Source organism: Paramormyrops kingsleyae, chromosome 16 (genome assembly GCF_048594095.1).
Source record: "Paramormyrops kingsleyae isolate MSU_618 chromosome 16, PKINGS_0.4, whole genome shotgun sequence".
Classification (NCBI taxonomy): Eukaryota; Metazoa; Chordata; class Actinopteri; order Osteoglossiformes; family Mormyridae; genus Paramormyrops; species Paramormyrops kingsleyae.
This window is the reverse complement of record NC_132812.1, coordinates 2,653,230-2,725,318: the sequence shown is the minus strand read 5'-3', so window position 1 is coordinate 2,725,318 and position 72,089 is coordinate 2,653,230. Positions and strand designations below refer to the sequence as shown.

At 42.4% G+C, this 72,089-nt stretch overlaps 1 protein-coding gene and 2 long non-coding RNA genes across 4 annotated transcripts in view; 1 reads left to right on the top strand and 2 right to left on the bottom strand.

Annotated features, from left to right (window-relative positions):
* LOC111856876 (uncharacterized) overlaps positions 1 to 3,649 on the bottom strand; it is a 5,347-nt gene extending 1,698 nt beyond the window's left edge. Inside the window, exon 1 of the long non-coding RNA XR_002841251.2 lies at positions 2,188 to 3,649. This is a non-coding gene — a long non-coding RNA (uncharacterized lncRNA). The remainder of the gene's footprint in view (positions 1 to 2,187) is intronic.
* A 20,685-nt stretch (positions 3,650 to 24,334) lies between these two features.
* Positions 24,335 to 66,901, top strand: wars2 (tryptophanyl tRNA synthetase 2, mitochondrial). 2 transcript variants are annotated; one of them, XM_023837170.2, is made up of 7 exons: positions 24,335 to 24,487; positions 37,586 to 37,844; positions 54,028 to 54,098; positions 60,979 to 61,059; positions 65,286 to 65,368; positions 65,612 to 65,730; positions 66,267 to 66,901. In XM_023837170.2, the coding sequence occupies exons 1-7, from the start codon at positions 24,383 to 24,385 to the stop codon at positions 66,713 to 66,715; spliced, it is 1,167 nt and encodes a 388-aa protein (XP_023692938.1). In that variant the 5' UTR covers positions 24,335 to 24,382; the 3' UTR covers positions 66,716 to 66,901. The 2 variants fall into 2 exon arrangements, with proteins under 2 accessions (XP_023692938.1, XP_023692939.2); XM_023837171.2 differs by lacking the exon at positions 54,028 to 54,098 and having other exon boundaries at positions 37,581 to 37,844.
* LOC111856879 (uncharacterized) lies at positions 30,517 to 31,744 on the bottom strand. The gene is made up of 2 exons (XR_002841252.2): positions 31,672 to 31,744; positions 30,517 to 30,796 (listed from the first exon to the last, which is right to left on the bottom strand). It is a non-coding gene; the product is annotated as an uncharacterized lncRNA (long non-coding RNA).
* Positions 66,902 to 72,089: the final 5,188 nt, after the last annotated feature.

Genomic DNA, 72,089 nt, shown 5'->3' with positions numbered 1-72,089 from the left:
AGCACAAATATTTTCTCAAAAAATACAAAGCATAACAAAATAAATATCCATTATGGTGAAGCATTTAAAAAAATACCTATGCTGTAGTTGATTTCACATTAACAACTTCCAGCTTCACATTAGGATGTACATGCGCATGCATAGTAGTGTGGCTTCGTCCACCTCTTTCCGAATGTTGCTCGGGGGAAATGCACAAACGCACAAAGGTTCCATAGTTGCTACATTCATCCGGTATATATACATACCAAACCAAAAGACTCATCAGTTTTTTTGTATGAATACATGTACTGTTACACTTCTAATTTTGGTATGGTTTGTGGTGGACAAGTGCAGCATCATTATTGTGTATTTATATCAAGGGTGGCCAGTCTTATCCAGAAAGGTCTGCTGTGTAAGCAGGTTTTTGTTGCAACTCCCTAATTAGATTACTAATTAGAGGACTGATTGGCTGAAGAGTCCTCACACTTGGGTTTGAACAGCTGACCCAAATACCTACATACACTCTGGCCACCCCTGATTTATATACAGTGCTAGCTCTAGCTATAGTCAGAACAGGCAGTTGCCCCGAATTACCTGCATTGTGGAGGAAGTGAAATGTCATACATTTTCTTGATAGAGCTCCTCTCAAATAAAGCTTTAGTTGGACCCCCTGAAAACGTACAGCCAGCTCGGCTTATTCAAGTGACTAACTAGCATATAACTCCTGCTACTTTCAGTGTTAAGTCACAGTGTTAAGTTGCAATGTTAAACCAGTGAGTCCCTAGCAGGAGATTTCTTCTGTGTTTTATATCACTGTGCATCTGCATTTGGAGTTTTTGAGGTGAAAGAAAGAGGCTTTAATACTGCAGCGCTTGTCTCTATCAGGTGTATGCATGCCAGGGCCTTGCTGATTTCTCCCTTTCTGTATCTGTATAGCCTTGACTGTTGGCATATTTCCTATCATTGTTCCTGACTATGCTAGCACACTGAGTTGCGTGTGGAGTGTGCTTGTGTTCCTAGTGCTTGTTACTGCCCACACTGGTCTTATTGATGCTCATCATTTATGTGTTTAAGTGCCGGCCCTTGCTTTAGTCTTCACTCAGTCCTAGTGGTTGTTCCTGTGTTTGCTCCAGTTTAGTTGTTGTGCTGCTGTGTTTGTTCCTGGGTTGCTCCCTGATTTAGTTCTTGTTTTCTACTTGCCCATGGTCTCTTTTTTTATTTTCTTGTTTTGTCCAGTCTTACTAAAAAAACTCTGTTCTGGCAAGCTGCACCGTGGATCATTTGTCTTTCCAGCGTGCCCCTCCATAAGACTATGTACATTTCCTTAATAATAATAACAGCAACAATTGTCATTTAGTATCATGCCATCATTAATACAGTATATTATATAAATGCTGTAATTCTTTATACCAGGGGTCTCCAACTCTGGTCCTGGAGAGCTACTATCCAGTAGGTTTTCTATCCTACCTGGCTTCTGATGAGCCAAACTAGTTCTCAGGTAAATACCAGGAGCAGGTGTGGCTCATCAGAAGCCAGGTAGGATAGAAAGCTTACTGGATAGTAGCTCTCCAGGACCGGAGTTGGTGACCCCTGCTTTATACATATATCACTGTGATGGGGGCAGTGTGTGGCTCAGTGGGCTAAACCTCTGTGCCTGTGATCAGAAGGGTGCCGGTTGGAGCCCAGCCTCACCACGGAAGGTGTAAAGAGAATTTCCCTACAGGGGTCAATAAAGTATCAATTATTATTAATTATTTGATATTTCCAGCAATATTACTTTAGAAGTAACCTATTATTTGGACCAAGTGATTTGGCTTAGTAATTCAGTATCTGGCTAGAGTTGTTTATAATGCAATCTGCTCCTCATTAACTATGTGTCATAATGGCACAGAGGGTGTGTGTGGACATGTGAGGCCCTTTATGAATTCCACTATGTTCTCTCTCATGATTAGTAGAGCCCAGTGTGCTCTCCCTTCCCCTATGCTGCCTTATTAGCATCTGCATTGTCTCCCCTTGGGACTCCTCTCTAATGTGAGAGGGAGATGGCCCTCCTGGTTTCTATTAGAAGTAACAAGTGCTTTAATGGTATGACCTGTGACCCTGCCAGTGAGGCCTTGATAACCATAACCTCACCTCCCCCCATCCTGTGGAACCCAGGGGATGCACAGTAATGACGCTTTTTCACTGCCACCAAGAACTGAGCCATACCTGCACTAAACAAAGTTGGTTGCTTCACCACCATCTGATTGGTTGAAATTCACAGAGGTACCGTGATCTGCGTTGATATGTGTGGATTATCTGAAAGAAGAAAGTGCACATTCTCTGTATTATCCATTATCAGTAGCATCACATACCACAATATATTGATGCATACTCAATAACTCGGAACTTCAACTAATGCTAATTCCGTTAGTGTTTGAAGCTTATATAACACAATGATTCTCATAGACATGCTAGTGGAAATTAGCACATAATAAATCATGATGTATACTGTATGAATGGTAAATAAGCGTCTCTTTGGTTTTATGTCACTGTTGCTCTCCAACACCTTCACTGAGCCGACCCTTCTGCAGTGGAAAACCAAACATGGGCTGGAATTGCACTGTAACTAATCTCTCTTTGCAGTACAGGTCGAGTATAGCCTGGCTCCTATATGCCAGTGAAAAAGCACCATAAGTAAGCAAGACTGACATTTCCAATTATATGGAATCAGATTTGTGCCAATATTATCAAGCAAAACTTTTTTGACATCAAGCAAAAACAAGGCTTCAAGAAGAAAAAATGTTTATTGGGGCTACATTTAAATGTTGATGTTGTTTGTGCTGCACTATACATTTTATTGTGCTAAATTAGAAGTGAAGTTAAGCTTTGCTATGTAAGTTAGCTTTTACCTATTTAACGTTAGCTAACTTGCTAATGTTAACCTCATTTTCCACTTTTATGTCCTGTTAAGGAGAGTACAGTGCTTTTACATGGGGACGCGTCCCTGAAAAAACCTGCCCACACGAGAAAGTCAGGCAGCGCAAGTGAGAAAGCTGGCAGCAACATTATCAAAACACCAATCGTGTTTGCAAGTTATAAATTTTACTTTTGAGATGACATTTCTTTTGCTTCAGTTAGTTTTTTTTTCTTCTCGAAGCCTGGTTTTTGCTTGATAATATTGCCACAAATCTGATTCCATACAATTAACATTGGGAAAAAAATACTAAAAACAAAAAAGGAGCTAAAGTTTATCCTGTTGCTTGCAGATGTTGCCATTCCTAATATTTGTGTGAAAATGTAAACATAACAGGACCCTTAACACGAGTAGCCCTCTCCTAGGTCTTTAAGCACCATATTATGTAGTACCTGAATTTCTGTATTATTTCTTTGCTGTAATTGCTATCTATCAAAGCACCTTTTGTGTTGTGGACTTTGTCTTTGTGGATTAACAGGTATAGCAGCACACCATGCTGTTTGGAAGATAGAGTCTGCATCCTGGTTTGTGTCATTAAGGGCAAATAATGGTGTAATCAGGTCTCATTATAAGACTGGCCTTTAATGATGAGGAGTAGTTAGTAAAAACCCAGGGAAGGTGTATGGCTGTGTATTTCCATAATGGTCCAAGTGATCTACTTGGTGAATACTTCCCATTTTCCTGAAAATTTTGACATTCTCCACTGTCCTGGGTTGTTCCCTGCCTTGTGACTGTAGCCTCCAGGATAGGCTTCAGACCTCCTGCGACCCTGAAAAGGACAAGCAATTACAGGAAATGGATGGGTGGATGGATTTTGACATTCTTCACAATTTCTCTGAAATAAAAAATTATAATAAATGTGAAGTATTACTTATCTTTATAAGTTTAAGGGAATATGATAAGGCCAGATGATCATTCAGACAAAAATATTGCCATACCGAACGTCTGGCAATCTACCTTGCCAAAATCAAACCAGCAATGCCATCGCAGGCAAGAAAAATATCCAACAATTAAAAAAGGAGAATAAAAATGTCACGATGACACATATCCTCTGATGTCCTTCTCAGAGAGCCCGGAGGTGAGGAGCAGTCGGAGGTGTTGGGGATCTGCGGGTATAGCGCCACCTGCAGGCAGTGGTCAGTAAGCTGAATCAGTACGTAAGCATTAATACAGGGTCACAGTAGGCAGATCTGATCACATCTGCTGTGGACTTTGGAGTGGTGGTTAGATCACTGGACTCCAGACCAAAGAGTTTTGCAGATGTAGAATGGAGTTGAAACTTCCAATATGTGCGGCAGTATAAAATGACAAAATGGTAAAATCTGGAATTTTATAGATATTATAAATATGTCAGACTGAGGTGACGATGTCCACACGGACTGACTCACATATATAACACATTAAATCTGGAGCCAAGCCTTCTTCCTCTCTGTCTATCTCTTTTTCTCTCTTTCTCTCTCACTTAGGATCTGGTTTCCATTTCTGCAAAATGAAGAGGTTGTGAAAATGGAAATACTTTTCCTTGCAAACCAAATTTGTGCAGGATGTAGTGAAAATCTAGCCTTTGTAAGTTTATGTTGAATTTAGGCCTACTCTCAGTCCTATACTACATAATCATGTACCTGAAACCAGACTGAGGTATGTAAAAAACAATGTTACAGAACCCAACCAACCATTCTCCCCCTGTTATACTGATACATCACATTATTTACATTTATGGTATTATGTTCCCTAGGAATCTCAATTTCATTTTTCAACAACTGCGACGTAAATCATCCGTCAGGAATAGAACTACTTTAAATGAGGATTCTTTTCATGGCAATGAACTTTGTCATAAAGCACCCTGTCTTCAGTAAGTCACGCCTGTCTTTGTATATCCCCAGACCACATTCTCAGACCGATAGTTTATGTCATCCCCATTAGCACGGTGCTTAGTATGTATACCCAACCCTGGGGTGCAGCTTACATTCTGTGTTTTGTTTTCTATCCACACTTATTCACAATATAGTCATGAATATTCCAGTGTTTCTTTTTCCCAAATGTGTTTGTGCATGCTGTAATACAGGGGTGTCAGACTCCAGTCCTGGAAGGCCAGAGCCCTAAACATTTTTAGGTTTCCCCTCATTTAACACACCTGATTTAAGTCCTTGTGCTAATTACCACATAGCTCTTGAGCTGAATCATTTGTGGTGGAACAGTGCAAGCTACACAGGGTTCCTGCTGCTGTAATACATTGACTGAGGCAGTTTTATACATGTCCCCTAGAGGGCAATGTCAACATAGGAATGTTGTTTTCCGATTGCATTGTTAGAAAATGAAAACACTTGGTGTCATCATACAAAACACTTTTCCATTGTATACTGCTGATTGGAAATTTGTAAAAGGAACATTTTCAAGTAATAGTTATGTATTCGTATCAGTCTCCTCAGAAAAGTTTCCTTATTCTTTTCTGGCCTCAGTTCAAGCCTCCAAATTTCCACAGCTCAATTTTTTGTGCAGAGGAAAGTCACACACATTGAAATGCTGAGCTGGAATACAAACATCTCACCAGATAATAATAAGTTGCTTCTATTCCAGCAGGTCAATTCAAAATCCAGAATTTACACTGTAATTTGATGCTCCCGTGCTGACTGGCAGACCATGAAACACACGACAGTTGGAGGAAGTGTCCATAGGATGCGATTCCCAGTGTTTTTAGCTGCATACTACAAAATTCTTATCCAAAATATTTTTATTTAGGAACACAAAATCCCCATGCAAAACGTTTAGAACTACAAATCATTTAGGTATAAACATATAGGTATTTAAGTTATTGATATTTATGTACAGCTGACCCTGTATATCAAAGGGCTGAATATATATATACACTCACCTAAAGGATTATTAGGAACACCTGTTCAATTTCTCATTAATGCAATTATCTAATCAACCAATCACATGGCAGTTGCTTCAATGCATTTAGGGGTGTGGTCCTGGTCAAGACAATCTCCTGAACTCCAAACTGAATGTCAGAATGGGAAAGAAAGGTGATTTAAGCAATTTTGAGTGTGGCATGGTTGTTGGTGCCAGACGGGCCGGTCTGAGTATTTCACAATCTGCTCAGTTACTGGGATTTTCACGCACAACCATTTCTAGGGTTTACAAAGAATGGTGTGCAAAGGGAAAAACATCCAGTATGCGGCAATCCTGTGGGCGAAAATGCCTTGTTGATGCTAGAGGTCAGAGGAGAATGGGCCGACTGATTCAAGCTGATAGAAGAGCAACTTTGACTGAAATAACCACTCGTTACAACCGAGGTATGCAGCAAAGCATTTGTGAAGCCACAACACGCACAACCTTGAGGCGGATGGGCTACAACAGCAGAAGACCCCACCGGGTACCACTCATCTCCACTACAAATAGGAAAAAGAGGCTACAATTTGCACGAGCTCACCAAAATTGGACAGTTGAAGACTGGAAAAATGTTGCCTGGTCTGATGAGTCTCGATTTCTGTTGAGACATTCAAATGGTAGAGTCAGAATTTGGCGTAAACAGAATGAGAACATGGATCCATCATTCCTTGTTACCACTGTGCAGGCTGGTGGTGGTGGTGTAATGGTGTGGGGGATGTTTTCTTGGCACACTTTAGGCCCCTTAGTGCCAATTGGGCATCGTTTAAATGCCACGGCCTACCTGAGCATTGTTTCTGACCATGTCCATCCCTTTATGACCACCATGTACCCATCCTCTGATGGCTACTTCCAGCAGGATAATGCACCATGTCAAAAAGCTCGAATCATTTCAAATTGGTTTCTTGAACATGACAATGAGTTCACTGTACTACAATGGCCCCCACAGTCACCAGATCTCAACCCAATAGAGCATCTTTGGGATGTGGTGGAACGGGAGCTTCGTGCCCTGGATGTGCATCCCACAAATCTCCATCAACTGCAAGATGCTATCCTATCAATATGGGCCAACATTTCTAAAGAATGCTTTCAGCACCTTGTTGAATCAATGCCACGTAGATTTAAGGCAGTTCTGAAGGCGAAAGGGGGTAGAAACACCGTATTAGTATGGTGTTCCTAATAATCTTTTAGGTGAGTGTATATATATATATATATATATATATATATATATATATATATATATATATATATAGAGTAAACTTCTTGTTATATCAGTATCCATCTGAAGGAAATGCAAATGATATTTATTGAGTTTATGGTGAGGCCTCTGCAGCTGGAAGAATATAACCTTAGTTTCCATATTGACTGCAGATTCCTGTAATATAGCTTTGAAGATCTCCCAGGATATCCCCACAAGGATCTGGTGGGTGGGGTTTCAGCACATAGCTGTTACACAGGTGACACCCGACAAAGATCTGGTGGGTGGGGTTTCAGCACATAGCTGTTACACAGGTGACACCCCACAAAGATCTGGTGGGTGGGGTTTCAGCACATAGCTGTTACACAGGTGACTGTTAATTCATTCATTTTATCAGTTTATTTATTAAGCCGACACTTTTGTTTAAAGTGACATACAAGTATGGAGAGATTGGGGATTGAGAGCAGGGTCAGCTGCCATTCAACTATACTGGAGCAAGTGGGGAACTTTGCTCAAGGGTCTAGCAGAGATATCATTACCCTGTCAACCATGGGATTCCATCCTGCAATCTTCCAGACACTAATCCACCGAGTTCCACAACATCCCACCAGTGCAACCTTGCAGACAGATAACACCCTCATGGAGAACTCATTACATGGATATGAGCAAGAAGTATTGTTATGTCAGGGCACATAGTCGGACCATATGCATTTAGCAAACTGAGGATCAAGACAAGCAGGGGAGACCATAGTTAGTGATGCTGCAGTTCCATATAACACCAGCAGACCCTCAGAAACCTGAAGCAGATTGTCTAAAAAAACAAGTGAAACAGCTGGAGTCCCAGAAAGGGTTCTGCTTTTTGTAGCCCCAATACATATCTACCTGTAAAAAGCGTAAACTGTGAGGTTTCAGATAAAAGTGTACAGTGAGGAATAAAATGACAAAACGTAAAGTCCTGCTCCACACCTACATGGCGTCTGCTGACCGGGAAGCTGAACCTCCTTAGACCTGGTTTGCAATGAAATATGAAAGGTACATTTCCTCTTCCTCCTCCGTGGGGAATGAGCCGCAGTCCCCGCAGTAAAACTGCTGCTTTATGAGTAAGGTCAGACATAGGGCCGAGAAGAGGCCACCCAGAGGCATCTGTGGCCAAAACAGGTGATGAAACCCTCATTACAAAAAGCAATAATTCTCCTGTAACATAAAACAACATTATGTGACATTTTTTGGGATATTTAGTATTAGAGTTATTCATTTTATTGGAATTGTGTGAAACAGACAATCCAAGGAAGCAATTCTTTCTATTTTTGCAACATTAAAAACATCAAAGGTACCATGCAAAAACTGCAAGAATTAACACAGGAATGTTCCAGCGATGGGAGAGGTACAGAAGCTACACAGGGATAGTACTGGATGATCAGTTGCAAAGGAACCTTTTTGACAGCTGACCGAGACCCTTGCAACTAACGTTGCGTGTGTAGAAGGTACCTACAACTTTTATATTTCACTTCACTTATGTCAGAAGTAGATACATGCTGGATTAAACTTTGATTTATGAAGGAATATTGGTTATTCCCATTGGCTGCCCCAGAACCACAGTTACAGTTCTGGCTGTTAAGCTCAGACTCACATGGTGATTTGTCAGAGACACCCTAACTGGCTGAGTCCTACACATTGTTTTGTCATCCTCACAGCTGCAGAGAGGTGAAGTGTCAGTAGAGTGCAATGGGGCTGTTTTCGCTACGCCCCAGGGCTCTGTTCAGTGTGACAGACAGGCAGAGTCCTTAATGGCTGAACTTTCCCATGACAGGTTCATTGGAGTGTAGAACAATAAATTACAGAGCCGTGCACTTGGCTCCTGCCTTTGTTTTTATTACCAATGCAGAGTGAGTCAGAGCAGGGCTGTCGGGCTGCTTCCTGTTCTGGCCGTACCCATTTCATCTCAGGTCCTGCTGGAGGAGCAGCATGTATATAAGATATCAGTCTCAAAATCAAGTTTAGGTAATGGAGAGGAAATCAGTAGTACCACTTTATAATAAATAAAATAATTAATAAAAAGACTGTGTTTTAACTGGTGTTACAACCTATTGAATAACTTAATTATAAACCCTTTATAAGAGTAGTCTTATTGTAATAAGTAAGTAATACCCAATCCTATATTTGATGTAAAGTGTAACTGTCGCGCCCACACAGGCGGGGCCGAACACCGGCAGGTGATTTGCAACTGATCACAGCATTATTTAAGATTGGATGTCCTGAAAGTTACTCGCGAAGTATTGTTGCCATTTTCTGAATGAGCCTTACTCAGCAATCTCCTTGTCTCTTGTTCTACCTGTCCGTTCTGCCCGCTGTGTCCTGCCCTCCTGCCTCCTACGACCCGCCCCATTCCCTGGCCACTCCGGATCCTTCCTGCCTCTCATCTCTTCGTAACGTCCTTCGGTGTAGGACTGATCTGCCTGGATTTCGACCTTTGCCTGTGACCCGACTGCCCGATTGGATTGCCCCTTTGGATTTGTTTGTGCCTGGCTTATTTAATAAAACCGCTTGCTTCCGCATATCGGGGTCTGCCTGCTCCATTCTTGCCAAGTGTCACAGAATACTTTGCCGCTTTGGAATGGATCCCGCGGAGAGCCAGCGCCTGCAGTAACAAGTGGATCAACTAACCACGTTGGTGTCACAGCTCCTAGAAAACCAAGCAGCTCGAACACCATTACCTGAATCTTCATCGTGAGCTACTGCATCGTTTCCTGTTGCTTTGCCCGAAAAATACGACGGCAACCCTGACCAGGGCAACGTGTTCCTTATGCAGTGTGGATTATACATTGAGGAACACCCGGAGCGCTTCATAGAGGAAAACGGAAGAGTCCGTTGTCATCTCGCTGCTCACTGGGAGGGCTCGCAACTGGGCCACGGCGTTGTGGTCTGACGACAGTCCTCTCCTGGAGTCGGCCCGGGATTTTCAGGCAGCCTTTAAAGAGATATTTAATCATCCGGCCGTGGGATGCAGTTTAGGAGAACGACTGGTTGATTTGCGCCAGGGATCTCGTACTGCGGCCGAATTTTCCCTTGAGTTCCGCACCATTGCTGCCGGGTTACGCTGGCCGGAGGACTGTCTGCGGATTCTTTACTGACGTGCGCTAAACCCTGACTTACAAGACGAACTCATGTCGCGGGGATCCACGTTATCCTTTGAGGAGTTTATAGGGCTGTCCGTCATGATAGACAACAGCTACAGGGAGCGCCGCCGACGTCGAAATTGCGCAACGGTCCTGCCCATCGCTACCGCTGAAGACACCACAGAACCCATGCAGTTAGGACGTGCGCCTCTAACCGCGACAGTGAGAAGAAGACACACCGAACACAGGCTGTGTTTTTATTGCGGGGATCCAGGACACACTTTGCAAGACTGCACTGTTCGGCCATCTCGTCCTAAGCCCTCCTTGAAGGTAGGAACCTCAATGTTTTTGGGTATTACTCAGGCCCAATCAACTGGACCTGTTGAATTAACCACCAACGCCGACCGCTTATTGACAAGGGCTTTAATTGATTCAGGGGCTTCTGGTAATTTCATAGATCTGGCCCTAGTACACAGGTTACGTCTTGCCCAACACCCTCTGTCTCACCCCATTTCGGTTCTGGGTGTCAGTGGGGACCCTCTATCCGGGGGGAGAATCACGCATCGGATTGATCCAGTCACCATGCGTGTTGGGTGTCTTCACATTGAAAAAATAACCTTTTTTGTCCTTCCCCGTACAAAGGACCCGATAATTCTGGGCCTTCCCTGGTTACAGGAACATGACCCCCGTATTCACTGGTCCACAGGTGAACTCGTTGCTTGGTCTCCCCAGTGCTATTCACGATGTATTGCTTTACCCTGTTGTGCCTCTCAAGTTGAAAACCCAGAACCAGAGGATCTGTCAGTCATTCCGGTGGAATATGCAGACTTACATGACGTTTTCAGCAAATCTCGGGCATTCCAGTTACCACCACATCGGGACAGTGATTGTGCTATTGATCTCCTCGAGGGGGCGTCCCTCCCGAAGGGGCGACTCTACCCATTGTCCATCACGGAAGAAGCAGCAATGGAGGAGTATATACAAGAAGCCCTCAAACAAGGTATCATCCGTCCGTCCACCTCACCCACTACAGCCGGCTTCTTCTTTATTAAGAAGAAGGACGGAGGATTGCGACCCTGCATTGATTATAGGGCTCTCAATGCCATTACAATAAAACGAAGATAACCCTTACCACTGATTCCTTCTGCGTTGGAACAATTACGTAAAGCTAAAATCTTCACTAAACTTGATCTTCGCAGCGCCTGCAATCTGATCCGGATTAGGCTAGGTGATGAATGGAAGACGTCATTCATTACTCACACTGGTCAATACGAATATCGGGTCATGCCTTATGGTTTGGCAAATAGCCCCTCTATTTTCCAATCGTTCATGTACTCAGTTTTCCGTGACATGCTCAACCAATTTGTAGTAGTGTATATTGATGATATTCTTATCTATTCTTCTTCCCTCTCTTTCGGGTGGGACAACACGTTTGGTTGTTCACCCAGAACCTTAAACTGCCTGCCTGCCGGCTCGCTATATTGACCCGTTACCGCCTGCATCTTCCGCGAGTGTACAGGATTTGCCCTACATTCCATGCATCCCTCTTGAAACCCGTGAAATACAGCCCGACGCTTCTCCCTGCTGACGTCGCGACCCCTCCTCCGGGCCCATTACAGGATGGCTCTACAGTGTTCAGGGTTCGAGCCCTTTTAGACTCCCACCGCCATGCCGGATGCCTTTATTACCTGGTGGATTGGGAGGGATTCGGCCCGGAGGAATGCTCCTGGGTGCCGGCGACTAATGTTGCCATGTTCGGCCTCTGGGAAGCGGCCGTCAGGGGGGGGGGTAATGTCACGCCCACACGGGCGGGGCCGAACACCAGCAGGTGATTTGCAACTGATCACAGCATTATTTAAGATTGGATGTCCTGAAAGTTACTCACGAAGTATTGTTGCCATTTTCTGAATGAGCCTTACTCAGCAATCTCCTTGTCTCTTGTTCTACCTGTTTGTCCTGCCCGCTGTGTCCTGCCCTCCTGCCTCCTACGACCCGCCCCATTCCCTGGCCACTCCGGATCCTTCCTGCCTCTCGTCTCTTCGTCACGTCCTTCGGTGTAGGACTGATCTGCCTGGATTTCAACCTTTGCCTGTGACCAGTGGCGGCTACTGGTCTGTCAAATAGGGGAAGCTCATTTTCGGCCTACATCATAAAATTGTCTATTTATTTAAAAGTAAATTCTGCCCTACGTTCCTTTTCAAAAAAATGGTCTGTGACCCTGTCGTACCAACTAGGCGTCTTTTCCAGTGACTTGACCAGTGTCCTCTCAATGGCCAGCAGAGCTAGGCTGCTTAAACGGCCTTGGCCCATTGTGTTTCGGGTGTAGGACTTGAGCCGCTTTAAACAGGAGAAGCTCCTTTCTACACCTGCAGATGTAGCTCCAATTGTTGCCACTAATGAGAACAGTTTGTAAAGCTGAGGCATTGCACTGTCCAACTCCATGTCTTTAAGGAACACCAAGTAATCACACAGCTTTCCCCTGTTACCCTGCAAGTCCTGATCTGAATACAGGACTTGAAGTTCTGACCTCAGTCTCCCTGAATCAAAGTGATGGCCATAACTTTTCAGGACACTTTGGAAGGCCTCCTCTGGAAATACTTGTCTTTGACCAAACAAAGATGGTTTCATCAAGAGGCATGGCCAGCAGTACATTTTATTTGTCACAGCACTTCCAGTCAGCCAACTAACTTTGTCATACCAGGAGAGCTGAAAAGACCTGTTATTTTTCCCTATCTTTTGCACTAAATCAATCTTAGGTGTTGATCTGCCCTGCTGTTTAATTCTAAGTTTTTCCTCGTAAGGAACACTTTCAAATGACTTCGCCAAAATCAGGTCGACAATATTAGCACTGTCTGCCATCGTGTGTCACCCACGACGCTAGCCTAGCCTAAGCCTACTATATGAATGAATGAATGAATGAACGATCTAAAAAAAATATTAAACTCTGTAAAAGTGAAACAAGGAATGTGGTGTATAGTTGTGTGAAATGTATGATGAAAATCAAGCAATTTCGCCAAGCAAATAAAAAGAAATAAGTTGCAGCAGTTTTTATTTCGACTGAACTTGAGAAATCCGCGATGGGACTGAGCGCGAATAGCTTCAGCGATTCCTTATAGTACAAAATCGCTGTCAGTCAAAAGGAGATGCAATCTTTCGACAGACCCTCCAATCATCACGCAGAAGCTCGGAGTCCAGGCCAGCCCACTCCTCATTTGCTCCTCATTCACCCCCAGAGACGCTGAGCGTCCGTGGGCGGGACATAATCGCAGCGTTTATCCAATGACCGTCTAGTTTCAAAGTACTGAAAAAAAACGTTCAAAGCAGCCGCATTGAAGTCAATGGACGCTGGGCTTCAACGGGGAAATGCACTGTGACGCTACGGGAATGTATGAGAAGAAAATCAAGTCAGCCGACCTGCTATATCTAACTGATTCTGAACGAACTCGTCTTTGAGATGAACGTTTTCTAACGCATTTTTAGTCAATAAAATGTTAATACAATAGTACATAATTTGACCATTAATTTTGTGACATTATAGGGGAAGCTGAGCTTCCCTTGCAGTCTTGAAATCTCCACTGCCTGTGACCCGACTGCCCGATTGGATTGCCCCTTTGGATTTGTTTGTGCCTGGCTTATTTAATAAAACTGCTTGCTTCCGCATATCGGGATCTGCCTGCTCCATTCTCGCCAAGTGTCACAGAAACACATCTTGCTCCAAAAACAGAGTGACTAGGTTCTTGGTGTCACTTTTTAATGGGCTTGTAATTTATAAGTCTAGTCATTTTGTCTCTTTCAAGCAGGATCTTATCACCAATAAATGGGCAGCAGTGGTTTGAACGTCACTACAATGACTTCATGACGTTTAAATATCCTCTTTTTGATTATAAAAAATGCAAATGTATACCTTATAAAAATCGTTTAATGATCTAACTCTGCCGGTCCTCCACATGGTCTCCAGTAGGGCTGCACGATATTGGGGGAAAAATAACATTGCAATATTTATTCTTTTTGCGATATATATTGCGATATTGGGATTTTTTAAAATCTAATTAGTTTAATAGCTGTATTGTAGGGGAATTCAGCTAAAATTTAAAGAGGTCCAGTTACAGAAAATTTCTTGAAGCAAAGGTCCGGAAGATCATAATGTCTAACTATTTAGTGTGATATATATTTAAGTAGCCTATCGGTTGTATCAACATTGCATGTAATCAGTATCTCACTGTCAAGTTAATTCAGTACAATTCAATTAAAGATTTCTGCATAGATATGTAATAATTCTTAGTTTGTAAATAGTCTGCTTTTGTATTTAACCGTGTAAATATATACTCTTGACGTAGCTTATTTTAGGTTTATAATGGAATAATGTAGATTTGCCGTAAGATTTCCTGTGCGAGTCTGAAATCGTGAGTGGCATGCCAAATGCTGAAAATGTACAATTTTTGTTTCACCTGAGTTGATTTATATAACAGATAACATTACTTTATACAGTTGTTAAAAAGCGGATACTTCCACGAACATGAAATCACCAATAAACTATGTCTATTTATCCAACATGTTATATAATACATACTGTGTTTTGGAAACTTTTCAGCTGTATGATATCAGAACAGGTCAGCTACTCTGTTAGGAACATTACAGCTTTTTGGTCGCTTTGCTGCTGATATCAACACTAATGGCACATTAGGACGGACAAAGGGCTGCATACGCCAAACTACGCGGTTAAAAGCGTTTACTAAACCACTACCAAAAAGACTACAAACGCTGTGCTGGTTAAAATAGAAGCGTCCTGTCAGGTTTTAAATCATAACTTTCTGTTTTGGCTATTGGTCCGGGTCTGTATGGGACAGCTTCTGGGTCTGGACCCCGACCGCTGTCCGCCTGTTAGTGACCTCTGCTCTATTGGTATAATTGATGATTCTAGAAAGATTGAGCTGATTTTGCCAAAATATAATGGTAATGATTACTTAATTGGTACTAAACAATGCATGAGCATTAAACTAAGAAAGCTTATCGCATATGGGAGTTAACATGAGTGACAAAATAGCGCTGGGTTAAATGGTTAGCGCTGGGATCGAGAATGTTTGTGATTGGTGGTTCGTTCTGTGATCGACATTTGTTAGCTGCCGGTGCAAAGCTGCGTGTTGGCCTTGCATCCAAAAACCTTTAAATTAGCCTAAATTATATGACAGACTTTTGTGGATTGTTTAAGAATAAGAACAGCGTGACATTTGTTAGTTTAGCAAAAACACCAACAGTGCTGTCCACGACGCTTAATTTAATTTGCGTTACTTAACATTGCACGTTCTGCGATGTGACTATTGCACATGCGTACATCGCGATGACGATGCTGAAACGATATATCGTGCAGCCCTAGTCTCCAGGGCTATTTCTGTGTCTTTGATAGGATTCTCGGTGGTCACTGTGTTTTCAAATGAAACCTACTGTTAGCTACTTGAGAAAAATCTGATGATTATTTTTAAAAGGGGTCAAATAAACCCTTGCTTTAAAAGAAAAAAAATGTCCCATAAATATGTTAATTAGGATTCAACCATATTTTCGTCATCAGAAGACAACCATCCATCGGCATCGGCCATTTGGTCATAAACAAGATGACAGTAGGTGGTGATTGGCGTTCCCTTCTGCTGATGCTGGCTTTGGTGCTGCTCTTTTAAAATTTTTAAAATTTTAAATCTTTTAAAATTTAAAAAATGCACAAATCTCCAAGGAGCTGAACCCAGTGTCAGATGAGAGAGCCACACTGCAGTGGGTGGGGCTGATCGGGGCTCCTTATTCAGGAAGTATCTGTAAATAGTAGCAGGAGGGCACCTGACAGTGCCCATTGTGCACTGTAAATAATGCCAGCTTCACATACGCACACTGCATTCACACCAAGCTTTCAGTTTCCCAAGTGGAGTCAAGGGTGGGTTGTATTTGGGGAGTGTGACCAGTTGCATACCAATCCTACAGTGTGGTGGAATGCAAAGTTTGAACACAAGATCTACTATGACCCCCCCAGCTTCTTGAAGAAATAAAATGAAGTCATTGTCCTTTGAAGAACCTAGAACTTGTATAGTTTACAACTGTGAAGATGGTCTCTGAATTGTCTTATTCTGTTATTTTCATATTTCAATGACCTTACACTGATTAAATCACATAATTGGGCCTCATTCACCAATATTTTCTTAATAATTCACTTAAATTTGTTCCTTCAAAATTTATTAAGAACAACCTACGTCAGATTCATGACGTGTTCTTAAGTAGCAGAATTGTTCGCACCTTTGTTCTTAAGAATGGTGAATCCCACGTCTTCGTAACTGAAAGCGCGTGCCAGTTTGTCCTAATTAGCATAGGGAAACGCCCTGCAATTTCCCATAAAAGGGCATGAGACTGTAGGGCCGTGTGCAAGGAATGGCGAAGAGACGCGCAGCCTGTGAGCCGCTTGGCACTAAGAGGAAAAAAATGTAATAAGTAATGCTGAAGTAGAAGCATTAATACAGTAAAATCCTGTATAGTTTACTCGCTTATATCGGAATATCGTCTATAACGGTCGAGGTCCGCTGGTCCCGGCCGTGCGCCTTTAAGAACATACAGAAAAAGCATCAGATAGCACATAACAGAATTTCGCTTATAACGGACAAACAATTTAGGCCCCAGGGCCGCTTTTAACTGTAGTTTTGTTCGGATATAACGGACATGCAGCTCTGCCTACAAGGCGTGTGGCGTGCCGATGATATCCAGCGCAGATACGTAGTCGGGATTATTAATAGTCACGCATCTGCTCTGGTAAATTTGGATTACTACATGTACAATATAATAATTTATACAGCAAAAGTATGTCTGCTGGGGTGTGGCATGAGTAAATGGTGTCCTGTAGTTGCGTTTTGGGCATACAGCAACTCTGGATATAACGGACTATTTTGCCAGGTCCCTTGAAGTCCGTTATAACTGGATTTTACGGTACAGGAGGTAAACGCAAATATACACGTTATTTAGTAGCGTAACCAGTGGATATAAAGCCCCCAAGAAAGCTGATACATGGAAAGATATCACCTTCTCTGGGAACGCTGTGCGCCAAATAAATCTAAATGATCTTCAAACATGCGTTCCCTTCTCAGGACACGATTGGCAAGCTCTTTAAGAAGTAACAGAAATGCCATTTTGATAGCAAGGCCAATGCGCAGAAAAAGACCTAGGCCTATTTATAATCCGCATGATCGCCGTTACTACCATAAAAATAATTTTTACACTTTAAAATAATTTTTTATATTTTACTTTTATAAATTATTCAAATACTATCATTTTATGAACTGTAGAATGAACAAAACTGCTATAACTGATTATTTTGAACAAACTATCATTACTCATATGTGTGTAGGAATGGTCTTGAGTGTGCGTAGATTCTGTTCTTAGCTAAGAACAAATTCAGATAAGAAAACATTGGTGAATGTCAGAATCTTCGTAAAAAATTGCGTACGTCGGGGTTTAAGAACAAATTTGTTCGTAAGAATGGTTGGTGAATGAGGCCCATTGTTATATGGAGTGAGTCCATATTGTGTTTTCCATAGTGTGGTATCCTGCACAATAAATAGCCTGCACAATGCCCTGCAGTGTATTGTGATGGTTAGAATGACCAATGAGTATTCTGTATATGGAACTTTACTGATTATTGAGTGTCTTGTACTTTATTGAGATGGATACAGTCGCACAAATAGGTATGGATGAAACAGTTCACACAGATAGGTCTGAATGCGACAGGTTACATAGGCAGGTTGGGTAAGAGAGGTCGCATAGACAGGTGAGGTTGAGACAGATCACCCAGATAGGTCTGAATGAGACAGGTTGCACAGACAGTTACAGATGAGACAGATCACACAAACTGGTGTGGGTGAGACAGGTTACATAAAAATGTGAAGGTGAGACAGGTCATACAGACAGGTGTGGGTAAGACAGTTTCCTTGTTTGATATGCATCACTGTGCATTCAGTGCATACATCAAGAAAGACCTCCATTATTAATTAAAAATGTTTATAAAAAGGCTTTTGATGAAGAAATACATGAAAAGTGAAACAAACAGAATTAGTGCCGTCCAAAAGATTTTAAGACAAAAAAAGTTAATGGGAATAAATAAATTAGTAGCTTAGCTTTTGGTTGTCACCAGCCTGACTGCATCTTCCCAATCTCCAAAAGTACTCCACACCAACACATAAACGAAAACACACATATTGTATCCTATTCTCCCACTTTGCTGCATGTGTGTCTGTTCTGACCACAGCTTGTGCCAAAATGATTTACAGATGAGAAAAATTATGGTAAAAAAATGACTCACAGATGAGAGGGGTTCTTCACTGAACTCTTTAAACTTGACTGACATCTGCACATCTCTGTCTTTGTCTCACTCACTCTCTCTAAGGAGCTCCAAATCATTCCAGCTGCATTCAGCAAAGCAAGGGAAAGAAGGAAGGATAAAAAGTAACAAACAATTAAACATCAGAAGGAACAGAGAAGCAGTATTTAAAATAATGAATGTCACACAGACTGAATACAGCTTGATCACAAAAGCACTTTTCCAGGGCCATTACTATGTGAAAAGAAATGTTTTTTGGTTGACAGTAAATTAGTAAAGCCTAGATGTTTCATTTTGTTTCATTTTGTGGACTAATTAGGAGAAGTTCTGCCTTGCCAGTCTCTATCATTCCAAATGGTCTTGCCACTCACCCATGCGAACATGCTGTATCTGATTGGACACAGCAGGACAGCTTCTGATCTGCAGGGTTTCGTACAAGGGGGCGTGGTAACAGCCTTACTGCCCCCACACCCAGCCGCCCACCTCCAGGTCTGGCTGCCCCTCGAAATCTTTACAGTCCCCCCATATTCATACACCTTATCTTCTCATATACAGTTATTTTCTCTTTGTATTAGAGCAATAAAGTGCCATTGTCAACGGAACATACAGACAGGTCTGAAGGAGACAGGTTACATATGCAGGTGTGGGTGAGACAGGTCACATAGACTGGTGTGAGTGAGACAGGTCACATAGACTGGTGTGAGTGAGACAGGTCAAACACCATTCGGAACCTGAACCAGTAACTTAGAGGTCATGATCTTATCACCCCATTCCTCACGTCACTGCAGTTTAGGGGCAGCGTGTGGCTCAGTGAGCTAAGCCGTGTGCCTGTAATCACAAGGTCACCGGTTCAAGCCGAGCCTCAGCACGTCTGCGGGTCCTTGAGCAAGACCCTCAACCCCCAGCTCCCTGGGCGCCGCTACAGGTGGCTGCCCTTCGCGGACAGATTGCTCTACAAAGAGCAAGTTGAGGGAGGCATAAAAAAGAATTTCCCCACGGGGATTAATAAAGTGTAAATTATTATTATTTCCTAGCCATACCAATAGGAGGCAGGCTTGCCTCATAAACTCAGGCCATGGCTCCTTTATTATTCCTTGTCTAAACCAAACTTAATTTAACCCTGTTAGTGTGGGGGCCTTCTGCTTGGCAGCCACTAGGTGCTACATGCTGAGTGTGAACAAAAGCGAACAAATATATTTTATATGGAAAATCATTCAGATTATGACACTGCATTCAAAAAGGATCAGAACTGCAGTATATGTTGTCATGGATTATAGCTTAGAGTCCCTGGCGTGTAATAAAAGGGGCAGGATAAGGAACACATTTCATATCCCAGATTAATATTGTTAGTGACTTTCTTGTTTTTATATCTGTTCTCCATTTTGTATTGAAGGAAACTGTACTTACTGCAGCCCAGTACCTGAATAAGCGGCTGGAGGATGGATGGTTAGATGGAAACTGCAACCAAAAGACAGGGCAGTAAGTGTCCCCATCAGAAGTTACATGACATGAATTACTTCAAAACATGTAGGTGTATTTATATATAAAATCAAACTGCTAAATCACTGCTTTTGGTGGAGAGTGTAAAATGCAAAAAAATTAGCACTCTGAACTGTCTGGTTCCAAAATCCTAGACACCCTTTTGGGGCATACCCCTGTCACCTGTGTGTATTACCTGCATAGGTGATACAAAGTGACCATTTTGCAAATGATAGCTAGCTATTATACTGGGAGGTTATCTGATGGTGTGTGATAGAGCGATCCATTAATATGTGAGTGAACATCATGTGAATTGGGTCTCCTGCATTGTTTATTACTGTTACTGAAGGGTCACTTAAAAAATTACGCAAATACTAACAAACCTGAACTGTAGGTGCCACACAGATGAAACCAGAGCTCTGCTACCTTATTCTGTTTGGATATGTCTTTGGGTGCAGTGACTTGTCATGTCAATCAGACAATGCAGTTGATCGGAAGGCCCATCTTTCATCAGGTGGAAACAGCCCCCCTCAGCCCAACAAAGCAGTATGCGTCTGCCACCCAGGGTGTGCCTATTATTACAGCTGGGGGAGGAACGCTTAGCCACTTCCACCCGAGCAGCGAAGGTGGGGGGTTCACTAAGCTTTGCCCCTAGCATGTAGAGTCAGCACAGGGGTGCAAAGGCAAAACATGCCCCACATGGGGGATTGACGTGAAGGCTTTCACAGTGGTGACAGCTTATGCTTGTGGGGGGAGATGGGAAGCATATGCAATGTGTCACATCCTGCCCGTCATGTCTGCCTGACCCCCCTGATGGGCCACACCTGATGCTTATTGCTCTGCGTTAGTCTATGTATTCTGTTGGTCTCATCCTTGCTAGTCTGGTCATTAATGTTGCTCCTCCTGTCAGCCCATGTTCTTCCTCATTGTAGTCCTCTTGTTTAGATCCCTCGCAGTCCACTTTATTTCCAGTGTCTGTTTAGTTTCAGCTTAATAAAAGCCCATTTTGTTTCATCGAAATGCCTGCCCTTAAGTCCTTTGTCCCTTGTAATGTGACATAGTGATTATCACATTATTCAAATGCTCCAAAAAACCTTGCCTTTGCAATACGAGACAGCACTTCCTTGACTCCCAAAATGCACAGACAGTATGTCTGGCTGAAGCATAGTGTTATTCTGTGAAAACAGAGACAGATAGAGTTGGGCCCCAGTGCTTGCTGTATTTCCTGTGTGTGTGTGCCCATGCATCAGGGTACCAGTATGAATTTCAGTGCCAACAGCCTTTAACACCCTTAGCTTTTAGGTCCCTTAGTGTTTCGACCTGCAGTATGCAACATCACAGACGAGATAAATACCGGTTGGAATTCTACAAACACAACACCTATCATTTGGAAAAAAATATATACTTTCCTAAGAATTTTAATGCAAATTTACCAAAAGTCATTTGTGCACTTTGGTCAGCTTTCTGCAACCTGCTTCTCTAGGAAAAAATGAGTACAAAAAACTGACAGTCCACGTATAAAGTATACCAAGAATGTCATTATAACATTTTTCTCACACCTCCAGGTGTAGTTTTAAATTGTAATTTGTTTATAAGACTCCAGTTTCCTCCCTATGTGTGGCTTCTTTGACAAAGGCAAGGCGCACTGGGCCCCCTGTTACTGACAAGCCGTGCAAAGCCTGACGATTGTAACCTGAAGCAAAGGGGAGCGGGACTCTGATGGCAGAGGAGGGAGGGAGGAAGAGAGCGATGTGTAACATAAGGAGTTTATTAGGCACGCCAACTGATGCAGAAGAGGTCTGCTGGGTGGGGTAGGGGGTGCTGACAGAGGCGCTGAGGGACCCATAAGTGGGTGGCCAGGAAGTGGAGAGCAGGAAGTGCGAATCTGTGCAAGAGACCCGCGGATATAGAGACGGCAACGACAGTGCGAGGCCGGCAGTGGCAGCGGCAGGGGAAACCTGCGCAGGAGGCTCTCATTTCAATGCAAAGCCTACAGCCCCGGGAAATAAGAATGAATATGGAATGATATTTCTGCAAATGCCTCCAGATGGAAGAGTAAGATATTACCAGCAGATGTTGGGTTAGAGGGATAAAATAAAAGGCTCTGACCTCCAAGGACATGGTCTGTACCTTGTCTGCGGCTTCAGAGACTCCATAATTAGGCATGAGCAGATCGATAACTCAGTTTGGATATCAAAAGTTACCCCTTTGGTAGTGATTACCATTTAAGTATCCATTACAAATGTTTGATTTTCCTTAAAGGTGGTCATTCTCTTCTCATGATACGCAAATATCTCAAAACTTAGTAGGGGTACTTTGCAAGGTCCACAATTGCTCCACACTGTCCTGGATGGTCTCACACTTGTCTGATCTCAGAAGCTAAGCAGATTTAGGCTTGGTTAGTACTTGGATGGGAAACTGTTGGGGAATATCTAGTGCTGTAGGCACTAGAGGCTCTACTTTGAGCACCTCCCGAATGTCTGAGCTCCTCACCCCATCTCTAAGGCTGAGCTCGACACCCCATGGAGGAAACTCATTTTGGCTGCTTATATCCGCGATCTCATTCTTTCAGTCATTACTCATTAGTTCATGACCATAGGTGAGGGTAGGAACATAGATCAACTGGTAAATCGAGAACTTCACCTTCCAGCTCAGCTCCCTCTTTGCCACAACATCTGCATTACTGCCAATGCTGCACCAATCAGTCTGTCGATCTCCCGCTCCCTTCTTCTCTCACTCGTGAACAAAACTCCGAAATACTTCAACTCCTCCACTTTGGGCAGTAACTCATCCCCCTCCTGGAGCGGGCAATCCACCCTTTTCTGGTTGTTAACCATGACTTCAGACTTAAAGGTGCTGACCCTCATCCCGGCTGCCTCACACTCAGCTACAAATGGCCCCAGGACATGCTGCAGGTCACCAGCCGACGACACCAACAGGACCACATCATCTACAAGTAAAGATGAGATCCTAAGGCACCCACCGGGAACGAGTCCGACTTACTGCAGGTTCCAGTTCTTAAAGATTGGGACCACCACCTCAGTCATCAAGCACAAATATCTCAAAACATCACTCCCTAATTTGCTGACATACGCACTGCGTACTTAACCAGAAAAATGCAAAAGAAAACCCAGAAGCCCACAGGATTTATGAATATATAAGATTTTAAAAAGATCAGTTCAATGTTATTTTTTCCTAAAATATTTTACTTGTATTAAGTAAAATATTCTACAATATTTTACTTGTATTAATAAGATTGAAGCTATCAGAACACCTAGTATTGGGGTTGCACACTGTTGCTTTGCACCTTTTGGACTGGAATTTGAGTTTCTGTCATGGCTCCATGTGTGTGGAGTTTGTATGTTCTCATTGTGGGGTTTCCTCCATGTTTCCCCACCAAAATCTAAAATCATGCTGAGGTGAACTGAAGTTACCACAATGTGATGCCAATCTGCTATTTTGACAGTGGGGGGACATTTTTTCAGTCCCCACAAGGGGAAACTCAATTTTATAAAAAATCTGCAAATCTAAAAAGTAAAAGTATTTTTTTTTTGGTTACTTATGGTTAGAATTGGTTATGGGTCAAGATTGTCATGGTTGGGATTAGGGTTATGCCCATAGAAATGAATGGAGAGTCCCCGCAAAGACATAGAGCGAAGTACTAAACTTTTGGTACTTTCGGTATTTTCCCATTTTCATTGACTTCCGGTCGAGTACCAGTACCCTTGTGGTTACAGTATTTAAAGTGCCAAACCAACTGGGGTACTTTTTATTACTTTGGTTATGTATAGCCTGCCTCTGCAACACAATACATTCGACGTGTTTTTTTTAAACCAGGAAACAACGATAAACGAAGTAAATAAAAAAAAGTGATAATAATGGATGCGTGGACAAATGAAAGATCCAAGCTTAAATTACTGTGGACAAGCTATGTAATTTTGTTGTAATAAATATATACCAAATGATTGTTTCAGAGAACGCATGAGGCGCTCATACAAAAACTTTAAACTGATTTTTAACCATACAGCTACGAGATAATCTTGGAAAGACATAACCATTACAACTGCAAAACTTTCAATTTTTTCCTTATGACAGTAAAAATGTTTTAGCGAAACGTAAACTACCTGGTTCGTACAGAACTGAAAGTACGAAAAAGCCTGATGTTTAGCTGACTAGCGATGTAAGAACTACATGTGCATCACATGTGACGCTGGTATTATTATCGCACATCATCCAGCCCTATAATATATTAGACATTTTTCGAATTCAGTGCAAAATACCGCGCCTTGCGTTGTGATGTCATTCAGCAGCGGTACCTACTATTATGCTAATAGGAACCACCTAATTTTAAAGTCCACGAGTAAATTGTCCTACTGAGGATCCGTAGTTACGTAACGCCCTGACGTTTTTTGTAAACCAAAATGGCGCTACGCTGTTTGAATAATATGAGAAGTGTCATTGGACTAATTCAACAATTGAAAGTGATGAGAAGGTCAATTAGCATTGCAGCTCAAACACTGAATAAGGTAATATGGATATTTTATTTTCAGGTCACTTTTCTGTGATAAAAAAAGTTTTTGCTGCTGGAGAACGATACCTTCAGATCCTTTCATATGAGCAGCTGTATGCCTGCATACACAAGTATCTTTATTTGGAGTAGTTAAAACGTCAAATACGATTTATAATAAATTTATAATTATAATGAATTTAGTTTGTAAGTAAAAGCTACTTGTGCATTACTAAATGTAAGATGAGCTTGTTGTACCTGATATATTCTAGTTAACCATGGATTGCTAAATGCAGTATTACGTATTGTTTGTGATTAACATTGTAATGAATCATGTTAATCATCTTTCTCCTTGAGAGAAAGGTCTCAAATCAAATCGCCCGATAAAATCTTTAGCACACAGTAGTAATATTTTTGGGGATCTACATGGCACAATACTGTTTGTTCGTTTGCTGGACGCAGGAGTCACAAACACTGTTCAGAGTTGTGACTTTGTTCAATACGTTGTCAGTCGTTAACAGTATTCTTTGCATGTTATCAAGTAAACGACGAACGCGTCTTTTAGTGATCCACCGAGACTTCCTTTAATTTTTTTGTTTCCGTCCCTGACTCGTGACACGTGTGGCCGTAGATTGGTAAAGATAAGTGGTGTAAAGTTTCGTAGCTAAGAGTATTGCGTAGACTTTGGGAAGGTTCAGTTAACCTGGTGCTTGTGCTTGAGTGTTTAGTGAAGCTCAGAATGTTACTTGTTGTTACTTGTACTGGTTATGTTCATGAGAGTTTTTTTGCCCGAGCACTGGTTTTCTTATTAAAATTTAGGCTTAATTATTTTAATGTTGAGGTTAGAAAAAAGTGATGTAAAAATCTAAATATATAACATCCTGAACTACGGAACCCTACCAAAGATTGGTCTTAATGATTTTTTTCACACTGCTGTTCTTTTGACCCTGTGACATTCGTCTTTATCTCTCACTTAGTCCCAAGACGTGGGGTCCCTCTCAGCAGGATGAATTAGCTGAAGGGCATGAAGTGTGCCGCCTGCTGCTGAGTGGCTTTGGTGTGGTAATTCAAGGGCCAATGCAACTCTTCTGCAGCTTTTGGGGAAGGGAATCAGTCTGGAATTCTACCTTCAATAAAATGTTTCAAATGAAATAATGTCTGTGTGACCCCACACTGTGTAAGTGATTAAGGAAAATTAATGGATGTTTGTCTTCCTTCATTCATTCATTCATTCATCCATGTATGTGCTCATGGCTCTCCAAATATCAGTAGCACAGAATGCACAAAGGCGGCACTTTTAGGGACCTTGGAATGGGTGTATGCCGAGTGCATTACACTGTGGCAAAGTACCCCCCCCCCATCAGCTTCTTTTCTTCCTACCCCTGTTCCCCCTGATCTTACCCTGTGATGGACGAGCTGTGTTTGCTGTGGAAATCCAAGCCTTCTGCTGACCCCTATCTGGGTTTTGTTAAAGTGGAGTGTGTAGGCTCTGGAGAGGTGTGTGAGCCCAGTTGGAGTTAGGGGGATGATGGCTTGGCCCCTGGCATACAGCAGGGGTTTGTTACCAGGAATAACATCATAAATGAGGTGTTGGTTTTCATTTGTTGTAATTTCCACCAAATGTGCTTCGGGGCGGGGTTACATAAGGTCTTTAGGTGCACTGTGTGTTTGAAAACTGAATTCTTCCCTGTGATTCAGTTTAAGTGTTATGTTATTTAAGGCAGAATATTCTGCCACAGCGCTGTTCTAGCTTGTCGGTCCTTATTGGGATGGGGAAGGTTTTTGTCCAGGACATGTGGCAACTCAGTCTGTCTTGAGGAGCTGATTCTCTCTGTTCAGCCTGCTTAAGGCATTGCATTATGGGATTGCAGTGTATGCAAGTCTGAAGGTGCCAGTGTTGCCTGCCATCATGCCTCCTACGTGCTGCATGACCTGCGATGGGTGACAGAGGTTATGTGTCTGCCTGTACAGTGTACACTCCAGCAAAAGAGCTGAGTCCAGCAGAGTTGCTGAGTACTGAAAGCCTCAGTAAATGGTGTTTATTTTGTTAAGATGCCAACGAAGTACTATAATTCACACCAGTTATTTTGGTGTATTATTTTTCCTCTGGCCATCGGGGAGGTGGGCTGGGGTGGGGATGTATGATGACAAGCACCATGAAATCCTCTTAATGTTTCATGCTCATTTGATGACTTGGTGGTGGGTGGGACTTGGCATCCAAGGCCACACCCACCACTCACACAGGCCCATGGCCTGCTGTGCTCTCCTGGGCATGGGAGCAAGTTGGCATATGCTTCAGAGAGAGCCCCAGTGTTCCCTGAAACTGCGTAAAGTGTCAGTGTAAACACACCTCCTTCGATTTATGGAGTGTCGAGTCCATCGCTGCGGCCATGCTGTTTGCTTAACATTTAAGCCACACTATTAGTATGTTAGGAATTTGGTTTAAAAAAATAGGTTCCAAGATATTAATAAAGGGCAAATGTGAGCTTTTAATTAATATTAATTAAGAGTAGAATCACTCCTGGAATTGACGGGATTTGAACCGACAACCTTCAGATTGCCAGCACAGATCCCTAACCTCAGAGCCACCACTCTACCATTATACGGCTTTATTCATATTATAAGAAAAAAATACCACTGTATAGAACCTGATTACAGAAAACTCAAGTGTCCTGTCTCAAAAATATAAAAAAGTATCAAAGTAGTGAACAGCAGCTGGGTTGTGCTTATTTCTATACCCAAAATCTTCAAACAAATCAGCGACTGTTTATTTATGTTCATTTCAGAAAGACACTTTGCTGTTTGCTGTATTTAGCCATCACTGCCGCTCCATGCAGCTTGCACTGAATCTTGTTTTCTTTTGCATTAAATGTGAAATTTATCCATTTGTCATTGTTTTCCCTACCCATAGGCGACTGTGACAGTCATAATGGCAAAACAGTTTACAGGCAAGAGTTCACAGGTAAAACTGCATGGTTTCTGGTCAGGTAGATGGTTTATATGCTTAAAGTTGGTTAGATCAACATTATCCAGTGATGTGCAACTAGTCAACACTAACTAAAGACACTGATTGGATCAGTTTCAAATTCATAACTTTCTGATATTTTTGTCTTGTTTTTATTTTATTAATAGACGAAATGTCAGAACATAGTTTTGTGTCATGGTGAATTCTTTTGGCAAATAATATTTTATTGTAGTTTTAATCAATCAAATTAACACTGGTTCAGCCGTCGTGAACCCCCCCATCCCCCCCAGTGGGTGTACCTTCCAGTTTAGGAAACTCTGAGTTAAAATGTGTTTCGTGTTATCGGTTGGATTTTGGAGGGGGGAGGGGGGGGGGGGGGGGTGTCACATTTTGAAAGTTCCAGTGTTTGAGGACCTGGTGATTGGTTTAAATCCATTTTGGCCCCCGATCATGCTAGAACCATCATCAAAGGCCTGGGCCGATGATGGGGGAGGTTGCTGGTTCAAACCCCCGGAAAGGGCAGCTTGGTCTGCAGGACTTGCAGGTGTGCAAACGAACTAAGCTGGAATTCTCCGGCATCCCTAGCATCCGCCAGGCTAGCACGTAAATAACAGCCGGTCATGGGGCTCTTGGCTTCTCCCTGCCCCCGCTCCCTTGGCTATGCTTGTGCTCTCTGGATAGTTATTTTTGGAGTCTGTCGCTCTTTTGCTAAACGGCCCGGTTTCTATTAATCAGCCATTGGGACCCCACGGTGCATGTAGGGGTGGGGTGGGGAGGCCTGGCTGGCCCCCTTTGCTCCGCTCAGCACAGCATGAAGCACAGAGGAACCTCATCAATCTCACCTGCCTGCTGTCAGCCGCTGGTGGAATCAAAAGTTTCGTTCTCGCCCCCCCATCCCCCTGACCTCAGCTCCCATACTCATTTACACTTTATGCTCATTCTCTCTCTCTCTTTCTCTTTAAATTCTCTAATCCTCCTTACATTTTGAGTTTCACGCTGTGTGCTTTAATGTAGACCAAGCGCACGTGTGTGTGCTGCACTTATACCCACAGCGTCACAGCAGAGGGGGTTGGCTCAGGGCGGCATTAAAAGTAATTTCCTGTCTGACGGCTGACTGAGGCGGCCCTCTGAGGGGCGCGGGGAGCGCGGGGATGGGGCTCCTTTAGGGCTGCTTGCTTTTTATTGTGGTGTCTGTGTAATTGGCCTTGGGCTGGTGCCTTAAAGGTGGGCCAGCAAACAGCCTTCAACAGGCCGAAGCGGACCCCCCCCCCCCCCCATGCCTGGATCTTTCAGGGGTGAAGGAGGCCACTGATGAGTGTTGCACTTGGCATGGCCAGCGCTGGAGCTCGGCTCGGCGGGGATGCTTGCATTTTGACCCGCGTGCGCCAGTCGGTCAGGGGTTCCTGTCCCATTGAGTAGCTGTGAAGTAGGAGGCAGCTCTGCTGCTGGGTGATTTGTGGCCCTCTTGCACTGAGCTAATGGCAGGAGTAGAGTAGGTCTTTGTTCCTCTGAGTCCTCACTAGAAAGACTCCATGCTGCCCGCTTTCTGTTGCCTCAGCACTGCGAAGGTCCACAAGTTCCTGATGTCCCTGTGAGGTTTAGGTGGTTCTGAAGAATCCACCTTCACAGGACCTGCTGTTTTCAGCTAAATGGCCTGCACATGTCCTGTATCCTTGTTAACTCTGTTCCTTGTTTCATTCCTTCATAGAATAAGGACTTCTCCGTTGCGGGGTTTTGGATTCAGATCTGGAGAACAGGGGCAGTGCCAGGGAGGGGTTTGGGCATGCTGTAGCTACCCATATGACAGCCATAGCACCCCCAGGAGATTTTTGTGGTTTGTTTAGATTTTTTATTTTGAATGTAACTCATAGAGCGGGTGCTGCATATGTGCGTGTGTGTTTCTGTAGGCATTTCTGGGGTGTCGCAGTAGAAGTTAAACCGTGACAACCAGCATATTAAGGAGAAACCATAAATTTCCAAGCTCCCTCATTGAAAAGTCAAGCAACCCCATAGCACCAAAAAAAGAAAATCTATGGCGTCATCCCTGCTGAAGAAGCAGGTCACTGGCTGAGAATGATGTCATACTCAGTTACTCAATGCATATTGCTGAAACAAGTGCAAAGGCAAGCTCCGAAATGTCTGTAAATTCTCAGCGCAAATCAATGTGAATTGAAAATACAGAGGTCGGGACACACAAACTGTTTTATATATAATATACACCTGAAGGTATTTGAAAGCTGGCCATACAGACAGCACCACCGTTGGGCTCAGAGTGTTGCCCATATGAGAAAAACAACTTTTTGCTTTATTGCCTTTTCATATAATCACATTGCCTGTGGTAAAGTAGTGTGCAGAGAAAAGTTAGAGTATTAAAAGAAAGTAGCCAAGCTGCTGCAGCGGGCTGACATTAGCATAGCGCCCATGTTAGTGCAGCCTCTCATGGCTACTGCTGTGTTTTGTTAGACTAACATAATATAGCAGGAGCCAGATGATCAACATAGCCGTTCTGGTACAATTCATTCTGGTGTTAGATGGCAGGCACCATGTCTTCCTGTTCCTGTCAGACGTACAATAAAAACCCAGATCAGCCAGGAGCCTTCCTGTGCTGGCCAGGGCCCTGCAACCTGTTTTACATTCACCCAGAGTCATGCATGTATTTTGTGTATGTTTTGGCCAGCTGCTCCATGGACCTGCCCCCACCCCCCAGTATGGACATGGGCTTGGAGACCCAGCAGTCTAGTTGAATAAACGACACTGGTCCAATTAATGTTTTTTTTTTTTTTATTAATGGTTGGCCCTCATAAAGTGGAGAACATTTCTTCTGGTTTCTCCTATTTCTAATGATCAAGTGCTTAAGAACATTCTGGAGGTTCTCCTCCTGGGCACCCTTTTCGCTGTGCAGTCCGAGAGGTGTTACATGGTGATTACTGGAGGTCGACCGATATGGGTTTTTCAGTAGCTAATGCCATTGCTGATATTAGGAGTCAGGGTCAGCCGATGGTCGATATATTTTTTGGCCGAAAATTGGATGTTTTCCCCACTATTTGCATGATAAAATATCACACTAATAATAACGATACACAAAATTTCTCAACTTAGCATTTATTGAATACTGACTTGTGTAAATTTAAACTTTAAATAACGAAAACACAATGCAACTCGTAAACAATAACTTAAACTTATAAACAATAAAAATACCAGCATCAGAATCTCTTTTAGTGCACAATATAGCAGCAAACTCCTTCTTCAGTTCCCAAGCTCACCAGCCGGCTGCAGATATTGCACCTGGCTTTTTCTGGTGTTGGCTTGGTGAAATGCTGCCATACAGGATTAGATTTTTGTTCAGCCATCAGAAGGAAATTACTAAAACCGAAGAAAAAATGCAAGGTTAGCATTTTTATTATAGTGCCTTCATCTTCAATTCATTCTACAGTTCCAGTATTTCATGCACATTAGAACAATTACACTCTAATACATTTTGAAAGAAAAAAAAACACTCAACTAAGTGCATCATGGTATGATGAATAGTGTACAAGGCCCAAAACCTTTCACTAACATGTTGTTCGCAGACAGCTTACAAGCCAAATTCACAATCAGAATCTAGCGATCGCAGAAAATAAGCCCATATAAAGGATAGAAATGTTTAATGAGGAAACTAACTGCGCAAAGTCGTGCACTTTTTATCTAGACGTCTGACAAATTCTTTGACTCTCTGCTCTCAAATGCAAACAAGTGGCACAGAAGGACCATTATCAGCTCAAGTGAATGATAACCACGCTTTCAAACAGTTTTCTCCGCCATGCATTGTTCTTAGCAGCTCTGTGTCTCTGAGGAAGGTGCTGTCTGTCGGTGTAAAATCGGGGCAGAGTAACGCAACACTCACACACGCTGCAGTGTTTAAGAGCTGCCTGCTCCGCCCCACACACAGAGTGAAACACTCCGACACAAGAAACAAAAAAACAGAACTGATAACATCAGGCTGATATGGTAATAATTAAAATGTTAACAGTTAAAATGATTTTTAATGATTAAAAAAACGTCTGAGCCCATCAAGTACACAAAACTAACTCTGTCAGAATCAATGATCCTTAACGTTACCTGTAAGCTACAGTTGGTTGAAGGCTCATTATCATTACGCCAGTTCCCGACAGCGTAATTCGCGTTTCCTTTTAAAGCAACATTTCATAGCAAACCAGTTAAATAAATAGGTCTTTGAAAGATCAGAATTTAAGCCTTACCGTTTTCTCCCAGGACTCTTCCAAAACTTCTGCCTGGGGTCCTGCACAAGGCAGCATGGGTCAGGTATTCCACAGCAACAATAACACTGGGCTGCCCGCAGACGTGCCTGTCTGTAAATCGGCGTAGTGCACTCGGATATCGGCCGATGCCGATACGTTAAAAGATGCCAAATATCGCCTTGATATATCGGCCGGCCGATATATCGGTTGACCTCTAGTGCCTACACCCCTGAGTGTCATAAGCAGCAGTGTTTTGCTAGCTGTGTGCTTGTTCAGGCATCATGGTCTAACTGCCTTGCCTGTAGGTGCAGTATGCACAACTTCAAGGGCAGGTAACAAAACTAAACCCTGTGATTCATCCTGTGGCCTCCCCTGTTTACAGAATGTCAGCCAAATCGCTTCAGCTACAGATGGGTTGCTAGCTGGAACATGACCCCAGAATGGCCTGTAATCCCCATGTGTCACCTTCATTGCAAATGAATTATTCCATTTCGCACTGGGACAGAAACAGCCCACAGGCTCTGTATCTCTGTAGCCAACTTTGATTTTTGCTTAGATTAGCCTTGATCCCTAACAGGATACAATTAGATTTATAGAACTGCATTACCACAGCCAATCTGTATTTTATATTTATTATTATTATTATTATTATTATTTTTAGTTTAATAACAGTTCAGCAGAACTGAAAGTTCCCAGAACCTCACGTATGAAGTTCCTTGGGCCCCAGTCTGCGCTGCAGGGTGTCTCGCAGCCCCACCCAGTGCACTTAGCTGTTTTCTGTTCCCCCAGTGCAATTTTGATGAAGTTCTTCATGTTCGGCTCTGCTGTGCTACAGGGCTTCATATGTTCTAACACAGGCTCTGAAACTGGTCCCTTTGCTCTGCACTAGGGCTGCACGATATTGGGAATAAATCACATTGCAATATTTATTCTTTCTGCGATATATATTGCGATATTGAGATTTTAAAAATTCTAATTAGTTCAATAGCTCTATTGCAGGGGTATTCAACTAAAATTTAAAGAGGTCCAGTTAGAGAAAATTTCTTGAAGCAAAGGTCCGGAAGATCATAATGTCTAACTATTTAGTGTGATGTATATTTAAGTAGCATATCAGTTGTATCAACATTGCATGTAATCAGTACCTGACTGTCAAATCAAATTAATTCAGTGCAATTCAATTCGAGATGTCTGCACACACATGTTCTTACCTTGTAAATAGTATGCTTTTGTATTTAACCATGTAAACACACTTTTGACGTAGCTCATTTTAGGTTTATAATGGAATAAAATAGATTTGCCGTAAGAATTCCTGCGCAAGTCGGAAATCACGAGTGGCGTGCCAGATGCTGAAAACGTACAATTTTTGTTTCACCTAAGTTGATCTATATATAACAGATAATATTACTTTATACATATGTTAAAAAGCGGAAACTTCCACGAACATGAAATCACCAGTAAACTATGTATATTTATCCAACATGTTATATGATACATACTGTATTTGAAAACTTTTCAGCTATATGATTTCAGGACAGACCAGCCACTCTCTTAGGAGCATTACGGATTTTTGGTTGCGTGTCTTCGCTTCGCTGCTGTTATTAAGCAGCCACTCTGTTAGGAACGTTACGGCTTTTTGGTCGCTTTGCTGCTGTTATTAACACTAATGGCACATTAGCGCAGACAAAAGGCTATCGGTCCAGGGGTGAGTTTCCCGAAGCCTTCTTAACGCTACGTTGTTCGTTAGTTCTATCTTTTAACACAGAACTTAAGAACGACGTAGCGTTAAGAACGCTTCGGGAAACTCACCCCAGGTCCATATGGGACAGCTTCTGGGTCCGGGTCCGGCGCAGTCCACCTGTTAGTGACCGCTGCTGTATTGATATAATTAATAGGGCTGTGAATCTTTGGGTAGACAGCGAATCGATTCGATTCACGATTCAGAGGTTTTTGATTCGATTCAAAAACGATTTTTGCAAATCAGAACGATTCAATACGATTAACAATGAAATTTGATTCGATTCGATTATTAACGATTCTATTCTGTAAATTTTAGTATAGTTTATATTGTGACGTGCTCTCTGAAAAATTGCGAAATATTCATCTGTTCGTTGTATTTCCAAAGTATTTTAACTCAGATGTACAATGTCTGCAAACTGCAACGGACTTGTCAATCTTTCCATTTACTTTGTGAAAACCGAAGTAATCCCAAACCTTTGATCTCATGTTGGCTGGTGCCTTGCAAATTTCTCCTTCTTCGTTGCCCTCCATTGTGCACTGCTGTGTTTATTCAGATGACAACAAACAGGCGCGAATTGAAGATTAGCGACGTAATCCACTGCGCCACTGCAGTGAGGGCGCACTTTACGTCGCAGACGCAGCTAATTTAAGATTTATATTTATTTTTTTTAATTATCCATCGTATATTCGTTATATAATCGCGATTCATTCGATTTTAAAATATTAAATCGATTATTGACTGAAACAAACGATTCACGATTCAAAAATCCATGTTTCAAGATCGATGCATATGCATCGGCAGGATTTGTAATCGATGCATCGAGAAAATGAATGAATCGTTACACCCCTAATAATTAATCATTCTAGAAAGATTGACCTGATTTAGCCCAAATATAATGGTAATGATAACTTAATCAGTACTAAACAGAGCATGAGCATTAAACTATGGAAGCTTATTGCATATGAGAGTTAACATGAGTGACAAAATAATGCTGGGTTAAATGGTTAGAATGTTTGTGCTTGGTGGTTCGTTCTGTGATCGACATGTTTGTTAGCTGCCCGTGCAAAGCTGCGTGTCAGCTCCGTATCGAAAAACCTTTAAATTGATCTAAATTATATTAGACAGACTTTTGTGCATTGTTTAAGAATAGGAACAGTGTGACATTTTGTTAGTTCAACACCAAAAGCGTTGTCCACGCCGCTTAATTTAATTTCTGCGTTACTTAACATCGCACATCCTGCGATGTGACTATTGCAAGTGCTTACATCGCAATGATGATGCTGAAATGATATATCGTGCAGCCCTACTCTGCACTTTTGTTAAACTGCACAGTGACTCAGTAGATGAAGCTCTTGCATCATACCTACAGTGGCTGGACTTTTATTTCTGTGTGTGGAGCTTTTATGTTCTCTCTGTGTTACACAGGCTTCCTCCTCCAAGTTTAAAAACATGCATCTAGCAAAACTGGCATCTTTGAATTTCTGTCAGTGTATGCATGTGTGCACCCTGTGGTGGCCTGGCATTCCATTCCATCCATTCTTCTTGGGATAGTTCCCAGCATGCCCCCCCTCCACCCTCCCCCGCAACCCTGTACCCATACGATGTTGGATATTGTGCTGTGATGCTTTTGGGAAATACCACTCATTTTTTGTGCATTTTTCTAGCTATGATCAAGCAGTGGCAAAGACTCTAAGGTAGCTAACTAGCTAACTCAGTAAAAAGTTATGTCAATCTTAGAGATGTGTGATGTATAGGTTGACATACTTTAGTGTCATCTGATATTTGTTAAAATCAAGATATCGGTATTGGTCTGATGTGTATCTTAGCTGATCTTGCAGGCTGATATTTTGGTATTCAATATATAAAGTTAGCAGTGCCAGTGCTAAAGATATAGCTACTAAAATGTGGAGATGATTGCACTGGATGATCAGTGTTGTGGTGCAAATGTTACTCAAAACACTTGGAAACAAAAGGAGACCACTAGGGGTCTAAACCAGGGTTTCTCAACCCGGTCCTCAGGGACCACCAGACGGTCCATGTTTTTACTCTCTCCCAATTCCCTGCCAATTGGGAGAGAGCAAAAACGTGGACCGTCTGGTGGTCCCCGAGGACTGGGTTGAGAAACCTTGGTCTAAACAAAGGTAGGTAGACAACACAAGAACTAACTAAGGGTGAAACTAAACACTTGCTGCGGCCTAAGGTGCACTTATGAAAAACCTCATTTACTAACCTGGTGTTCGTTATGGACAAACTGGTTAGCACAGAAGTCCAATAACTGTTTACTGTTCAGGTTCAGATCAGGCAGGCCATTCCTCCAATCACACCCTTCCGATGTCGCTATCCACGTAAGCGTTAAAGTTCCCCAGCAGCAGTTTTAATATTGTTGATTGAAAACTAAGATGAAAAACACTCATTATGAACATTTTTTTCTGTGACAAGAACAGAACAAAAACTAAATAAAAAGGTGCCGTTAATGACGAAAACTAAGACGAATCTCGTTCCTGCCCATGTGTGATTCACTCCAGCTGCCTTTTGTTTTGCTCCCTTATTATTCCTTGTATAAAAGTGCTTCCCAGTCCCGGATAAACCTAAAATTAGCTACATTAAAAGTGTTGGGGTAGTTTGCAAACCCTACAGACTATTTGCAAGGTAATAAAACTGTTAAACACATGCAAATGCTTTTGCAGACTTGTCGTGAATTGAAAATCACATAGCTGACCACAGTGGGCAACCCTGCCATGATCTGGTTCCTTTCTGTTTTGGTCTATTAGTTTACTATTAGTATGAAGTATTAATTTAGTATTTGTTTAATAAAACCCAGTTTGTTTGCCCCATCTCCTGCTCCCGTGTCCTTCGCCCCTTGCTGTATGACAGTCTAACACTCGATACTTGATTGGCACTTGAGTTTTTTTTTTTGTTTTTAATAATATGGTATGTGTAATAAGATGTTAATATCCAAATATTTTGAGTCTAAATTTATTCATATTTTATTTAATGATCAAGTCATTTTAGAATTGTAAAGAATTGCTGTTTTTTGTATTACAATACTTACATCTGTCCTTAAAGACTGTATGTTCAAACCTAATGGCATGCTATAACAACAGCTTTACAGATGCTTCCTTTAGGAATCTAGAGCAAAGAGAGACTAATGTGTAATGTGTACATGCATGTGTTAGACTACGACTAAACCTGTTAGTTTTATTTGACTGCATGTAGTCGTTTAAATATCACGTCATTCTCATTGACTAAAACTAAACTAAAACAAAAGAAAAACAGATTACTAAAATATGACTGAAACTAAGTTGCATTTTCATCAAAGGGGTAAGACTAAAATTAGCAGACCAAGACTTTGGGTTTTGATATATTGGGAGCTGTGGTATACATTTATTGTTCTTTCTCTCTGTGACTGTTTGAATAAGAGAGAGGGGGATTATTGTGCCTGTTTGTGCTGCATGCTGCCATATCATGTCTCTTTGCTTATGGCAGAGACATACACAGAGCTGCCCATGACCCAGCAGGAAAGAGGGTCTGTGTGTCGTCTCCTGTCAGAAGCCGACGTCTATAGTCTAGACTCTAATGTATGCTGATAATGGCTGTCCTTGACTTTTTCGGTCTGTAGCAGACGGCACCTAGATTTATGACACTAAATCATAAACACAATTTCTTTTGTGTGTTTGTCTGCACAAGGAGGGTTCATGATGGGAAACACAACTGGATGGGATGTTCCCCTGGGCAAAGCAAGGCTGTGGGTCTGTACTTTCGAAAACTGTCAAAGTAAACAGTATCCCATCCAGTTTTCTGCTCAATTAGGCATTATGTCTTCACAGTGTTGCCATTTTCTCTTTGGTGCAGGGAGGCCCAGGGGGCACACTTGACACATGTGAACCATTAACAAGCAGCATGCTTTGCTTTGCAGTAAATTGTAGTCTTTCGCGTGTATTAGCACTGGATGTCCGTGCCTAGGTGAAGATGGCTTAGCAGAAACTAACTCTTTCTGTTTTTGTGTGTGAGTTGGCAAATCTTACGCTGCTGCCTGTGGTGTTACAAATATGCTAATAGGTCTAGCATCCATGCAGACCCTGTGGTGTTCCAAGACAGGAAAAAAAGAGTAGCACAGGTGTTACAACTACAGCAGAATTCCTGAGTTCCTTCTCCTCCACCTTCTCTGCAGCATAGCTCCATCCCAGCAGTGCGAGTGTTCTCAGGGATCCAGCCCACGGGAGTACCTCATCTGGGGAACTACCTGGGTGCCCTGGAGAGCTGGGTGGGCCTTCAAGAAAACTACAGCTCCATCCTCTACAGCATTGTGGATCTGCACTCCATCACTGTGCCCCAGGATCCTGCCCAACTGCGCAAAAACATCTTGGATGTCACCGCCAGCCTACTGGCCTGTGGGATCGACCCCTCTCGTGCCATCCTGTTCCAGCAGTCTCAGGTGAGTTTCTCTGGAAAACACTCTACCTATAGAGAAGCAGTATTGCTATTGGTCGGTCACAACTGACATCGATTTGGTATTGCTATTGGATAGTAACTTAACCACCACAGATGTAAGACTACTTTTGGTCAGTTTTCCTGAATTCACCAATCAGTGCTGTAAAATCTCACCATTACTTTTGCCTCTAGTTCTGTATCAGTGTCTCTGCCCCTCTGTAGCTAAAGTAATGTTACCTTTCTTCCCCATCAAATTCAGGCATCTTTCTCTTCTTGGGGAAGTATTTTAACAAACTCATTTGTATTCTTTAATACATAGCTTGTATGAACATCATTGGCAATTGCTATTTGGTTTGGTTAGCTGGACCATTATTTCACAAAATAATAAAAAATTAGCAGGATGTTGTCACGTGTCTGCACTTCCGGCATCCTTTATTTTAAACTGAAAGCTCTCTGCAGCGTTGTGTCATTATGACTTCATTACATCTAATAAAATCCTGAAGCAGTGGCAGCAATGATTTTGTTATCATCTTGTGATGTTCTAAAAGGGAAATACTAGGGGAATACTGAAAAATATGTCATGTTTGTTTCAGTGCTTCATATTAAGCTGATGTACCTTGCCCTGGCTTCATCGTCACCTGTATAAATTCACACTTTTATCAAACATTAGCTGGAGACTTACATAGTGCATTCAGTACAGTTACTGGAGATGTTTCAGGTCCAAGTGATGCGCGCAAGCTGAGTGCATTAGTGAAAACTTAAGACTATATGCAGCTGTTCTGGTGTCAGAGCCATGTCCTGTTCAATAGCATCATGCTTGAAAACGTCAGTGAACAGAAGAGAAGTGAGGATGCAAGGTTTACAGGGCAGATGGTAATCACAAGTGTGTGTGTGCACATGCGCGTGCATGTTTATATACACACCTCTGCACTCTGACTTTATTCCAGTTTAGCTTCATGCCACATATCTTGGCAAAGTATTGGACCTCCCACTACACACACGAGTCTGCACCATATGTCAAAATAGAGCTTTCACCCAAGGAAAACACTGGACGTTACTGTGAACGGTGACAAGCTGAAATCAATAGTTTCTTAAGTGGGGGTTGTGGGGACTGTAGGGAGGAGGAAGGGGAGCCAGTCACTTTGTGTTTGTGTGTGTGTGCGTGTGTGGTGGTGCTCCTTGGAGGGTTCAGGAATCCTTACAGTTCTACAACTGGCTCTCGCAAAGCCCTGTCCACTCTGTTACGGGAACACGCTCATTGGGGGTGTCGTTTTCCTGGAATATCTTGGATGTCATGCTGAGTGGACGGCAGTGGCTGAAGCTGCCTTAATTCTTCGCCTCTGCGCTGTGTCAGTTTCCGTCTGTTAGCTCTTATTTGCTAGGCCTGTGCATTTCATGTAAGTTTGTCTGTCTGCAATTAACTATATAACAGTCTCTAATGTCATGGTTATATTATTGGATCATGTTTGGGACAATTTTTATAAGCACAGTAAAAACACAGGATTTTAGCCTCCCTCAGGTATAGCAGCTACCTGGGTTTTCAACCTATAACCTTCTGCTTATTTTAGTGATATCATTAGGCCTAATTGTACTCCCCAGACTTTGGGGTATACATGTGCTTGTGGGACCAGTCTGCACCGCCACACACCCTTTGCTTGTTAAGATGATAACTCGGAAACCTTTGATAGATCTTACTCAAACTTTGCAGAATCATTGTGTGGGAGCTGACCTGGAACTGATTAAATTTTGAGACAGATCACCCCAAAAACGAAGCAGCGACGCTGTGTGGCATTAAAGCAAGGAAATGGCAGCTGTAGAAGGCAATTGGTTTGTGAACACAGTAACTCCAGCAGTATTTAAATGGGTTATTGTTCAAACTTTTTATGCATGTTGTAAGGGTGTCAAACTAGAAATGTTCTAGTTTTGAGACAGATCTCCCTAAAATTTGAGCAGTGCTGCATAGTGATAGCAAAAAATTACTATATTTTCAGACATTTGATTGTCTTCTGAGTCACTCTGTTTCTGTAAAGACAGAACGGATGAGTCTGGCAAATCTAAGGCTACATCTGCACTAATATGTTAAAGAAAAAAATAAAAGAAAAAAATTATGGGAGTTTCCGAAAGAAAATATCTGTATCCGCACTACCGTTATCACTAGTGTTGAAAAAACATACACGTTCACACTGCTCCATGTAAAAAGCAAATGACGTAGCTATGAGTGGTTGCTAATGTATATATTTCTGACATTTTTCATTTGCACATTTAACCAAAGCTTTTTATAATATATTTTTAGAAGTGATGCACTTTGTTTGTTGTAGCTCAAGCACAATGTGTCATTTGCAACCAAATTTTTTTTTATAATTCTAGAAGTGAAGTATATATATTGAATAATTTATTATGACTTTGATTAGTAATAAAGTTCCATTTTTATAAACGATTGACTGTTAATCTCATGCACAACCATGTGTTTAAAGTAAATGCATATATTTTATTTAGCAAAAGCGAAATATCACAGTACTGTTAGCGACGCAAAAACAAAGCTGTACATAAAAGGAACCATTACAGCAACAACACTGGGATCCAGAAATTTAGTCACTACATGTCTCATTCTCTCCCTCTGTTTCAGTACACTCTCATGTTCGATGACTGGATGCACTTAAACTTGGCTCAAGTACAGTCTCATTTTGAGCTTCACAATAGGTGTACACGGGATACAATGTACAAAAAAACACTATTTAGCTACACTCACTGCCTGGCAAATGTTGTTTTGCTTAATTGTAAGTCCTGTTAATAAGGAGGATGTACATGTGGCTTGCTTTTGTGAAAACAAAGGCAAAGCATCCTTCATTCCTGTGAAGAGTAACCAATTAGGAAAAGAGATTGAAACGAAAAGCTAATCAGGAAAGGTTCACGAGCTAAGTATGAACCAATTGGAGCTCACTGATGTAGGTATAACAAAATGTTTACTTTTATGAACGTCCACACTAATACCTTTACAGAAAGATTGGTTGTCGAAGAGCAGTGAATTTTCTCTCTCTTTCTGGGGAAAAAAGGGTCCATGGTAGTGCGACCTGGAGGTTAATTAGGAAGTGAATTTTTGCGTCACTAAATGAAAACATATTAGTGTGGATGGGCCCTTAAAGAGGAGGTTTGTGTATAATGATGAATAACAACTAGAGTGACAGCAAGAATGTTATGGCCCTTTCTCACTCCTCTTTGCCTGACCTGGAGCAGCTAAGAGTTAAATGGCAACCGTTCTGTCTGACTCAGGAGTTCAACTTGGTCAGCTTCACCGGCTGTTTATATTCCACCACATGCGAATACAGACAACACAGAACCTAAACTGTACAAAGTGCTCAAGTCGACACCAAACCAGCAACTTGGATTCTGCACTCATCATGGCTGGGGACTTTACTTAGGATAATTTAAGAGAGTAATGCTAGACATACAGTATACCAGCACATTGACTGTCCAACAAGAGGAGAAAGAACACTCAACCACTGCTGCTTGCAGTTCAAGGACAGCTACAAAGCAGTGTCTCTCCCACTGTTTGGAAGATCTGACCACACCTCCACTTTATTATTACCAAAATCCAAACACAGCTCTGGTAAGGAGGGCAGCCGCTCACTGAACGGCCCAATCCAAAGCTGCCCTGAAAGATGCATTGGACGAGCTGTAAACATGGCCAATATCCCTGATAAGTACCCCCTCCTTTCTATAGGAAAACTCATTTCCCACTTTCATGGCTTGACGTTCTTCATAAAACTGGACCATCTTCAGGACTATCTGTAGATTCCTCTCCACCCAAACAGCCAGAACCTCACTGCTTTTGTGATGCATGCTTGAGTTTAGTATTCATGGGTCCCATTTGGCCTTAGCTCTGACCCAGCTGTTTACAAAAGTGTATGGCTACTATCTTTCCTGGTATTCATGGGATAGTCATCTGCCTGTTTTTGAGGTGCTAACTAAACACCACCTCAAACCAATAATGTGTGTTATCTGTATCTGCCATTGAGGCAGGATTCTATCTCAAAGCTGAGGGCCTCACCCCACTCCTGTTTAATATTGAGGCCTTTCAGCGTGTTCTTGAACCCATAAATGCAACCCAGATTTCCACTTTCCTCAGCATGACACCCTGTTACGTGCATCTTTTGCCTCACTGCTCTACTACCACAGCTCTGCTGCGTGATTTTGCTGAGATTGAAATAAGTTGGGTGAACTATTATAACCCAAAGAAGAAAAGCAGGTTTGCACAACTGCATGGTGATTGAAGTTGAGAAAACTTCAAAAAAGATTAAAAAAAAAAAAAAATCCAGTAATATCATCAATCTCTGGAACAAAATCGTACAGGTCCAAAAAAGAATGCATATTACAATCATGAATATGAGCTGTTAGATTACTCAAACATGGCTGACTGCCATATGAATAGAACCTTTAAACAGAAAATCTATCTTTGAACACTGTGACACTAACAGCCTATGACCTAAAAGAACACACACTGTCCATCTTGATTATTAAACTGGAGCCTTAAAAAAACAAACAAACAAAACACACTCCATGAAAGAAAAGCTGCATATGCTAACATATATGTATGTGTACCTCAATCATAACTGCAGCTTCGTGACATTCCATCATGACACACACAACATACACATATCACCAATGTTCATATTCCTCCACCTCAGCACCTCAGTAATTTGTTTCTGAAAGACTGCACCCTTGCAGAAAGATTGGTATCAAGGTGCATGAAAACCTTCTGAATGGCTTCGAACATATACTTCAGTTCCACAGGATACTTTATATTCAAAGCATAAATCAGTCTAAAAAGGAGGGCCATTGCAGTGGGAAGGTCAGGGAGGTCATCAAGTACAATCTGCTCCTCAAAAATCAAAGCGAACCATCTTACATTTACGTCAGTCTCCGTGGTGGCAACATCGTTCTCAATTAGGCCTGTCGCGATGAACAATAAATCAATTAATTGCACGATAATTAAAATGAGGTTGATCATTTTTCCGGCCGCGATAATTTTCATTTGCATGCTTGTTTGTTTTCCTTGTGTCTCTCTCTACCAAATGGGAATATCGGCTCTTTTTAGCAAACCGGCTCATTTGGCTCAGCTCACAAAGAAAAGCCGGCTCTTTCGGCTCCTAAACGGCTCTTTTTAAAAAACCCGCCCCTCTCTTCGTTTAACCTGATGCTGATTAGTGTGACCTGATTTGAGCTTGTTAAAAATAAGACGCCGTCTTGTGGGCGGGCTTTTTCGGAAGACAACGTGTTCCAGCAACTGTTGTCCTTAATGTTTAGGCAGCTCAAAAACCCGGACAGTTCTATAAACATTAATAAAACGGCTCTTGTTATATAGACTCATCAAAGCTTATGATAAACCGCCATAAAACGAGCCACGGAGATGCTGCAGCGAACGCTTTGACAATGTTGTGAAAATACGCTGTATAAATAAAATTTAATATTTAGGTACAGTATTATACTGTATTATATAGCATATTTTAATTATACACAGTTCAGTAATTTAATTTGTACAGTACTGTAATTTGAAAGGCATTTGAAACGGTTATACTATATTTTGCAATCAAAATTAGTGACGCTGTCCGTTTTATTACCTAGTATTCATGTAAGAAATATACAAGTGTCAGACAGACATGAAGAAGAAAAAATCGGTTATGATGATCATCCGATTATAATTATCAATTTCGCCCAGGCAGGCGTGTTCACTATAAGCGGTAAAGTAAAATGTGGCAATAAATTATATGAAATGTGAGTATAAATATGTTGGATTTGCCGAATTTCCCAGCACTTTTTGTTTACAAAGGTCCTAACTGGCAGTTTTACCTGTTTTCCCTGTCTGAGCCTAATGTTTAATATTTTAAGGGCGATTTTGTTTACAGAGACTTCATAATCTATTTTATTTATAGTTTTTGGTTGTTTGGTTTTTATTCAAGTGCATTTTTTGTTAAGAGACTAAGAGTTTATTGTATTTCTTGTTTTTGGTTGTTTTGTTTATTTATTTTGGATATTAAAAATGTCTTCCAGTCCCAGTGTTAAATGTTCTTTAGAAAATAAAGTTTATTGATTGTTGAAAGGGTGTACTTGCATTAATATGCCATTATCATTACATCAGTTGAAAACGGTCTCACAACAACAATATTATTGTTTATCGCAATAATTCCTGGGACAATTTATCATCCAGCAAAATTTATTATCATGACAGGCCTATTCTCAATGACAGTTAAAATCCCTATCTGGACTCCTTGAGTAGTGCTGCCATTCACATCCACAGTATCGTGCAGGGAAATCGCACATCAAACAAATACCACTTAGGATAAAAGAAACTTGACAAGTTCCAACAGTCAACATGTTCAGGGACTTCCTCCCAACACAATGCTGGAACCAATTTGAGTACAAATTTTTAAAAAGTGTCTTGTCTTAGTTTTAAGAAAGTGATTTGACTTATTATGTCCCTTTGACTTATTAGTTAAAAGACATGGGATTAACAAGTTGATATTCTAAAAATCTATTCAAGTTAAATCTATAGTAAAAAGGAAATTCAAGTCTAATCAAATCAAATTACAAATATCACCAAGTGTGGCAGAATTCCTTAATCTCAAAACCCCCAAATTACTGTCTAAAATATACAGGACACTTTCGAAAATGGATGAATCAATATCCCTTCCTATTGCAAAATGGGAGGCAGATTTATCAATCAGCTGGGACCACAATTAATGGTCTAAGACATGTTTAAAAACCTTTGAACTGATTAGAAGTCCCAATTTACAATTAATACAATACAAAATCCTGCATAGAGTGCACTATACAGGGCATCGGATGTTCAGGATGGGTTTTACGTCTTCTAACAACTGCTCACACTGTCAAAGGGATACACCTGACAATTACATCCATGCTCTTTGGTTCTGTCCACCGGCTCAGATGTTCTGGCGCAGGATTTGTGAGGACTTATCAGAGTGTCTGAAATGTACCATTCCAGCCTCTCCTTCAGTCTGCTTGTTGGGCGACCTAGATGGTGTCACTACAGAGATTAACACAACCCACATGGCTTTCACCGCTTTATGCATTGCTAAGAAGACTGTCCTCATGAACTGGAAAAATAAAAATAACCTTAATATCAACCAATATAGAGACAGTTTGCTGGACCATATTAGTCTTGATACAGCTTCTGCCGCCACATTAGACCAATCTCTCTGGGCTCTATTGATCAGCTCCATCACCTAGTGGCGATAGGGGGTCGCAGGTTTGTCCCACTTCGGTCTTTGTTGTTGGTGTGGGGGGGTGCATATGGGCTTGGGGCGTCTGGGGGTTCCCTTGGGGGGGGGGGGTTCTGGGGGGGTTCGGCACTGGGACTGCGGTCCTGGCCTGGATGGGGCTTTGGTGGCTCTTGGGTGGCGTCTTTCTGGCGGCTGCATGCAGCGCTGCTGGGGTAGCCTGTGCCGGCGGACGTAGGTTGCCGGCCTGGCGGCCGTGCTGCTCCTGGGTGGGTCCGGGGCGGGCTTGGGCTTCTGGGGGCGCTCTGCCTCCGGGCTGGGGTTCTGGCTGGGCTGGGGGGGCTTGGGTCCTGGTGGGTGTGTCGCTGGGGTGTGGGTTGGCGCGTGCACTGGGGCCCGGCCCCGGCGCGGGGGCCTTCGGCGCGTCGGAGGGGCTGGGGGCCTCTTTAGCTGGCGGGGAGGTTGTTACCATCTGTCCGCAGGTGGTCCCTGCCTTAGGGGTATCCACTCTGCGGGGGTGGGGGGGAATCCAATAGAGTAGGAGAATGGACCCAACCTGGGTGTCTATTGTCTTATGTAGTCTGGAAGTTGACTGAATGGTGGGGTGGGTGTAGTTTTTCCTTCTGTGGTCGGGTCTGGTTGACTGCCCCGGGCTCTGTGGTGCCTGGTGGTGCTGCTGCTCTGGGCCCCCGGACTGGATGGACCTCGGCCCTCCTGCCCTGGGTGGATTTCGGGGAACGGGGGTGCTTATGGGGGTCAGCGGGGGAGCTGGCTCCAGAGGGGGGGTACTTTGCCCCCCCCCCGATCTTTTCCTCCCCATCCCTAAATGCTTCCCTCCTCCCGCTCCGTCACCCCAACACACATGTAGGGCTTTGAGGTGCAGGTACGTCGCTGGGATGCAGGGGAGGTATTCCTCCTCTGTCCCCCCGTAACCACCTGTGTCTCAATCACACATCACAACTTAGACACTCTCATTACTTACTCTCTCATAACACATACATTTAGGGCCTTGGGGGTGGGCACACGGAATGGCGTCTAGAGGGCGGTCTGTTCGTTCAGCCTTACCTCTGGGGCCAGTGCCCACTTCTCAATTTTAAGTTGCACATAGACATTGAGGGTTCTGGGGAGGGGCCGAGTTGACACCAGCTGCTGATTGGCAGAGGGTGGTTAGCACCATGCCCTTCCCCTGTTTTAAAGCACTTTAGAACAACACGCACCAACACCACATATGAGCGGGCGGAGGGAAGCATGGGGTCTTTTCACACCCCCGTTCTCTGTTCACCATCTGGAGCCGGGGGCTGGGGGGAGCTGGCCGTCCGGTTGGGGTCTGGGCTGGTGGGCTTCTCGGCTGCTGTGGGGTCCGGGGTGGTCTTCTTGTCCCCATGCCAGAGGAAAAAAGGAATCTATCTCCGAGGTCTGGTGGCGGATTGCCCCTCTGGGGGCGGTGGTGCCTAGATCTCGGAGTATAGAGTATATATGGGGAGTTTGAATGTGTGTACGGCGTTCATTTCTGTGTGTCTTCATGTTGGGCGAATGGGTGAATATTTGTTTATGTGTGCATGAGGGTGGGAACATATGCTTGTGTATGTGTACGCCTGTTTGTCTATACGCATGTGTCAGGTTGGGTCTTAGACTCCACCTGAAATAACATCTCAAGCTCTATTGCCCCCCGCCACACTCCCCGCTGGTGGATGAGGCCCCCGTCTGCCGATGCGTTGTTGGTTCTCGATGTCCGGGGCTGGATGCTCTGGTGTGTGCTGGCTCACTCTCGGCGGTTGCCTGGCGGGGCCTGGTCCTTCCGGCTCTGTCGGGTCCCGGCTGGTGGGTGGGGAGGCCCTTGGACCTCTGGGCCCGGGGTCCGGTCTGCCCTGGTGTGGCCGGCCACCCACGGAGCCAGCGTGCTCGCCGCCATGGCCCCCTGGGGCTCCTGCGATGTGGCTGCCGGATGGCCCCCCTCCGGAGCGCTCCTCTGCCCTTTTCTGGGTGGGGGCTGCAATTGTCCCTGCGGTGGTCCTCCTGGGGTTCCCATGCCCTGGGGGGCCTCTGGATGTCTGGGGCCCGGGTCTCCTCCGTGTCGACTTCATGTCCTGGGTGGGCGGGGCTGTGGCTCCCCACACACACTACTAGACATTTACATGGAGAAACCTTAGGAACACCAGCGCGCTGACACACACAGGTGCTCACGGACACGTGCTCACGGATACACACTGTCTTGATCGGCTGTTGTTTCTGGGCATGTGTTATAATGCTGGTTGTGTGTGTGCGTGCTGTTCAACAACATTTAACGTTTGATGGTCGTTGTGATTAGAACAGATGTTGTATGTTGTCTTTCTCTTTTCAGCAGAAATGGAAGCAGATTATCTGTTTTGTTTTTTTCTTTTCTCCCTTTTTTTTTCTTCTCCTCTCTCCCTCTCTCTCTCTTCCCCCCTTCTCCTTTATCCCCCCCCCCCCTCCTTCTTTTGAGGAAGTAAATAAAAATATTAAATAAATAAATAATAAAAATAAATAAATACAAATAAAGTAGTCCTCCGTGGAGGAGGGAATGTGAGCTCTGCATTTGACCCATCTGTAAATAAGCAGTTAATCAATAACGAAAGGGGTTGGCTTACTAAAACCACAATGATACCCATATCTTAACTTCATAAGTTAAAATAACTTATCATGGGGAGAGGCGCCGGGCAGGGGTGGGCATACTTACCGTCCCCTGGCTGGGCGCCTGTACATTGGGGTTTACCGCAGTGGACGACAGGGTAACCTCCCTTCGCCTTCGGGTGGGGGGACGGGTTCTGACTGTTGTTTGCGCTTATGCACCAAACAGTAGTTCAGAATACCCACCCTTTTTGGAGTCCTTGGAAGGGGTGTTGGAGAGCGCTCCCCCCGGGGACTCTCTTGTTCTGCTGGGGGACTTCAATGCTCACGTGGAGGACAGGGGAGCTACTGAGCAACATCTTAATGGAGTCAAAGGCAGCTTGACAGGCTGGGGACCATACAAACAGTACGCCCTTTCGAAGCAACTGGGTCAGAGGAATTACAACATCAGAGAAATTACGACAGAAACATCGATAATATCTGGCCATCCCCAAGAACCGTTTTAACTCACGTGGATTTGCGGGACGGGGAATGACCGGATAGCTTGGACTTTGGCATCCAAAGGCTTAACCACACCATGACCCACTAACTTTCCCAAATAACTAACAGTACCTTGTCCAAAATCACATTTTTCTAAGTTTAGGACTAACGAAGCATCTTTTAAACGAGCAAAAACTAGTTCTAGGGATTGCATATGATGTTCCCACGAATCGGAATAAATGACAACAACCAAATACGGCTCACAATTTGGGACATCACCGAGCACCTTTTGCATGAGCCGCTGAAAAGTGGCCGGGGCATTGCGTAACCCGAAGGGCATGACTGTGTATTGGAGGAAAACGTCGGGGGTAACAAAAGCAGAAATTTCTGATGCGCGAGGAGTGAGAGGAACCTGCCAATAACCTTTTAATAGATCTAGTTTAGTCACATATTTGGCAGACCCAATCCGATCTACACAGTCTTCCATTCGCGGAAGTGGGAAAGCATCCGGCCTGGTTACGGCATTTACCTTATGGTAATCAGTGCAGAACTGGGACATTCCGTCAGGCTTGGGGACGAGCAAACATGGGGAACTCCAGGGACTGCAGCTAGGCACAGCGAGACCGCTTGTCATCAAATAGTTTCCTGAGCCAACAAATAACACTTATGCGGGCTGACACGGTACGGGTGCTGTTTAATGGGGACATGACCGACAACATCTATATCATGTTCTACAACAGAGGTACACGAAGGGGTATCCAAAAACAGGGAATGAAACCTACCTACAAGGGATGTAATGTCAGATTGGGCGGCAGAAGGCAAATGGGTTAACCGGCTAGGAAGAGTCTGAAGAGCTTCTGTATTTGGTAAGCGAGCACACGGTAAGCAATTTTTCCCTAGGTGTAGCTCATCGTCCTCCGGCGAATAGTTACTGATCGACGAAACCCCTACCGGCGTGGGGGAAGGGAGAGAAATTGACAAAGGGGCCGAAACTGAACGGTCGAGGTAGGGTTTCAACATGTTAATATGACAAACCCGAGACTTCCGCCTACCATCTGGTGTTTCCACTAGGGGTGCACCGATCGATCGGCACACCGATCTATCGGCCTCGATCACGTTAATTTGAGGGGATCATAAATCGACCATATTCCCATGAGATCCACCGATCTTAGTTATATGCTTTTAAATCAGCCTTTTCTCCCATTCCCGAGAGAGGTGCAGTGCAGGCTGCCTCCCTCCCGCCCGCCCAATACGTCACACCTGTGCTGCCGTGCAGGAGGAAGAAGAAGAAAAAGGAGGAGGGGGAGTTCGAGGCAACATGTCCTCAGTTTGGAAATTTTATACCATAAAAGAGAATGAGCAAAGATTCGCAATTTGCAATTCATGCCAAGCGGAAATAAACCGTGGAGGGGTAACTAACAAAGCGTTCAATACTACAAACCTTATTCGGCATTTAAGAAACAACCACAAAGCGGACTATGCAGCTTTTGAAGCCACCGATCAAGCTAAAGCTAAAGCTAGCAGCAGCACGCAACCAGTCAGTAGCTCGCTGTTAACTCTAATGAACAACAAAAAGAGCAAAGCTACAACGAGAAAACTTATTGTTTGTCCTGTTATTTATTTTATTAAGTGCTTGAAAAGCCAGTTATAATGTGAAAGCCAAATGGAATATTTTTTGGACAAGTGTGTCATAACAGCTATATATATATATTTTTTTTTTTACAAAATTAGAGAAATTAAAGTCTGGAAGGAAAAATATGATTTTGTAGTTCAAACAGCAATGCTCATTTATATGTTCATTTATATTTGAGGACACTACCTCATGTTTTGTGAGTATTCATATCAATTTACTCAATAAAAATGGAAACATTGAAGTAATTGTCTTTTAGTTATGAAAGAAACAAGATCGGCAAAAAAAAAATCGAGATCGGCAGGTAAGGTTGTCTAAGGATTGGTGATCGTTGATCGGCCAGAAAACTGCAATCGGTGCACCCCTAGTTTCCACCACATAGTTGGTAGCACTCAGCTTAGAGTGGACAACATAAGGACCTGAGAACCGAGCGCGAAGGGAGGAACCAGACAATGGAAGTAACACAAGGACACGGTCACCAGGCTGAAAAGACCGCTCTATAGCAGCTTTATCGAAATGTGCCTTCATTTTGACTTGGGAGGCACCTAGAGACGTCCTAGCGAGGGCTCTAACAGCAGACATGCGTTCACGAAGGGAACTAACATATTTCAGGAGGTCCTGTGATGGCGAAGGCGTGTTAGGCGACAACCACTGCTCCTGAAGCGCTTTTAGGGGACCTCGAACCAAATGACCAAACACCAGCTCAGCAGGGCTAAACCCGGTCGACTCCTGGATGGTGTTACGGATAGCAAAGAGGAGGAGGGGCACACCCTCATCCCAGTCTTTCCCTGCATCCAAACAGAAAGTGCGGAGCATGTTTTTAAACGTCTGGTGAAACCGTTCCAGCGCCCCCTGGCTTTCTGGATGGTAAGTGCTGGATACTGAGTGCCGAACTCCCAACTCACGAACCACTTGGGCAAATAGTTTTGATGTAAAGTTGGTACCTTGATCAGACTGCACGTACTTAGGGAGGCCGAATGTAGTGAAGAATTTGATCAAGTTCTTCACTATAACGGAGGATCTTAGACTGCGAATGGGGATAGCTTCTGGGAAACGAGTTGCAGTGCACATTAACGTAAATAAATAGCTATTGCCTGAGCGAGTTTTTGTTAAAGGACCGACACAGTCTATAAGTACGTGCTCAAAAGGTTCACCGATCGCAGGTATGGGCCGTAACGGGGCTGGAACAATGACCTGGTTTGGTTTGCCCACTACTTGACAGACATGACAGGTCTTACAATACCTCTTTGTGTCTGAATTTACTCCAGGCCAGAAGAAATGACCTAAGATTCGAGACAACGTCTTTTTAATTCCTAGATGACCTGAACATGGGTGATCGTGGGCGAGGGACAATACATATGCCCGATATTTCTCTGGGACTCCTGATATACTGAAGACCAATCAAAAGGCGAATTCAGGGGTCCACTTACGCATAAGCACTTGATCAACAAACAAACAACATTCTCTAGAATAAATGAAATACCCGGAACGGGTAGGCGAGTCTGGAACGCAACCCGTACAAAACCAGAGAAGTCAGGGGAATTTAGGAATACATTGTGTAAAGGAACAGCCGTCACGCACAAATCAATGCCTTGTACTAGGACACTGGTACCACAATACGACGCATTATCAAGAGGGATGATGCCTTCCATCAGAAACGATTGGGCAGCACCCGTATCCTGCAGGATAGTCACAGGGTGTCGCACATCAGGCTCACTAAGCGAAACCGAACCAGAGAACACAAAGGGCTGGAAAGCAGGCTCCACTTCTTGAGATAGGGGTGAAGCACTGTCTATACCAGCTACAACCTGCACCTGCAGGTACGCCACAAGCTTCCCTTCGTTTAAGGGCTGGGCATACTGAAATAAGATGACCCACCTCATGACAATAAAAGCACTCACGCTTCTCCACAGGCGGTGGGGGGGGAGCAGGCACAGGGGAGGATGTAATCGGCCGAGGCTGAACTTTTCGAGGTAACGGAGTTGGAGTAAACAGTTTTGTGCATAAGCACAAACTCATCTGCGAGGGTGGCAGCCTCGGTCAAGGAAACTACCTTCTGTTCCTTTAAGTATACCACCACGTGATCAGGGACACAGATTTTAAACTCTTTCAACAAAATCAATTCCTTGAGCTGTTCAAGGTTACACACACCACTGGCGGTACACCATTTTTCAAACAGGGTGGTCTTTTCCCTGGCAAATTCTACGTGGGTCTGGCTGGGGATTTATTAAGCTTCCGGAAACTCTGCCGGTAAGCCTCAGGTACACGTTCGTAAGCCCTTAAGACGGTAGCCTTCACTATGTCATAATCTAGGCTCTGCTCTAATGTGAGGGCCGAACACACTTCTTTTGCCTTACCCACTAGCTTGCATTGCAACAGGAGAGACCAAGATGCCTAGGCCAGTTCAAAGTCATGACAATGCGCTCAAATATGGAAAAGTAGGCGTCCACCTCATTTTCCCGGAACACTGGAACAAGCCCGATATGTCGGTTAACATCGAAGCCAGAATTACTCCCATCCTGGGGGACTGGTGAACTCAGGGGAGATCGCGGGCAAGTTTGAGGAGCGTCTGGGGCATCAGACCCATCTCGGGCGGGCAGGCCGGAGTGTGGAGACGTACCTGGTTTTGGCACCCTTCGCGGAAGAGGCACCGGCTTTTGTTCGCCCATGCTTAGCCGCCGCAGTTCCACCTTCTTATCAGCCTCTATTTCCACAGCCCTGAGACGGAGAAGGTGTGCCTGGTACTCCTGCCTCTTGATCTCTAACTCGAGTTCCCTTAGTCAAATTGTAAGCAGGATCTCCTCCCTGGATGAACGGGGACCACAGAGATCCATGCGGAGACCCGTCCCAAGATCAACGCCGCCAGCTTCTGCTGCAGCAGATGCATGGACAGGACTCGATGCAACACTCGTGGAGCCACCCACCTCAGGCAGGATACCCTGCTGAATCAGCTCATCCAAAAGGACCTGCTTAATCGCCTGCTTAGAAGCCTCAGCGGGGACAACCATATTAAAGAAGTCTGCTATCACTAGCAGATCATCCTTACGGCCCTTATCGAATTGCTCGAGTGAGGGGAAAAGGTTGAAAGCGACGAGGTCGAACTTGGCCATAATCACTAATACTAACACTACCCCCCCACACAAAAAAATTCCACCAGGCAGACCCGAAAAACAAAAATGAAGCTCCCAACTACGGAGAAAACAGCAGACAGAAAGGCAACAAAAGCGAAGAAAGGACGAGCCCAGAAACCCAGGAGGCACACGCACAGAAAAACAGAAAAGAGGAACGGACGAGCCCCCAATTTCTGTTATGATCCCCAGTCTAGGGTTGGGGATCGCCTGAAAGGTAGAGGAGAGGGAGAGGGGAAGACAGGACAAGCAGGGAACGGGAAAGGGGGACACAGGAAACAAAGGGATCTTTTTTTGTATTTTTTTATAATTATTCACAGACACGGTTACAAACACGAGGTGCAACAAACTTCAGGAGTGACCCAGGCCAAAATAACAACCAAAACAGCTAACAAACACGTCCCAAACTAAGCTAACTCTAAAGGTAATGAAAACAAGAGGAAACAAAATGACAAAGACTAAGTGTAACTCCCTAACCAAAACAACAGTAAACACCACGTTCGCAAAAACAAAAAGGCAGTCACTCCTTACGCACCTAAGAGACATGTACAGAAAACACACAGGCCGAAACACGGTATCCTAAAGGGCGAGGCAAAGAGAGTAGTCAGGAGCTAAGCAAGAGTTCAAACCAGAAGACAAACAAACCGAAGGCAAAGGTACCAATAGGGCAAAGCAGAAAGTCAGAAACCGGGAAACCAAAACAGTCATACACAGAAGTCAATCAGAAACAGCAAACCAACACAGCGATAGCGAATGACAAAGCTTGAGCAAGAGCTCGAGCTAGATGTGACCAGCAGGCTTTATGCGGAATACAGGGCCAGGGTCAGAGGTCAGAGGGCGGAAGGGGCGTGGCCGGAAACTGGGAGGCAGCGAGTGGAGCTTGGGGCAGAAGACTGAGGTGTCCTGTAGACATATCCAAACACTTATGGCACATAACAATTCTAAGAATTCTGAAAAACTCGGGCAGCCCACTGAGTTCTCCAGAAGATAAAATCATACCCTCACTATAGTGAATGCCATTCAGATGCACATCTGATGTGAGGATATTTCTGCAGCACTGCAGTCCTTTGTTGCACATCTAGTCTGCATATTGTGATGTGTTTTGATTGATTATCTTTTGCACAGATAGAACAGGAGGGAAGAGACTTGGGCCGTTCAGGATATGGGCCATCATGAGCTGGTGTTTAGTTGCCAAGGTGAGGAGAATGTTTGTTTTTAAAATTGTGCACATCACAACCCTTTTGAAGTAGCTGTGTTTGGCCTCAAACTGCATGGTCCATAGTTCGATCAATGGGCCAAAGCCCTGAATCAAGTAAGCATAGTGCTCAATATAGTGATGCTTTGGTTTGAATTTGAAGTCTGGGAATGTTTCTTTAATTAACTGCCTGTGATCAAGAATTTTTCTCTGTAGCCAGGCTAGAGATGCTGATGAGAACTCTCATGAAACAACCAGCTCAACTATCTCTTTCAGGTCCATTAAAATCTCCCACGACGGCTCCTGCTCTGGCATATAACTAGCATTCATTAACGGAAAAAGACGAAGCAATGCCCAGTTTTCGTGTCCGTTTCCACCTATGGTTTTCTTTGCAAAGCTAGACTGAGCAATGACCTTTGGTCGGTTCACCTTATCTGAGTACTCGTAAGGGAAGGATACACTTATTAAGAATTTCAAGTGTGAAGTATCCCTTTCTAATGAGCTCCTTCAAGCAAACAGACAACTCATAAGGCACAAATCCCTCAAAGAGGTAATGTAACAGATCTGGTGGAAACCCTGTTACTGGGTGGAAGTAGGATAGGTGTTTTGCAAGGACATACTCTTTTTTTCACACCCAGCTTACAGCAAAATGCGAAGAAATGGTGCTGTCCCTCGTTTATTACACTGCAGGATACAATAGACTCACGCATGATTCACAGGTTTTACATTGTCAGTCAGTAACCAACCGAATATCACAAAAATAGTACTTGGCGGTGGCAAAATACATCCATACGCGCTGAAAGGTGTATCGGGGGGAAAAAAAAGGAAAAAGAAAGAGGGCGACGCCCTCTGACGTCATCCTAGGGCGATCATTACATTACGCATAAAGGAATACACGCACTTAGGCTGTGCGATATGATTAAAACCTTATATCTCGATATAAGTCGTTTCGTATCCCAATAACGATATCATGGCTGCACTTCATATTTATGTAACGCGTTCCACAAATATGCAAAACCCTTTCAACGTGTATAAATCACTTCTTATGTTTGTGGATATGATTCTACACAACACATAAAAATACATATTTGTGGTTAGTGATGTATTAGTGATTTTTTTTTCTACATATCAGGAGCCCCTAAGAGGTCTGAGTGGGAAATATTTTTTTTGAACAATTTTGCGTTTTCTCACAATAGTTTTGCATTCCATGCAACACTTTTCTGTTATTTATAATTGTACTGTGTCCATTTAAAGTACAAAGGATAGAATTAATGGACTGATAAGTATAAACCTAAACGATACAGACATGTCAGGTAAAGTTTGCTTTAAGCATTACACTTTAGGGGACAATGCACACTGTGTAACTTTCATATATGTGTTTTCAGGGCTTTCAAGAGATTATGTCTGTTAGGGGCGCATCGCGTCTCACGTTCAATGCGTGCCCTGCCTACTGCATTCATTGGATCTTGCTCTTCCACTTCCACCTTGTCTGCACTTCGTATGTGTGCTCATCCATGTAATAACCTGCTTGCAGCAGGATCATTTTGGAAACAAATGCTATTTTCTGATTGGCTGTTAGGTGGCTATTAACTCCGTATAACTTGGAACAGCTATGAATTCGGCCGAAAACTCCACTCCGTACACCTGCGCATCATCATTCTATGTGACAGGACACCTTGGTGGGTGTTATCCCTTCTCAGCGTGAGAAACACAAGCTGTGGCATGTGTGTGTGTGTGAACTGGTTAAAATGCAGGGTCTCAGGGTCAATGCGTGAGACTTGAGAGCCCTGTGTTTTAAAACTTATTTATTAATTACTTTAAACAAGACAGTTGGGCTATTGAAAGTGAAATGCACACACAAACATTGAAATATTATTTGAAATTTGCCCAAAAAGAAATCTACAAAACCAAGGGGTGTTGCTTGCTTTTGTTGAAAGATATTTCAGCCGAAAAACCGAATATAAAGCTAACTTTACTGCAGTGTCATTAAGAAATGTCTGTATTATTTACGTTTGTGTGTGCCGTCAAGTTGCAGTAAATTTATAGCAAGTGGGCAAGTGTTGTGGTATCGCAAAACTACCGCGAGAGAATCTAAAACCAGGGATGCACCGAATATTCGGCCACCGAAAATTTTTGGCCGAAAAACACGGCCGAAACAGTATGTTGTGATGACGCAAACAGAAACCGGGGCCTGCACGTGCTTGTCTGAAGCAGCATGTCTGCGGTGTGGACGTATTTCAATACAGGGCTCTCAAGTGTCACGCATTGTGAGTGACAGTCACTCTTTTCAGTCTTTTGTCACGCACTCCCGCCACACATTGTATTTCTCACGCGGAAAAATAATTTGTAGGCTAATATGCCGCAGAGCCCAATTTTTCTCCAGATCGCGGCACAGTAGCGCCTCACTATAAAACAAGCGTGTCTCCGCTGGAGTCTAATGGTGCGTTCGTTTTTCTCTCGGAACTCGGAAATTCTGAGTTGAGTGACATTATGGTGCGTTCGATTATTTCTCTCCAAGTCGGAACTCGGATGAAAACGTCACGAAACGTCAAGAAAAACGTCGCTTCCCATCGGAAACACGCCTCTTTTATGAAGTCGGACAAGATTTGCCCCAAGAGCCTGTCACTTACCAGCCAATCAAAAAAAAAGAAAGGGCCTACACAATAGCCAATCAGAAAATAGTACTATTGTATCTGGGTAAAATACAACACAACAACCAATGAAAAAGCATCCTGTGGAATGTCACTCTTGCCTGTCTTCAAAACTTGACAGCCCTGTCAATATATCTGAGAAAGACCCACGGATAGCGATTTGCAAAACATGTAATGCCGAAATTTCAAGAGGGGGTGCGTCTGCAAAGACTTTCTCCACGTCGGGTTTAATTTACCACCTGAAATCCAAACATCCCGATCGCCATGCTGGATATGAGAGTGCGGTTAAGTTAAACATTTAAGTTTGAATTTTATTTTATTTTATACTGTGCATTGTTGCAATGTGCTAAATAAATATTTTCATAATTTGTAACTGATTTATTCTTTGAAACAAATTAATTTATGTAATCGCAATGCCTTGATTTTAGTAAGGTTAGTACACAGTCATAGCCATAAATGCAATGGTACTAATTATTGCCATAATTTCTTTCGGTGTTTCGGTTTTCGGCCTTCGTTTCCTCTTTTTTGGTTTTCGGTTTCGGCCAAGAATTTTCATTTCGGTGCATCCCTATCTAAAACTATTTCAGAAAGTTTCTTCCCACCTTGACCTCTTAGGAGCTTCGTAGCGGTACGAACTGGACAAAAATCCAAAAATCAATAGGAGGGAGTCACAAGTGCAACAAGATCCACACATAGACATGATGTGATCCACAAATGTGCAAAACACGTTTCACGTGTACAAATCCCTCTATATTTCTTTGGATATGGTTTTACACAACACAAATTTAAAAATGCGTATTTGTGGATAATTAAATATTTATGGATCATGATACGTATTTGTGGATTGTCTTCTGTGGGTTACAAATAATAAAGTCCAGTAAAAACTTCCATACCAGTGCCACATCCCATGTGGTGGTGTGTAACCTGGCAAAACTGTCATCCAAATTATGTAAAAATGTTGCTATAAGCAGTGTATTTTGCGACACCACAAAATAAATGATAGAGCATAATATATATACGTTTATAGACATTTTGTTTCATCATCTGGTATACTGTATATATCGTCATATTGCATAGCTCTCCATATGGTCAATATTGAAATGGATGGGTAGCCTACACATAGGTATACATATGAGGTGTGAGGACGGATTCAAATTGCTCACTTAAATTGGAAACTGTGACACCCTTGCCATCAGCTATCTCTGCTTATTCCGTGGATCTTTTTTTCTAACTTCCCAGGTGTATTGTACAGGTCAGTGAATCTAAAACTCTGGAGCTTGAGATGAATTTCTGAATATTCTATGATAAAGTTAATGAAGTTTGTTCTTTTCTGTCGCTAGCCTCCCCACTTGGCAAATTTTATTGGTAGCAGTCTGATAGCTGGTTGGCCAAATGTATCATGAGGAATTTAATCATGTCACATTTTTGGAGAGGTGAGGAGAGAGTGTAAGGTAGGGTCATAATTTGAGATGGGTGATCTTCCAAAAAATCATATTGTGATTCATATAAAATGCAATCGCGATTCACCATCTGAAATGCAATCTTTCTTCCCAATTTCTAAATGTACTGTCAAAAATACCCAGACTCCAACAAGCCTAAGGACTTATCTGTTGCACCATTTCAAACACAATATTGCATTAAAGACACTGCTTTCAAAATGGTCACTTAAAACCCGAGTTAAACTTTATTTTAAATATCAAAAATTTAATGAGCAGTCAGTAGATAATCATTAAATAACACAGCTATTTCAAGTTCTCAGGACTGATGTTGAGTCCTTTTTGGCACCAGCTCCTCATCCATCATGCTGATAGCTCACATGGAGTGTTTCTCAATATCAACAATGCAAAGCTCATACTTGTAGTCTTGACAAGACTGCTCTTACTAACTTGCCTTCCAGGAACGAACTTGGAGCACAGTGAATCATGGGATTGGTCTCGTTTGGTGAGGATGCAACCGATGTACCCTTGATATTTGAAGTGGGGCAGGAATGATATCTGGGGATTTGTACCATCCTCTGTACTTCTGTTTTTAGTATTGAAGCTGGTTTTGGGCAATGGAACATGACGTAAAATGGGTACACAAGAACGCAAGTACGGTCAAGTACACATATTGAGAAACACCCATTAGCATTGTTTTTCAAACACGTCATTCAAGAAAGAGACCCTGTGTGTGGTTGTGTGTCTGAAAAGAAACCACATTTAGCCATTTAAATTAACACATTTAACCACATTTAAATGAGGGCAATTAACCACAGTTTCACAGTTATCCATTCAGATAAAGTCACTTGTTTCCCAATATTCCTTATTGTTTTGTGGGTAAAGAATTGGTATGCTATAAGTGAAAGAAATGCATATGAAATGCATGAATATCCAGGATATTTTGATTTGTAAATACTCTAGCTAATCCCCTGTATATACTGTAAGTACGAACATCTATTTTTCTCTCTTCAGTTTTTTTTTTTCCCCCCCCCCCTGTTTTGCAATAGCAATATATCAGTGTTGTCATGCAATTAAGACTTTTGGGTGATTTGAAGAATAGAGTTTGCACCCGTCCTGTATATGCACGATCACCCTGTATTGAAAAGTAAAATGCTGTGTCCAGTTTTGAAAAAATATGGGATGCAATTTATCTTGTAGTTTTGGCTGGGCCTATCTACGTCACCCCCCCCCCAGCAAATATTATTGTTGTGGACCTTTATTTCTTAAAATTGACAGTACAACCTTAGACTCCATTACTGTGGAAAATGCTTGTAATAGTGCAAATGAGGAATACGTGGAATATAAAAATAGATATTTTTAGACATACATTCACAACAGAACAACTAATAATGCATTCGTAAAGCATTATACACAATTTTTATCAAAAGGCATAACACATTATAGCCATGTTTATTATGCATTATGATTACTTTATGAAGCTCTCAGCTATAATGGACTATAGATACTTTTATAATGGTTGGTATAAGCATTAAGGATGCAGACACACATACACCACCTTCAAGTCTCGCTATAATTTCCTTTATAAGTTCTACAGTTATACTCACTGCTTTGCTGCTATCACCGCCTACTTTCTTAGGAGCCATGATTACTGTATCACTAAATGTGCTGTAGATAAAGCACAAAAGAAATTCGCACTGAACACAGGAACACAGCTTTCGCAAGTCAAACTCAGTCGAGAGGTTCTGTGAGACTGAGAGTGATGCATAGACATCAGCATCCCAGTTTGCCTTGTCGCATCTCGATCTGTATGAGTTTTAGCAGGTCTGCTTTGTTTTGTTGTGTTCCAAGTATTCGGTCGAGTTGCGGTTAGATTTTTCTCAACCAACCCATTCGAGGTCCAAATTGGTAGAGTTGAATGCGTCTCGACCCATACAAGTTTTAGCAGGAATGGTCAAGTTCCAAGATTTAGGTCAAGGTACAAGTCGGAAAAAAATTCAACAGACCAGTTTGATGTCCAAGTTTGTTGAGTTCAGAGGCATTCAGGTTCCAAGGTTCTACTGTATCTATGCGTTATAAATGAGGGCTTCATAAGGCAGTCCTAATGTATGATAAACATGACTATAATGTGTTATACCTTTTTATAAATATTTGTAGCCATGTTTATAATTCTTTATCAATGCATTATACTGCATATTAATGTGTTTAGAAATTTTAGTGTTACAGAATATAATTAATATAAATGACATTTTAAGACATGAATATTAGTGAGATTCTGCTAATTGGCATAAAACTGCAATGTGTGATAAATGAACAATAGATTCAAACCTAAATGTCACAATAATGACTCAGAACATTCAGGTAGAAATGTTTTATTAACTTTTACATTTCCAGTTGATCCATCTGGTAATTCTAGGATTGTACAGATTGGTGAGTGTGGGACGAGTGCAAATTAGGTGGATGGAGCAGGTGACAGGGCTGTCCGACAGCTCCCCATTCCAGTTACTGGATTGAGAAAGTTGAATGCTGCATGCTTCAGCCCCATCACACAGGAAAGGAGAAGCCACAATGAATCACCTGAGTACCACAATGACTTTTGCCAGTAACACTTACTCAAGAGCATTCTTTTACATATTTATTGGACTGGTGACTCAGTGACACAGGCAGTCACACTTACTCATGAATATTCATTGAGTATCTATTGGACTTGTAACCTGGTGACTGGTGCTATGAAGTGTTGTGTGTCACAGCTGCCCTGTCCCTGGCCTTCACAGTGCCTCGTGCTCCTTCACAGGTGTCTGAGCACGCGGAGCTCTGCTGGATTCTGGGATGCCTGACCAGCATGCCGCGCCTTCGACATCTGCCGCAGTGGAAGGTGAGTGCAGGGACGACCCCCCTGGAGCTTCGTTTCCAATCATCTGTGTTAATTGATTTTTATGAAGCGCTGTTCCTAACATGCTCCAGTATGCCCCCAGTCTGGACTAGATGGTGTGATCAGGCTATGGGAGGAAGGAAAGGTGCTTAACCAAATGGGAATGGGAAAACATGACAGCCTTTCAGCAAGGGCAATGGAGGGGAACAAAACAGTCGTTCAGTTTCTGCAAGGGCTACCGTGAGGTTCAGGCTCAGGCATCAGGGCTTGTGCTGGGCTTAAGGAAGTGACAGAATCCCATCTTGAGTGAAGGTAGATGTGTAGTATATTAATGGGATTGTGAACTGCCCTCACTCTTTCCCAGAATAATCCCCCTCCCTTTACAATAGGTTTAAGTAGAACCCTTACATTTACTTACAGTCAACACTCCATATTTGCAGGGGCTTGGTTCCAGGACACCCAGCAAATACCAAAATCGACAGTTGTTAAAGTCGCTTCTGAGACTTTTCCACTAGCATACTGGAAGCAGGCTGTACCTAACCAACTCGCTTCAATTTTCCACTGCCGAAGGGTCAGCTGGGTAAAGGCGTTGCCAGGTTTGAAGAGCGACAGTGATATAAAATCAAAGAGATATGCATTTACTGTTCACAATGTGTACTTTATGGTTTATGATGTGCTAATTTCCACTGGTACATCTGTGAGAATCACTGCGTTATATTAACATCAAGCACTAGTGGAATTATCATTAGCTTACGTAAATTTGCATTACGAGTCCATTCCATTCACCCATACTCCAGTACTTTAAGTAGGTTGGAAATTTAAGTTCTGAGTTACTGGGAATGCATCAATACATTGCAATGTGTTATACTACTAATAATGAATAATATATAGAGAGTGCTGGTTTTTCCCTTCAGATAATCCATGCATATCGATGCAGATCACTGATATCTCGTGTTTCGTCCAGTCAGATGGTGGTGACGCAACCAGTTTGGTTTGGTCACACTTTCGGCCCTGCTGGTAAGCAAGACCATGTCAGCGCAGTTATGACTTGGGTACAACTCGGTTAAGGGTAGTAGTGGAAAAGTGCCTTTATGTAAAATGGTTTAGTATTTGCATATAACCTACACCCATCCTCTCTTACACTTTGAATCATCTCTAGATTACTTATAATACCTAAAACAATGCACTTGATAATGTAAAATAAAATTGTTTTTTTCTGCCTTCACTTTGAAGACTCCGAATACCGAATTTTAACCAGTGTCCTTTGTTATCAGCACAATAAAGCAGTGTAGATAAACGAGAAAGGAGACTCGCCTTACCAATACGGCAAATCAGAATGCTAGGAGCGGGAAAAAGAAATTCAATTCAATTCAATTTTATTTATATAGCGCATTATCACAACATTACATTGTCTCAATGCGCTTTACATTTCTGCCTCGTAAGGACCCCCCATTGAGTAAGCCAAAGGCAACGGTGGCAAGGAAAAACTCCCTAAGACTAAGAAACCTTGGGAGGAACCGGAGCCCATCCTCCAGGGGCCGGCAGATGAGTCAAACAAACAAGATGATATGACTAAGCTAATACAGCTCAATATTAGTCTAAATACTAGAACTCGTGGCCATAAGTGGAAATTAGCGGGAGAACATTTTAAAACAAATTTGAGGAAGCACTTCTTTACACAGCGTGTAGTCAGAGTATGGAATAGTCTTCCTGCTATTGTAGTGGAAGCTAAAACCATGGGTTCCTTTAAATCAGAGCTAGATAAGATTTTAACAACTCTGAGCTATTAGCTAAGTTCTCCCCAAACGAGCTTGATGGGCCGAATGGCCTCCTCTCGTTTGTAAATTTCTTATGTTCTTATGTTCTTACAGGGGTTGAAATATAAGTCTCAATGCAGTGGCCGACCGGTGCAGGCACGGGGTGCTTGATGCACGATGGCAGGATTAATAGAGGCACAGCCGCAGGGAAGGATGGCGAGGCATCGCGTTGAGCCAAGGGCAGGCAGGTTGGAGGGTAGTTGCCGGAGGTGGAGGTAGTTGTCTTGCAGGCAGCAGAGGCATAAATTCTTCAACGACATTGTGCTCCATGGAGCACACCCCAGAAGGGGTGAGGGAGGAAGTAAGAAAAATTGTGTATTAGCCAGAGTTGAGGAAACCATAGGCAGTGCAAGCAAAATGATCGAGTGCAATATTCGTCTAGGCTCCGGCAGATCTGGGTATAGCAGCATGAGAAAGAGGGAGAGACAGGCGGGAACACAGGCATGGGGACTCCCTGAACATCAGCACTCTAGTGTAAAGCTAGAGTGACAGCACTGACGCATCAGTTTATCCAAAGCCAATGACACCGATCCCCACCCAGCTCTTCACCTCATACTGTTAGTCTGACTGGGACTGAGCGACTAGCTGAAACCAGAACTAGGTTTCCTATACGCTAAGCTATACAAGTGCGTTTTTAATCTAGACTTGAAAAGCGAGAGTGTGCCTGAATCCCGCACATCCGCCAGGAGACCATTCCACAGCTGCGGAGCTCTGTAAGAGAATGCTCTGCAGCCTGCCGTAGCCCTGTCTACTTTAGGAACTAATAGATATCCTGCTCCTTGTGAACAAAGCAGGCGAGAAGGGTTGTAAGGGACCAGAAGATCATTAAGATATTGTGGTGCAAGGCCATTCAGAGCTTTGTAGGTCAATAGCAATAATTTGTAGTCAATCCTAAACTTGACCGGTAGCCAGTGCAGGGAAGACAGGATAGGGCTAATGTGATCAAATTTTTTAGTTTTTGTGAGAACTCTGGCAGCTGCATTTTGTACTAACTGAAGTTTATGTAGGGATCCAGATGGACAACCCGAAAGGAGGGCATTACAGTAGTCCAATCTAGAAGTTATAAAGGCATGTATTAGTTTTTCTGCATCTTGAAAGGAAAGCATCTTCCGAAGCTTGGCTATGTTCCGTAGATGGTGAAATGCCGTACTGGTAATGCTATTTATGTGAGCACTGAAGCAGAGGTCGGAGTCTACCAGGACACCAAGATTTCTGACCACTGTTTTAAATTGAGTAGGGAGGCCGCTAGGGTTGGGGTTTACAAATTTATTGCGGGCATCCTTAGGACCGATTAAAAGAACCTCAGTTTTTTCGGTATTTAACATGAGGAAATTCCTTGCCATCCAACAACGGATGTCTAGCAGACAGTCGGCTAAAGAAGAGAGCTGGGATGCGTCACTAGGTTTGACAGATAGATACAATTGTGTATCATCAGCATAACAATGAAAATTAACACTAATTTCTAATTATGTTACCAAGCGGTAGCATATATAGATTGAACAGTAGTGGGCCCAACACTGATCCCTGCGGGACACCATATCTTACTTCAGTGGCTATGGATGACTCATTGTTTACATGGACAAACTGATAACGATCAGTTAAATACGAACGAAACCACAGTAGTGCTGTCCCTTTAATGCCAATCAATGTTTCCAGCCGGTCCAAAAGAATATTATGGTCTACAGTATCGAATGCTGCAGTTAGATCCAGTAAGAATAATAGCGATATACAGCCACGGTCGGAAGCCATAAGCAAGTCGTTTATCACTTTGACTAAGGCCGTTTCTGTGCTATGATTGAGTCTGAAACCAGACTGATATAGCTCGTTAGCATTATTATTTTGAAGAAAGGAAGACAGCTGGTGAGTAACAACTGGTGAAGCTGGTGAAGCCAAGTTACTTTTCAGCTGCCCCCATATTTGACTGAAAATTGTATGAGCCTTTCCAAATTGAATTTGCGACGTGGTTCTCTGCATTCAGCAAGTTCAGGTTTTGCTTTTTGGAACTTACTGGATTCCCCCCCGAATATTTTTAATCCACGGTTGGTTCTGTCCGCAGATATGGAGGACCAGTTGTATTTAGCAGATGCAAGGGATGTGCAATAGAGAAAGAATGGTCAGCTAGTCCCAGGAGCAAGTAGGATTTAAATGCCTTGCACAAGGGCCCAATGGTGACATCACTCTGCCAACCAGAGGACTTGAACCGACAACCTGCTGATCACGGGCACAGAGTCCTAACCCACCGAACCACAGACCAGCCCAGTAGTACACCTAAACACCCATAGCAATATCACAAGAGGCATGAGAGCAAATGAGCAGTGCTTTATGTACCAGCACGTTATGCATATCACCGTAGACCTAATGTGTTTTTCAGCTAAATTCTGTTTCCCCTCATCCTCACTCATTCTTTCCTAGATTAAAAGTAAACAGAAGAATGAGGGGAGTGTGGGTCTGTACACATACCCTGTCCTCCAGGCTGCTGACATTTTGCTGTACAGGTGAGGTTGCTCATTACCAAAACTGTTTACAGAACCTAACTCCATTCTAACATGCCTTACGCAGATGTACTGGCATTAGTAGTATTTGGTCCCCAATAAAATACAATAGTCCCTATAGTTTAGGAGTTTGGCTTTCCTTAGCTATATTTTGGTTTCAGTCTGCATCAGAATTTCAGTGCTTTTTTTGTTATGTCAAAGTACTGGGTGTTTGTTCATGTTCACTGTTCTGTGTTCACTGTACAGGTCCACTCACGTCCCGGTTGGGGAGGACCAGGTCCAGCACCTAGAGTTGGCCCAGGACACAGCCCGCATCTTCAACAACCAGTATGGGGAGATCTTCCCTGAGCCCCAGGCCCTACTTAGTGAGTCACACACACGCACATACACAAACTATTGTATCCTGTAATTATCCCTTTCAGAAGAACACACTGTATCCAGTCAAGCATGCTATGGAGCTTTGATTAGAGGACTTCTTCATCATCCATTCCATTGGCTCCAATTGCTCGTTTCCAGAATGTTCCTTTGGCCTCCTCTTCATTTTAAGCATGCGGGACCAATTCCAGCACAGAGAAAGCAATGATATTTCAGGCGGTTGTCAGTCATTATGCTATTGGCCCCCTCACTTGTAAAATCATATCAGTCAAAAGAACATTACTGGCTCCTCCCTGAAACTCTCATTATAACTTCTCCACTGGTTGCCATTATCATTATCATTACTGCAGAAACTGAAACCCAGGAGTCCATCCAGTCAAGAAAGTGTCTCTCTCAGTGTCTCTGTGCACATCTAGTGTGTGTCATTTTTGGGGTTTTGTACCATAGCCTCCTCAATGAAAAGATTATGAATGATTTTATTAACAATTAAACCCTCATCTCATCCCAACTACTCTCTGTGCGGTAGGTTCCATGAGGAAAGTGAAATCTCTCAGAGACCCCACCTCCAAAATGTCCAAGTCTGACTCCCAGAAGTTGGCCACGGTCCACCTCACTGACTCCCCAGAAGACATCGTGCTCAAGTTCCGCAAGGCAGTGACAGACTTCACCTCAGAGGTGACCTATGACCCTGAGCGACGGCCAGGCGTGTCCAACCTGGTAGCGATTCATGCAGCAGTGACTGGTCTCAGCGTGGAGGCAGTGGTGGAGCAGGCCCACGGCTTAGACACAGCCCGGTACAAGCAGGTGGTGGCGGACACCGTGGTCCAAAAACTGACTCCCATCCGGGACCAAATCCAGAAGCTACGTGCAGATGTGGGCTACCTGGAGACTGTTCTGGCTCATGGAGCTAGCAGGGCCCGGGAACTGGCTGCTCCAGTTCTAAGGCAGGTCCAAAAATTAGTTGGATTCTGCTGAAAAGATTAGGATGTACATGAAAGACATCATTTATATCTGACTGTTTCCCAAACAAAGTATTCGGCACCTTTGTGCTGCACTTAAGCTTTTGTTGGATCATTTTATATTTATAAGAACTAAAAATTAAAATCTCAGGTGTGGATCTTATCTGATGTGATATTAAATAAACTAAAGAAAATGAGCAAATCCAGGCTCTTGTCACTTTACAGTTATATTTAGGTTGTGAGTAAAGAAAAATTAGTATTTCCAGTTTTTTCTGTGAATAGCAAAACTGACCACTAATACTTTGAAACTACACTGTTAACTATACTTTTTCCATCAATCAATATATGATATACAATAAAGTTAATATTTCCTGTTTTTAGATATTTGTTCATTTGTGCCTTGAGCACAAAACATAACGTTTTCAAATTCTCAAATTTATATAGCGTCAGTGTATAAGTGTATTTTTACCACAGAACGCAGGATTTCTGTGCTGTGTGTGTGTGCTTGTTTGTTTGTGCTATAAGTATTACATTGTGGGGAAAAGATTTCCCCACTGAAGGATAACCTTCATTTTATCAAAATCTGTGAACGCAATCAAAAAACTAAAAATACCCAAAGTCTCGTTTTTTGTTTGGTTATTTATGGTTAAAATTAGGGCTGGGCAGGGTTTAAGGTCATCACAGCTGAGATTAGGGTTATGCCCATACAAATGTAGAATCCCTGTAAAGATATGAATACATGGACAACTCCCTCTTCCTCCCTCCCCTCTCTCTCTCTCTCTCTGTATACAGTACAGGCCATGCAAATTCAAACCACTGCTCCATCAGAAAGACAGCTTAGCCACATTCTTGTATTCCACGCATAGTGAGTTTTTCAGAATGATTGCAATACTTCAGCCAATAAAAAATTACGTTTTAATCCAATTAAATGATGTAAACCATATTTTGAATTGTTTCCTTCACCACAGTGAACGGAGGCTACAACACATTCAATTGTAGAATATGTATTCCCTTATAGGCTAATGTTATCCTACAAGTGTATGGAAGACCACGAAACTATGCATTTTTCCAAATGTGTCACTGACAACTATCCTGTTACATCCGAACAAAACTACATTATTTGTGGGTATATTTGGGAAAAGGATCTGGTAAAATATTACTTTGTTACCACGGTAGGCTGAAAACAGCTCCATAATATAGACGTAAAATAAACTAGCTACAGTTTGTTTGCAATGAGAGTTGGAGACAGTGTTCGGCAGCAGGAATAAAAACTCCAGTCTTTCTGCAGAGACAAACGGCGGACTGTGAAACACTTCGTTCTCACTGTGTGCCTTGGCGCGAATTGCCAGAGGCAGACAACGGTTACAAAAATATTTGTAGGGATCCATGGTTCACCCTGGCACTCTCCCCCCAGGATCCAGCTGAAGGAGCGCATGAACTGCGAATGTGAACTTGCTCGCCGTCGGAGGCTTGTAGCTGAATCGTGGTCGCGTGTTCACGTCCTGGCACAGACTTACTTTCTGTTTTTTCATAAGGTCCGTTTAGGTCTCTTTAAGTCTTCGTTTCTTTACGATTCATACACGTGCAGTGCAGTTCTTGATTGTTGGAGCGCTTAATTATTTAGATTATATAGGTTATCAGTTTCCCAAAAAAATCCTTATTTTTATCACCATTCCCTTTAATGCTTGTGTGTTTGAATTTTTTATTTTTTATTATTATTATTTTTTTTGCAATAAATGACTAAAATGCGTATATGCCTCAATAGATTGAAAATCCATTTGTCTAGACTTCCAGTCGTTATTTATTTACCCGACATGGGTCGTTTTTCCGGCGATAATTTATTTACGCAGTAAAAGATAACTTCCGGTACAAGGACAGCCTCCGATCGGGGATTTAAACTGAAGACCTTCAGTTGCTTGCTTTTACGGTTCCTCGGTCGCTACCCGATGCTTTTCCACTAACGCTCCACGCCAGGACGTGGCCTCATACCCTCCGGAAATTTCCACACAGGGGATCCGATTCATCGTTTCAACATCTGGTTCAAAACTGACCCTCAAAGTCATTACACTAACCAAGGCTTCGGAGCGTGGTATTAAAGTTACCTTCCACTGGAGGGCTTTAATACTACTTTTAATTTGCTGTAAATGTTTTAAACATACTTTGTTCTTTTGAAAAAACTTAGTTTATAAAAGTGTAGCAACTAATAACATTAGAGGCGAGTATTTTTTTCTTTTTATTCCAAAATGTTAAAATAATACATACATAAAATAAGATATATTTTGGACATGCTGCTCCCTGAGCGATTTCCCGTAGGCCTATATTATGAATTTAGGAATTCTAGAAATGTTGTAGTATTTACAGTGCTGCCAAATACAAAGTGTATACGGCGTGTATAAAATTTATTTTTAGTATTTCCAGTGCTAACGAATGTAATTATATATGATAAACCAGGTCTGTCTGACAATACGGTTGTTTCAGAACAGCAACCAGATATTGCTACTTTATAACATTTTAATAGCCTAATATTTAATAATAAAATGCACAAGTAAATATGAATTATTTTAATCTTTTTAGACTGAATACATTTATGTGGAAATTAATATATAGGGCCAATTATCTCGTGATTTTCCATTGAAGAAAATCCTTTTTGTAGGCCGCGTTAATTAGGAAATAACAGTTACTGAAAAATCCAGTCAAATTACTTAGCAGCAACCTTTCCGCTCTACAAGCATAGTATCCAATTTTGTGCAGTATTTTTAGGCGGAAGTCGCCGTTGTGCAATATTTGCAATGTTCAGTAAATGAAGAGAAACTGCATTTGCTCTCGAATGCCTCTGGTTTTGTTAAATGAATACTCATGCTAAATTTGTAGTTACGTACATTTTCTGGATGACATTTGTTAGCTTTTAACTACTGACAGATATATTGCGGGCAATATCATCCTGCAGGGCATCACGCGCGTTAAAGATGTAGGCCTAAGTTATGAATGACGGCACCGCTGACTTTTTCCTGATAATCTGGCCAGTGAAATATTTTTTTGCTACTTGGGATTTCGAAACCGCCATCATTAGCCGGGTGGTTTCATGTTAATTCAGAGATCTGCTATGGTCCTTTCATGTTATATTTCATGTTATTGCAAGAACGTCTGCATTTCTTGGTAAGAGTTACAATCATTCGGCACCTGTAAAGTACATGTCAAAACGTCAACATTATCAATTAAGTAATGTGTTTTTTTATAGCTTATTGCAAATTGTTTCCGCACAGCAGTATACATTTAAGTAGTCTAGTATTAATACGCGAAACTTCGAAGTTCGAAAAGAATATACTTCGTTATTATTTAAGGGTGCACGTGCACGTCTGATTATTTAAAATATACATGCAGATTATTTCAAGATAAGAATATATTTTATTTACACGATCACGGATTTGGTTGTATAGGCTATTAGAAAACATTAGCCTGTTCTATTCTAATTTAATTAGATATACATTATATTGCTACCTGCTGTTTTCGTATAACTTTTTAGTTATCCATGCACCTCTACTAACATCACATAGAGAATACGTAGAGTATGTTGGTAATTTATTTATATACTTTAGGTAGAACAAATGTGTAAATTGACAATGCGACATGAAAATGCTAGTAAGCCCTTTTTTAATTTTCCATATGTCCATTTACACATTACACACACAAAATAAGTAATTTCTATAAAATTACATGAGCCGTATTTTGTAGTTTTCAGGAATTATAAAAGGTATGGATCATCCATGTTAAGCATATACATAGGCTAGTATATCTAGCCAGACTAAAATTAACTCATCGTTGAGTCCCCGCAGCAATGCGCTCCGCTCAAATCGCCTTCCTGCACACGTGCACTCATCTCGCTGATGACAGCACACCTTCTGAAGGACTGCTGGTTCAGAACAACCTGTCAAAAAGGTGATTTCCACTTCAGTGTTAAGGGTCAGTTTAAAATACTCTGTTACTATTTATACATTACTTAATGAGGTCATTATTTAAAATGTAATTTTATATTTAAATGTTTTCAAACCATTACAGGTCGTGTTCTTGCTTTGTTTTATGTCCCGTGCTTTTTAACCTTACAAACAAACTTTTTTATTTGGACAGATATCATAACATAAGATCTTATGAATTTGTCGTTTCATTTAAGTTTCATTTGTTTGATTATAATGGGCTAATTGAAAATGTCTTATACAAAATTTGTTTATTTTTCTCCTATTTGGTGTTACGAGCTATAGCGAGGCTCCAACACTTTGAATCAATTATTAGGCGTCGTCTGACACTTATTTTTGGTCTAATTTTAGCTTTTTAACTAGTGTTCTTGACAATAGTACTTATACTTAGCTAGTAAATTGGCAACAATGTTAATATTTCAGACAGCAAGTAGGCCAATATTCGTCTTAATGAATAAATGTTTCAAAATGATCAGTTTAACGACTAGAAATGAACTGTTGAATAAAAATGCACAGCATTGTTATTTTTCCACTATTTCGGTCAGTCAATGAAAACTAGTATTCCGAAATGATGAAGCACGTATCGTTTTCGGGAACGCGATACTATTTATTAAATTAAATGGAAGACATGTACGGAAAACCGATGCCGAATAAAACACCGAATAAATTATATTGTCTGTACCGCCGGGATTAATACGAGACGCTATACATTTTCTAATGTAATTTTCAAAGTGATTATCTTTAGCCTCGATCCTCAGAGTGCAGTACCTTAACTTGCGTATGTGCGATTTAGCAATAAAAGAAATTTACAGTGATGTCAAACACATTGTTTTGGATGTACCAAGATTAGAAATTATATTGCATATATACCAGCCCTGTTTAATATCGTGTTTGCGATTCACAACAGCAACCAAATAATATTCTAAGTCCTAAAAAAGCACACGGTGAAGCACATTTCCTAAATTTATCTTAAAATAGTTTATTTATACACTTCAAAATTTTAAATATTCTAACATCTTAAAATATTTATTTCTGTAATGTTTTGCAGATTCAAATGCCCCACCAAAATACTAGTAAAGTCTATTAAGTCTCTCTCGGTCATTAAGATATATATCTCCAAATACTGCTTCCAAAATATAGGAAACTTTGTTCCAACACCTGAACCCACTTTTTCCGATCTAAAGTGATAGACAGTTAAAATTAATATCCTTCCTGAATAACCCGCCTTGCGGTTCGGTTTCCTACGTAGTTGTTTATTTTACAACTAGAACTGATTAAGCCACCTGTCTCATTTCTCCTTCATCATCTTCTGGAATAGCGTTGATAGCCTGTGGGCTTTTAATTACAAAGGTCGACGTCAGACGATACGACTCACTTGATGCTCAGCCTGTTCCGGAGAAGTTTCAGGAATTGTAAAAT

Excerpts from the sequence above, each read along its gene's own strand:
- wars2 (XM_023837170.2), top strand. The coding sequence starts at position 24,383 with ATGGCGCTACGCTGTTTGAATAATATGAGAAGTGTCATTGGACTAATT. Across the intron at positions 54,099-60,978 it reads GCTGGTGTTTAGTTGCCAAG|GTGTCTGAGCACGCGGAGCT; the intron begins GTGAGGAGAATG and ends GCTCCTTCACAG. Across the intron at positions 65,369-65,611 it reads GCTGACATTTTGCTGTACAG|GTCCACTCACGTCCCGGTTG; the intron begins GTGAGGTTGCTC and ends TTCACTGTACAG.